Source organism: Schistocerca serialis, chromosome 3, assembly GCF_023864345.2.
Source record: "Schistocerca serialis cubense isolate TAMUIC-IGC-003099 chromosome 3, iqSchSeri2.2, whole genome shotgun sequence".
NCBI lineage: Eukaryota > Metazoa > Arthropoda > Insecta > Orthoptera > Acrididae > Schistocerca > Schistocerca serialis.
In genome coordinates, this window is record NC_064640.1 from 797,857,487 (window position 1) to 797,929,575 (window position 72,089).

Genomic DNA, 72,089 nt, shown 5'->3' on the forward strand with positions numbered 1-72,089 from the left:
AGAATCAGATGCGCTAGCAGTCGCAGCATGTTGACGTTACCTGAAAAGGCGCTTTTAGTGAAGCTGTATTATCAGAATGCGAAATGTGCTAGTTCAGCGTTACTATCCTATTGCCATGGGAAGGGGATTCAAACGGGTAAAGGTCCGTTGACAAATGCAGCTGAGGTGAGAATGATTTCGATGTTCGAAGCCACGGGTTGTTTAGACGATAGACCCCGTAGTGGTCGACCGAGCACAAGGCGTAATGCTGCTGAGACGGTTCAGGAAGAAATTGAGACTGTAGCGGGTTCGTCTATGCACGGGGAAGTCAGCGCTCGTGCAGTCGCACCGGCATTCCTCACACAACTGTTTGGTTGGCATTGAGGCGTACGTTCCGATGTATCCGTACAAAATCCATCGGCATCATGAACTGTTACCTGGCGATTTAGTAAAGCGGAGGGCATTTGCGGTGTGGGCGTTTCAAGAGATGACGGAAGATAACGATTGGTTGAGTAACGCATTGTGGACCGACGAAGCTCATTTAACGCTCCGAGGGTCTGTCACCGCCCACAACTGCAGAATTTGGGCTACCGAAAATTCTACAACTGTCGTGGAAACTCCATTGCACGACGAGAAAGTCACGGTATGGGTTGGATTTACCACGTCTACCGTTATCGGGCCTTTTTTCTTCGAGGAAATGCGTGATTCTGGTGCTACCGTGAGGGGTGAGAGGTACGCCGATATGTTACAGAATCGCATCATCCCCAGCCTGGCTGATAAACACCTGCTGGAAAGTACGATGTTTATGCAGGATGGCGCTGCACTCCATATTGGTAGACGCGTGAAAGGTCTCTTGTGCGCGCGTCGTTCGGTGATGATCGTGTGCTCAGCCGCCACTTTCGTCATGCTTGGCCTCCCAGGTCCCCAGACCTCAGTCCGTGCGATTATTCGCTTTGGAGTTACCTGAAGTCGCAAGTGTATCGTGATTGACCGACATCTCTAGGGATGCTGAAAGACAACATCCGACGCCAGTGCCTCACCATAACTCCGGACATGCTTTACAGTGCTGTTCACAACATATTCCTCGAATACAGCTATTGTTGGGGAATGACGGTGGACATATTGAGCATTTCCTGTAAAGAATATCATCTTTGCTTTGTCTTACTTTGTTATGCTAATTATTGCTATTCTGATCAGATGAAGCGCCATCTGTCGGACATTTTTTGAACTTTTGTATTTTTTTGATTCTAATAAAACCCCATGTCATTCCAAGCATGTATGTCAATTTGTACCTCTCTATCTACATTATTCCGTGATTTATTCAGTTTTCAAATTTATACTGACTTTCTGATCAGCCGGTATTTTAATTGCTCGCATTTCCCATTGCAATGTTCTCTCGCTGACAGGCTAGGATGGACCTTCATTTACTGCCTGCAGCAATTCTTGTCGGGGTTGGAAGCGATTTTGATTCACAAGCCGTGAAATGCGTCTCTCATCCCTCTGTCAGGATCTTTCTCCAATCACAATTCTGACAGTCGTGATTCGTGGCCACGAGTGCAGCTCAGCTTGTAGACAAGTTGAACAGCCCGCCGCGGAACATCAGCAAACTGAGCCACTCCTCGTATCGTATGGTCACGGGCACGGCCTAACACGATTTCCCCATTTTGCCACTCTGTCACGTCCTTACATTTAACCATGTTTGCGTACGATGTCCGCTTGAAACATAGATGTCTCAGTGATCGCTACTGCCTTATGCTCACGTAGAGACGCGGTTGAGCACGTGCTTGATGGCTGAGCCATCTGAAACCCCTTAACGATTAATCGGTGCGTGCGCACTGGAGTCACTAATTTTTCGTCCGGTGAGCTTATAAAAGCCCATCTACACAACCTCGATGGGAAAGGGTACCCGTCTAATGGGAATGTTTTCATATTCGCAAGTGTGAATTTATGTGTTGCATATTAGGTACTGAGAAGTGCTTGTAGAATCTTGGTATCATGTCTGTATTTTTTTATGGTAATAACAGAGAAATGGGAGGGGATGAAGTCTGGAAGAAGCATATAATTCCTTCTCTTCGGCAAGGGCCGCCGAGCTCCAAAGCTCTCATGCGACTGACGAATCGCCCACACTTACAAATAAACATTCCATAAACTATGTATACAGGTTGGTGTAGGGCACTTCGTACCAACATCTGTCACCCTCTGCCCATTTAAATTAGTATATGTAGCGAGAAAAAATGTCTATCTATACGCCCTTACTGTATTCTATTCGATGGGTAGTCATAAAGTTTCAATAATCTCCTCGAAAAAATGTTAAATAATTAATTTGTCGTTTGTTTTTAAGTGCGTGTTTGAAGTCTTGATGCACGTAGAAATTTCCGCACCACAGTACTGCACCAGACCGTTATAGCAGACAAAACAAAATGGTGCAGCCCACTGGTAAAGTGGAGTGACCTGTGGCAATCCATTCTGAGCAGGGGCAAGCGTGCGGTAACCTTTCTCCGTCATATAACACAGTGGTTAAGTGGTGCAGGGTCTTCCAGTTTGGCCAAACAAATCTGAATGACGAAGAACGAAGTCGTAGATCATCTCTGGAAAACAGTAGTAAATCGCTAGAGAGGTAGAGACCTCGGTGGTCGAAGACCGGTGCATCACAACTGAGGAGATAAATTCGGTCATGAATCAGTCTTCAGCTTCTTGTGCGACATTGTGAACGTGCAAAGGTTCCCGTCCGCTGTGTTCCACAGCTGCTCACACCCGTTCAAACAGCACTGCGAACTGAGGCAGCAGCTGAAATGTTTGAGCTCTGTTAGGCCAGTCCAGTAGAGTTTTTCAGCCGCCTAACCGACATGGGCAAGTACTGTGTGTATCACTATCACCCCGAGGCAAAGAAGCAAAGCAAGCCATGGATCCACGTGCGTTCGCCAGCACCAAAAAAGACAAAGACCCAACCATTATCAAAAAGTGTGATGTTGAGCATTTTTGGAATTCCATGGTGTCATGCTAACAGATGATGTTCCTAAGGGGTAAACCGCCACTGCAGCATACTACCGAAATCTCCTGATGACGTTACATAAGGCTGTCAAGACGAAGCGTGGCGAGAATCTGGCCAAAGCGGCGTTTTTGCTCCACAACAACGCCTCTGCTCACTGTGAGCGGGAGACATTCACACACGCTGCTTCTTTGGACTATCGGCTATTGTATTGTATTGTATTTTATGTTAACTGGGGGCCTAGAAAGGCGGAGAGGCTCCGTCCCCGCCGCAGCCGCAGTGGTCCACATTCCCACGACGACTACCGCAGTCCACTTCACCCCTCCACCGCCCCACACCGAACCACTCTTTCAGGGTTACTGTGCGGTTCAGCCCCCGGTGGACCCCCAGAGACCGTCTCACACCAGACGAGTGTAACCCCTATGTTAGCGTGGTAGAGTAATGGTGGTGTACACCTACGTGGAGAACTTGTTTGCGCAGCAGTCGCCGGGGACCAGGCGCGCCTTCCCAGTCCGGAAAGCCGTGCTTTAGACCGCACGGCTAACCGGGCGGGCAAGGGATTACCCCCCCCCCCCCCCCCCCCCCATCCTCCGTATTCTCCTGACAAGGCACTCAGTGCCCTCTTCCTTTTTCCTAGAATGAAAAAACCATTGCATTGTAGCCATTTCCGGAATGACGATGACATGATTTTCGAGGACGAACGATTCCTAAACAGAAAAAAAAGTAGGCTTCCTTGAGAAAAATGAATCACACGGAACTTTGAATACGGAAATAAAGACTTTCATGTTCGCAGCTTGAGTTTTTTCGAGACGACAGTTAAATGACTACAATATTCTTGTAGACCCTGCGCTTTACAGGGTGTATCACAAGATATGTGGTTGGTAGGTGAGTGCTATGCGGCACCCGCCTATTTGTGTTCGAAGATACTTCCTTTGCGTGCTACCATCTCTGAAATGTGTAAAAGGACGTAGGCAGTTGTACCCACACAAACTAGACAAGGAGTAAACGAGCAATTTACTGTCAGTAAACAACAGTTTCATTCACTTACAGAAGGTGCTCAATAAGACAGCCACCAACTTCGAGCCGGCCGCGGTGGCCGTGCGGTTCTAGGAGCTTCAGTCTGGAACAACGTGACTGCTACGGTCGCAGGTTCGAATCCTACCTCGGGCATGGGTGTGTGTGATGTCCTTAGGTTAGTTAGGTTTAAGTAGTTCTAAGTTCTAGGGGACTGATGACCTCAGATGTTAAGTCCCATAGTGCTCAGAGCCATTTGAACCATTTTTGAACCAACTTCGATACAGGTTGTGTATTGCCTTATGATATGTTCCCAAACCCTTTAAAAGATTCCTGGCATATCACGAATAAATCCAACTGCTACATTTATTTATGCCACAAAATCTTGTGGTGACTCCACGCGTGTCTCGTATATCAGAGTTTTCATGTACCCCAAGAAACACAAATCCAGTGGTGTTATGCCACGCGAGTAAGATGCCAATGGTTCGACACGTCACCATCAGGCGATACACAAAATGTATGGAGACTGGTGGCAGTCATATTGAGCCACTTCTTTAACTAAGTTAAAGTGGTGTTTACTGACAGTAATGTACATTGCTCCTTTACTCCTTCCCTAGCTTGCGTGGTTCGAACTGTCTACGCCTTCCTCCACATTTCAGAGACGCTAGCACGCAAGCGAAGCGTTTTCTAAGAGAGTTTATTACCAAAATTTGCTCGCATGTTATTCATCTACCAACCACCACGCCTTGTAACATACCTTTTGATACACTCTGCATACAGGTTGGTCAGAAACAGTCTGTAAAACCTTGTAAGGGTGTTGCAGGGTAGGTTGTGCTGAGAAGTAATTGTTAAGAAAAAAATTCGATACGGTGCGCCGTGTCCGATTTAATTAGCATTGAAGTTAGCCGTTCAGGACGTTCCGCGCGGAAATTCAAGCAACTCGCCAGAGACCTTCAGTGTTAGTTCTCATAGCGTAGATGATAGCGCACGTGACTGCTCAGCTCAGCTCGTGTTCGATACTTACTATCGTCCCATATCCAATTTTTCTATCGCTCTCTTGTTAGGTTTTAGAAAACCAAACGAAGTACACGTTTGGCGACACCGTCTCTGGCGAGCCGCTTGAATTTGCGCGCTCAGCGGCCTGATTGGCTAACTTCGGTGCTAATCAACTCGGAAACGGCGCAACATATAGAACTTTTTCGTAACAATTATTTCTCAGCACAACCTACCCTTAAACACCCTTACAAGCTTTTCAGACTGTCTCTGACCACCCTGGATATGATGTATGCAGCTTGTAACTACACTGCTGGCCACCGTAAATGCAACACCCTGAAGGAAGCATCCGAATCAAGTGAAATTTACACCATGGGTTTACAGCGATGAGATATGCAACTGATTAGAATTTCAGCGCAGACGCACATCACGCGCGCCTGTGGCGCCACCTCATAGCGCCATTTAAGGCTTGGCGATTTCGACGAGTGTACGTTCGGCACGTGTGTTTACCTTGTGGTTGTTTCACAAGACGATCAGTTATGCCTCGTAGACAACAGCGAATATCGTTTGATCAGGTATCCGAGTTCGACAGAGGAAGGATAGTGGCTTACCGAGATTGTGGATTATCATACAGAGAAATCGCTAGTCGTGTTGGACGAAACCAAACAACTGTAATACCGATATGTGACCGTTGGATGCAGGAGGGTACGACGGACCGACGTGGTCGATCGCATTCACCTCGGTGCACCACTGCACGTGCTGATAGGCAAATTGTGCGCATGGCAGTGACGGATCGCTCAGTGACATCCCGAACCATAGCACAGCACTTTGCGTCTGTAACGCATCATCCAGTGTCTGCGCGTACCATTCGACGCCGGTTACAGCAGAGTGGTCTGTCCGCAAGACGTCCATTGCTTCGTCTACCATTGACGCAGAACCACAGACGTCTCCGTCGCCAATGGTGTGATGACAGACGGATGTGGACGGCAGAATGGAATGACGAGGCACGCTTCTGTCTGCAGCACCACGATGGTCGGATTCGAGTGTGGAGACACCGTGGAGAGAGGATGCTGGACAGCTGCATTATGCACCGCCACACTGGTCTTGCACCGGGTATTATGGTATGGGGCGGTATTGGATATTACTCTCGCACGCCTCTAGTACTCGTTGCCGGTACTTTAAATAGCCGGCGCTACATATCCGAGGTGCTGGAGCCAGTTGTCCTTCCTTACCTTCAGGGCTCGGCCACAGCCATATTTCAACAGGATAATGCGCGACCACACGTGGCACGCATTGTCCAAAGGTTCTTCGTCAATAACCAGATTGAAGTGCTTCCCTGGCCGGCTCGCTCTCCGGATCTTTCGCCGATAGAGTGACCCAGATTACATCCCCAGCTGCCACACCAGATGATCTTTGGCAACGTTTGGAAGCTGCTTGGGCTGCTGTACCCCAGGAACACATCCAACGTCTCTTTGACTCAATGCCGAGACGTGTGGCAGCGGTGATCTCCAACAATGGCGGCTACTCTGGCTACTGATTCTGGCAGGAACCACATGTCACAGACGTCTGTAAACGTAATCATTTGATACTTGGTCAACATGTTATCTACAAAATAAATTTTGTTGTGCTACCTCTTGTCTTTCTTGGTGTTGCATTTACGGTGGCCAGCAGTGTAATTTACATCGTCAAATTGTGCGAGAACAATGTCGCCTTTCTTCCAAATACCCCTTTCATTTCTCTGAGCATCAACGCTACACTTTCGTACGCAATACTGACGCCGTATGATCTTCTCAGCGCTTGGCTGAATTACTTCGACGTCTGCTGGTAGCCCCACTTGATAAGGACTGAAATCTCATGAGCAGGATTTGAGGATAGGTCACCCTAGTGCCTACTATATTGTTCTCTTAAATCATGTACTGCGCTTTTCTAGATTATTTCGAGCAGGCCCAACTCGTCCCGTCGCCACCCCTCTTTTTGATCCATTTCATACCACTTTGTAACATCATCCCTACTTACTTACACCATATTACAGAAGTTTATCCAGTGATCCTCTACTCAGATGCTATCAATTACTGCATGCAATTTTTTCATAATAAGATGTGGAGAATCGTAGGTTCAAAATGAGTTAACCATAGTCACTACAAAATGAAAAACTTTCTACCTCTGCTGGCCAAATCTGGACACAAAATTTTCTTCCGCCAACAGCGCTCGAACTGGTCACCACTAGCTTGAGCGCCACCGCATTTCTGAGAATTGCCGACCTCCGCTATAATTAGTACCAGCAGCAACCACAACTTTATGAACAACTTTTGGGGATGGTTCAGACATTTTGGCTGAGTTATTTGATATGAGGGGTGTATGGTTTCCAGACCCCTAATCTCAAGTAATTAAGTTATGTGTTGAAGCTTAACATAGCCTTGCTCCATGACATACTGGTTAGACATATTTCAAATAAAAATTATATACTAAGAAAACACTATTTATTTACAGTATCTGTGCGAAACATGCAAAAACTACACAGCAATGTATAACCGCCTGTCGCTCTCACTGCAGCATTACAGATTACTGGCTTCTGTGTATTATGCCAGCAACTTCCTGCAACAAAACGCAGTGTGTGCAATAAGCCACAGATGGAATGTTTATTATTACGAGATACTCAAATAATCAGTGAAGTGGAAAATGGACTGAAAACAGCTGAAAAGCATTAAATTATAAAATTCAGTAATAATGTTCGCTTTGAATGAGATTACAACACAAGCGTTCGTTTATGTTGCTTAAGGTCACTCTACAGCTGTGTATTCCTAAATATTGTTCCTATCTCAGGGGGAGAAAGCTATCGGTAAGAATTGCATTACCAGACATTGAAGTTAGTGTAATCCAGTGTCAACGAATTCTTATGCTTTAGTTCCCGTGCACATATCTTCTCGTAGGATTTGTTATTTGTACCAGAAGTCACCTAAAACTAAGTGAAGCGCGTAGTCAGTAAACATTATATAGAAGTATAAAACGCATTTTAGTAAAATATTCATCTACATCTACATGGATATTCTACATATCACATTTAAGTGCCTGACAGAGGATGCATCGAACCACCTTCACCAAAATTCTCTATTATTCCAATGTCGTACAGTGCGCGAAAAACAGTGCGAGCTCTGATTTCCATTATTTTATTGTCATGATCGTTTCTCCTTATGTAGGTCGGTGTCAACAAAATACTTTCTCATTCGGATGAGAAAATTGGTGATTGAAATTTCGTGAGAAGATTCTGCCGCAATTAAAAACCCCTTTGTTTTAATTATGTCCACCCCAAATCCTATATCATTTCAGGGACACTCTCTCCCCTGTTTCGCGATAATACTTCTTTGAACTTTCTCGATATACTCCGTCAATCCTATCTGGTAAGGATCCCACACCGCGCAGCAGTATTCTAAAACAGGACGGACGAGCGTAGTGTAGGCAGTCGCTTTAGTAGATCTGTTACATTTTCTGAGTGTCCTGCCAATAAAACTCAGTCTTTGCTTAGCCTTCCCCACAACATTTTCTGTGTGTTCCTTCCAAATTAAGTTGTTTGTAATTGCAGTTCCTAGGTATTTAGTTAAATTTACGGCCTTTAGACTTGATTGATTTATCGTGTAACCGAAGTTTAACGGATCCCTTTCAGCCCTCATGTGGATGACCTCACACTTTTCGTTATTTAGGGTCAATTGCCAATTTCTGCGCCATACAGATATCTTTTATAAATCGTTTTTCAATTATTTTTGATCTTCTAATGACTTTAATAGTCGATAAACGGCAGCATCATCTGCAAACAACTTAAGACAGCTGCACACATTGTCTCCTAAATCCTTTATATAGAGAAGGAACAACATAGGGCTTATAACACTACCTTGGGGAACTCCGGAAATTACATCTGTCTTACTTGATCACTTTCTGTCAGTTACTTCGAATTGTGACCTCTCCGACAGGAAATCATGAGTCCAGTCACATAACTGAGACGATATTACATAAGTGTGCAATGTCACTGCAAGGCACTTGTGTGGTACAGAGTCAAAAGCGTTCTGGAAATCTAGAAATACGGAATCAATTTGAAATCCCTTGTCAATAGCACTCACACTCTTGTGTGTAAAGAGTTAGTTGAGCTTCACAAGAATGATGTTTTCTAAATTCGTGTTGACTGTGTGTTACTAGACCGTTCTCTTCGAGGTAATTCATAATGTTCGAACACAATACATGTTCCAAAATTCTGCTGCATATCGACGTTAATGATATGGGCCTGTAATTTAGTGGATTACTCCTACTCCCTATCTTGAATATTGGTGTGACCTGTGCAACTTTCCAGACTTTGGGTACGGATCTTTCGTCGAGCGAACGGTTGTATGTGATTGTTAAGTATGGAGCTATTGTAGCAGCATACACTGAAAGGAAACTAACTGGTATAGAGTCTGGACCGAAAGACTTGCCTTTGCTAAGTAATTTAAGTTGCTTCACTACTCCGAGGATATTCGCAATTATATTATAGAAAGAGCAGAATGATTTGCACTTTTATGCAGGTACTGTTTCCAATAGTCTCCCAACGGGAATATAAAGCCTGACTGATTGACTCGTTTTATTCTCTTCAAGAAATGTATTGAGCAGTTAATTAATTTCGAAGTGAAGTACGACCCATTCATATATAGTATGAACTCTGTAGCTTCCCGTTTTTAATCAGTATACTGTGAACTTTATCCACTGTAGCTCACTTCGTGGCTAACTATCGTTGGGACAGATGCAAGAAAATAAATATATAAAAAATTGTAGAGGTGCTGTGGTGAAGCATGAAATAATTTTTAATGTTGTCATTCAGTTTTTTACCATGTATAGAACAAAGGGACATCATAAATTTTAATACGTCATTACCGAAGTTGTAGACAATGGGATTTCGAAGTGTCGAGGTTAATGTTTAATGTAGGACCCAGATGGTCCACTGTACTGACTTCTCTTTGTACTGTGATGAACTAGAAACTGTCTTTCTAACGCGATCTGGGTTTTACTTCAAGCATTGGGGTACATTTATACTAACGACTTTAAGAGTACACACAAACAGAAGTAGGTCTACTAAGTTCCTCTTAATGAATTCATTAATATTTACATCACCTAATACACAGACAAAATCGATACATTTTTAAATTTATTTACAAGGAAAAGTGAATACGGCTCGCGCGAGATCGCGTTTCTAAACAGAGGACTTGTTTATATTGTACACTCCTGGAAATGGAAAAAGGAACACATTGACACCGGTGTGTCAGACCCACCATACTTGCTCCGGACACTGCGAGAGGGCTGTACAAGCAATGACCACACGCACGGCACGGCGGACACACCAGGAACCGCGGTGTTGGCCGTCGAATGGCGCTAGCTGCGCAGCATTTGTGCACCGCCGCCGTCAGTTTCAACCAGTTTGCCGTGGCATACGGAGCTCCATCGCAGTCTTTAACACTGGTAGCATGCCGAGACAGCGTGGACGTGAACCGTATGTGCAGTTGACGGACTTTGAGTGAGGGCGTATAGTGGGCATGCGGGAGGCCGGGTGGACGTACCGCCGAATTGCTCAACACGTGGGGCGTGAGGTCTCCACAGTACATCGATGTTGTCGCCAGTGGTCGGCGGAAGGTGCACGTGCCCGTCGACCAGGGACCGGACCGCAGCGACGCACGGATGCACGCCAAGACCGTAGGATCCTACGCAGTGCCGTAGGGGACCGCACCGCCACTTCCCAGCAAATTAGGGACACTGTTGCTCCTGGGGTATCGGCGAGGACCATTCGCAACCGTCTCCATGAAGCTGGGCTACGGTCCCGCACACCGTTAGGCCGTCTTCCGCTCACGCCCCAACATCGTGCAGCCCGCCTCCAGTGGTGTCGCGACAGGCGTGAATGGAGGGACGAATGGAGACGTGTCGTCTTCAGCGATGAGAGTCGCTTCTGCCTTGGTGCCAATGATGGTCGTATGCGTGTTTGGCGCCGTGCAGGTGAGCGCCACAATCAGGACTGCATACGACCGAGGCACACAGGGCCAACACCCGGCATCATGGTGTGGGGAGCGATCTCCTACACTGGCGGTACACCACTGGTGATCGTCGAGGGGACACTGAATAGTGCACGGTACATCCAAACTGTCATCGAACCCATCGTTCTACCATTCCTAGACCGGCAAGGGAACTTGCTGTTCCAACAGGACAATGCACGTCCGCATGTATCCTGTGCCACCCAACGTGCACTAGAAGGTGTAAGTCAACTACCCTGGCCAGCAAGATCTCCGGATCTGTCCCCCATTGAGCATGTTTGGGACTGGATGAAGCGTCGTCTCACGCGGTCTGCACGTCCAGCACGAACGCTGGTCCAACTGAGGCGCCAGGTGGAAATGGCATGGCAAGCCGTTCCACAGGACTACATCCATCATCTCTACGATCGTCTCCATGGGAGAATAGCAGCCTGCATTGCTGCGAAAGGTGGATATACACTGTACTAGTGCCGACATTGTGCATGCTCTGTTGCCTGTGCCTATGTGCCTGTGGTTCTGTCAGTGTGATCATGTGATGTATCTGACCCCAGGAATGTGTCAATAAAGTTTCCCCTTCCTGGGACAATGAATTCACGGTGTTCTTATTTCAATTTCCAGGAGTGTAGATCAAGATTCGAGCAGTACAGTACGCTAGCTGTAATTTAGTGAGTATTGCCTATTTCAGCAAAATCCCCATCGAAGAAATGAGGTCTACAATTTTTAATGACTTAAAACGTTTCCACGGATGTTCTTACTGCAGTCCGGCCGACGGATGTATATATTAGCAGTTTTGGTGTTACAGCTATTACAGTACGAGTCAAATAATTCTAAACTTACGCAGAGAGCGCCCCTTTCTTACCTGTTATTTTACTTTCAAATTAAGATCTGTATATGATGTTTCTGTATTGGAGACTAGGTCACACTAAGCCACCTACGATTTGCTACGAGTAATATGCATCTCGTCCAACAACATCTTTTCAGACTGTCAAAGTCAGTTTCGAGCAGAAGTTGTAAAGGGAAATTGATCACAAAGCACATGAAGTATTGGTCATCTTCAGCGTTCCTTCCATTGATGGTTTCCAGTAGCCCTGTCTTAGGTATTGTCCATAGATAATATGTTTTCCAATGGTTTGAAAGTGGTCTGTACTATCACCTAGTATTACCTAGTAGTGTATGCCGTTTCACCCTGTTAAACTAGAAATTACTTAATCCACAGGAAAACAGAAAGTGTATGTGCAACAGGGACAGAGCAAATCAAAATAACGCGCCAGTAAGAGAGCATGCCCAGATGGTTAGAAAATGCGAGTAAGTAATTTGTACATATATTATTAAATGTAAAAAGCAGTTTTGTCAGATGCTGAATAAATGTTTTGTGAAGTGGCTCTTGGCACTCACTTTTCTGACACACATTTCTCAGACATTACAGAGAAATGTCGAAAATGTAAGAGAGCAGGCCAAACAGTTCTCCACCTCGCACCGAGAGTGCATTAAAACTTTTTGTTGTATTGGTACACGTTGCCCAAAAACGTTAGTGGGAGTCAACCTCGTCTACGAAAGAGTATTGTTTGTGGGGTTTTCTAAAGCAGTCGTTCTGTGTGAATTGTGTTTCAAATGGAAAAACTGCAAAACCATACTATCATTTTTTATACTTTATACCCAATGAAAATTCACCCAAAGTTGGTGAAGTTTTACTTTTTAACATTTAGAAAAAGAACATCCATTTCAAACTTTGCCGTACTTCTTGAGAATATTATGCATGTGATGGACCTTCCAAGACAGCAATCATAAATGGCCACGTAGAGAAAGTGCTCAATACTTTGCTGGATGATTAGTGATTAAAGTAGATCAGATCGAGACGATATCGTGCGATATAAAAGAAACTTAGGTATGCCCCAGGGGAATGTACACGGTAGACCTATTTACTTAATGTATAACTGATCTGGTCGACAACATAGGAAGTACTGTGAGGATGTTGGCAGATAATGCTTTCCTATATGAGAAAGTCGCAGCGCTAGAAATTTGTAGCGAAATGTAGTAAGAACTGTAGATGATCGACCTCTTGGGGACAAACTGGCAGTTGACCATCAACGTAAATACATGCTACGTGTTGCAAGTAACAGGTGGAAAAACACATTAGTAATAGATTAAACGACTGATGATAAATCACTGGAAATATAACAACTGTAAAATATCGTGGATTATGCCTCCGAGACGATCTAAAGCGGGACGACCACCTAAAGGAAAATCAGATGTCAAACAGTGTTTCATTGGAAGACTCCTAAAAAAGGAAGTATACCGCGAAACTTTCGTTGACCTATTGTTGAGTAATGCGCATCACTAAAGACTCTTACGGGCTGGGATAAAGAGAATAAACAAAGATCATCCAATGATAGCGCCACAGATATGTTCTTTAAACTCCTGTGAGAGAAGCAACAAACAAGACTTTTAAGTCACGAGATGGTTCGCTGATAAAATTCAAAGACGGTGCGCTCCAAGAGGTCAGGCAACATATTGTTTCATCCCACAGGCGACTTGTGAAATAATCATGACAGGAAAATCAGAGAAACTAGAACTCAGACCGAGGTTTGCTTAATACCGTTCTTTCCGCTTACCACTCCTTAACGAAACACGGAAGGAGGAAAACTATCGTTGAACCTGAAGTACCCTCCATCACACATCGAAACCTGACTTAAGACGTATAAGAAGTAGATTTAGAAATAGCTAACGTCATAGAAATATAAAAGTAGGTAGTAGTACTTCTGCTGTTGTTGTTGTTGCTGTGGCCTTCAGTCTATTCCGTGCAAGCCTCTACATCTCTGTGTAACTACTACAAAATACACCCACTTGAAATTGCTTACATTATTCGAGCCCATGTCTCCCTCTACAGTATTTTTATTACCCACGTTTCACCGCACTGTCCTTGATTACCAAATTAATTGCTGCTTGATACCCCAGTTTGTTCTTATAAACCTCTCGTCTATTTTATTCACGTTGCGCCACAAAGCTCTCTTCTCTTCGACTGTTAACAGTAGCACTTGATCAGATATCTGATCTATACGTAAAACGCCAGCATTTTTCTGTAGCACCACATCTCAAGACTCTCTTCTCTTATTACCTGTACTGTTTATCGTTCACGTTTCGATTCCATATAATGCAACATGCAAATATTTACATGACCTATTGCCAACCAGTCTGACTAAGACTGAACAAACGGCACACTTTTAACAATATTCTATATTGTTGTTGTCTTTGGTTCGAAGACCAGTTTCATGTAGCTCTCCACTTTAGTTCATCCTGTGCAAGGCTCTACACGTCTCTACACAACTATTGAAATCTACATCCATTTAAACCTGTTTACTGTATTCATGTCTCGCTCTCCATCACAATTTCTAGCCCTTCTTCTCCCTCACTCTTCCTTCCGTTATCAAACCGACGATTCATTAATGCCTCAGGATGTAACATTATTACCTATCAACCGATTCCTTGTTTTGCTCAAGTTGTACCACTTTTTTTTCTCTCCCCAACTCGATTCAGTAGCTTTGCATTAGTTATCCGATCTATGCAACTACATTTCATCATTCTTCTGTAGGACCACATTTCAAAAGCTTCTATTCTCTTCTTGTCTGTACTGCTTATCGCTCATGCTTCACTCCCGTTGAAGGCTACACTCCATACAAATATCGTCAGAAAAGATTTCATAACACTTAAATTTATATCAGATGTTAGCAAATTCCTCTTTTACGGAAATGACCTTCTTGCTATTACTGGCCTGTATTTTATATCCTCCATACTTCAGCCATAATCATTTGTTTTGTTGACCGAATGGCAAATTTCGTCTAATACTTTTAGTTGTCATTTCCTACACCGTGAGACCGTGCTGAAAAGTAACGCCTCTGAACTTTTTACGTGTAAGCTCTTATAGCTTTTTTAAATGGTGTGTAACGTAAGTTTCTTCTGCGTTACTAAAGGCTTTCTGATTCATTTCTTCTTTATACATATTCGATCTTCTGCCCTTTTCACTATTTCCTCTCTCAAACTTATCAGTTTATCTTCTATTGTATTCTTTTCGCCAGTTGAATTCAATCGTTGCATAATACTCCCTTTGAAATTCTCAAAAACTTTGATTCTTTCAATATATCCAGGCCCAACTTTCTTGAGTTTTAAATGGGCCAAAATGGTTCAAATGGCTCTAAGCACTATGGGACTTAACATCTGAGGTCATCAGTCTCCTAGACGTAGAACTACTTAACTCTATCTAACCTAAGGACATCACACACAGCCATCCTCGTGGCACGATTCGAACCCGCGACCGTAGCAGCAGCGCGGTTCCGGACTGAAGCGCCTAGAACCGCTCGATCACAGCGGCCGGCTCTTGAGTTTTAACCTGCGGTTCGTAACAAGTAAATTATGATACTACATCTGCCCATGGAAATGTCTCACCGTTTAATATCTGATTTCGAAATCTCTGTCTTACCATTATATAGTCACTCTGACACATTCTAGTGTCTCAAGGTCTCCTCCACTTATACAGCCTTCTTTCAGGATTCTGAAGCCAAGTGTTAGCGCTGATTAAAATACTTTCTGTACAAAATTCTACCAGGCAAATTCCTCTTTCACTTTTATTTTTCTTTCTATTATTTTTCTTTCTGTTCCTTTTCTTGCTATAAAATTCTAGCCACACATCACAATTAAATTGACATCTCTCCTAAGTATCTGGATAATTTATCTTACATCACTATACATTATTATATCACTCTCATCATCATATGCTGATCTGGTACACACATAAACGTGAACTACTGTGATAGGCGTTGACTTTGTGTCTATCTTGGCTACTGTAATACATTCACTATGATGTTCGTAGCAGCTTACCCAAATTCTTGTTTTATTTATTATCAAAGTTCCTCCAGTAATACTCCTGTCTGATTTTGTATTTATAGCTCTATACTCATCTGAGTACACGAGCAAGGAGATCCGAATAGAGGACTTTTTTTACCTGTGGATTATTTTACTCATGTAGTAGAGCTACATGTACTCGGTAAGAATAACGCTGCAATTTCCCCTTGCTTTCAGCCGTTCGCAATGACAAGATAAAAACACCATTTTGGCTAATGTTATAAGAACACATCAGTCAATCATGCAGACTGTTTCTTCTGCAACTGCTGAAAACGCTGCTGCCGTTCTTTACGAATGACATTATCCGACCTCTTCAAGGATGTGTCTCCTAGGTTGCATCTACAGTTTGGCTATATGTATCGTTGAGGCCAAGTGGTTAGCATTGATTACCTTGCAGAGACTTAGACAATAACTGGCGAATTAAGCTCAAGTTCTGATGAACTGGAAGAAAAATTATGTACGAGGAGGGCTGCATTTCAAAAGAAAAGTATCAAAACCATACTCTTGTCCACAGAGTTGCTTTGGCAATGGGAACACTATCGGCTGTGAAGTAAGAATTGTTGGAATATTGACAAAATTCAGCCCCCATTCATCCGTCCCTACACCTAAGAAATTTGTGGCTGGCAATCTTTCTGAGACAGAAAACCAGTCTTGTGTACGGAACTATTCCAGTATTCGCATAAATTAATTTATGGAAACCACCGCAGAGAACCTAAATTAAGATGATCGGACAGAGATTTTGCTGCGCTACGACCGAATAAAAGCCGTATATTAACCACGACACGATCTCATTGCGCTGGGGCTATTCTTATCCTTGCCAGAACTACGTTAGCAACCATCACCAAACCAGACTGACCACTATATAGATTCGATTGTTGGTAGAACAATAATTGTCAATTAATGACTAACGATAGCGTCGTAAACTGAAACCGGCTCACAAGGAAAATAAACTGGCGGAAATGGAAAACGTTACGTATGAACACAATGAAGGAACCCTGTCAAACTCTAATATTTTGATGCCTATGTTTTTTTTATTAAAAATCCACCCACAAGCGAACTTTTTTCAGCTTTCCAGTCCAAAAAGTCATTATGACAAATGAGGAATGGTGTAAGTAAATTGGTGGCTATTGGGTCAGCATAACGTTACTGGAATATTTCCGGTGGAAATCGCAACACAGTATGTCCAGAGAATGTTCTCGTGTAGCCTATCGCCATCTTGCGGACATTGAGAAATGTCGAATCATTGGCATGAGGGACATGGGAACACCACACGGAAAGATCGCACAGATAAATGACTGCAGTATGATGACTGCAGAAATAGTGGTGATGAAATGACCTCAGGACAACGGTGTGACATTAAGAGTAGAAACGGTTCCTCCCCGAGGAGTTACACCACGAGAAAGATGTAGGTTTGTACCACTGGCTCTGACGAATAGGCTGATGACAACAGCTGAAATCTTGGCAGAGAGTACAAGCAGAGTGTCAACTCAAGCCGTCGCGAACGGATTACTGCAAACTGGGTTGAGATCTCGAGTTTTCCGACGGTATTGACCACTGACGGCATACTACAGAAGATAGGAGCTAACATGGTGTAGAACCAAGATCAACTGGACACTGAGCGCAGTATATGGTGTTCAGCGATGAGTATGACTTCTGTTTGTGGCGGCCAGGCCAACGCCAATGTCTCTGTAAACGACCAGGTGAGTTCACACGAAGCAACCATTCTCGATACCCATACGGCTCCAACTCCGGAATCATCGTGTGGGCAGCTGTTGGAGGCGACAAAAGGACTGATTTAGTATTTTTTGAAAGGAGGTTCAATGCTCGGAAGTACGAGGCGAAGACAGTAAACTCTGTTACAAGGCCCTTAATGTCCAGGGTAGCACATGGTGTATTCCACCACAATAATGCAAGGCATAGCACTGCAGTTCACACCACAAACGCTTCGAGGAAAGTACGGATCGTTGACTGGTCTACCTGTGATATGTGACCAACAGAGCATGTCTGCCAAGCGACGGACAGTATTATGCAATACTTTCATATTAGCCTCCAGAAAGCAGTCTTCATGAGCTGACATTATATTCTTCACTAAATTCCTCACGATGACATTGTGAGAGCGTTTACTTCCATGCCACGACTAATAGAAGAGTGTATCACTGCCATGCGGATCACATCTCCTACTGATGTTGATGATGGACATCAGTTCCGAACGGAACGAAAGTTGACTAATTTACTACTATAAGGAACGATCAAATAGTTTCAGTTAGAAGGCCGTATCGTCCAAAATCCGTATGACAATCAGGCAAAATGACCTTGAGCACTGAGGGAGTCATTTCACCGACGCGTCAGATTGAAGATATCCATTAGGTAAATCACTGTTCTTGCCGCGTGAAGAAGTCCGTAACTACCTGCTGCACATCCTCATCAAATTGGAAACTTCGACCGTTTAAGGCATTTTTTAAGGAACCGAAGACGTGATAATCGCATGCGGAAAGATCACGATTATAGGACGGGAGCTCGAGTGTATCCTACTTGGATGAGTGGGGCCTCCCAGATCGACCGGCGTGTTGTGTCGAATCGCGACCAGTATAGAACTTAGCGCACCATTCCACAACGGTCGTTTTTCACAGGCTTGCAGCTCCACACACATTCTTCACTCTCTGATGGATGCCTACCCGTGTTTGTCTTTAGAAAGTCAAGAAAAGAATGTGGTATCGACAGCTACGATGTCATGGCTTAGGTACAAGTTCTTAGGTTGGCTCTACGACACCGACACTGGCGACAGCGCCCTCTAGCCGGCGCTGTGCAGCTCTACGAGCGCCGCGCTGGATTCTGCCCATTTGATTCCGAGTCGACGACCAAGCAACATTGTTTCTATTTCATAGTGGGCGAGCCACTTCAGATTTTGCTTGTGTAACTTTTATGAGCTTTGATACATCCGGCTTTGCACCTACGTGCTCCTCAGTGCAAAGTTAGGTGTTCACGTTATTATGTATTCAGTTAATATTGTGATATAGTAAAACCATCTCTGAGAGTAGTACTGAGAGATTTTTACCTCTCCTGCTCCTACTCGCTTCCTACATTCGGCCTACTCTTCAGTTTACAGGAGCAGACCCACGTGCCGCCTACCAGGCGGAATACAAAAAAGAAAGACACGAAAGCTACACTAGTTCTTTTGGCTACATGTCGGTGGTCATATACCCGCATTGGAGCACGGTGCACGTACGCTGCAGCAACGTCCTCAGACGCAAACTTTTTAACTCCTCCCTTGTACACTCCTGGAAATTGAAATAAGAACACCGTGAATTCACTGTCCCAGGAAGGGGAAACTTTATTGACACATTCCTGGGGTCAGATACATCACATGATCACACTGACAGAACCACAGGCACATAGACACAGGCAACAGAGCATGCACAATGTCGGCACTAGTACAGTGTATATCCACCTTTCGCAGCAATGCAGGCTGCTATTCTCCCATGGAGACGATCGTAGAGATGCTGGATGTAGTCCTGTGGAACGGCTTGCCATGCCATTTCCACCTGGCGCCTCAGTTGGACCAGCGTTCGTGCTGGACGTGCAGACCGCGTGAGACGACGCTTCATCCAGTCCCAAACATGCTCAATGGGGGACAGATCCGGAGATCTTGCTGGCCAGGGTAGTTGACTTACACCTTCTAGAGCACGTTGGGTGGCACGGGATACATGCGGACGTGCATTGTCCTGTTGGAACAGCAAGTTCCCTTGCCGGTCTAGGAATGGTAGAACGATGGGTTCGATGACGGTTTGGATGTACCGTGCACTATTCAGTGTGCCCTCGACGATCACCAGTGGTGTACGGCCAGTGTAGGAGATCGCTCCCCACACCATGATGCCGGGTGTTGGCCCTGTGTGCCTCGGTCGTATGCAGTCCTGATTGTGGCGCTCACCTGCACGGCGCCAAACACGCATACGACCATCATTGGCACCAAGGCAGAAGCGACTCTCATCGCTGAAGACGACACGTCTCCATTCGTCCCTCCATTCACGCCTGTCGCGACACCACTGGAGGCGGGCTGCACGATGTTGGGGCGTGAGCGGAAGACGGCCTAACGGTGTGCGGGACCGTAGCCCAGCTTCATGGAGACGGTTGCGAATGGTCCTCGCCGATACCCCAGGAGCAACAGTGTCCCTCATTTGCTGGGAAGTGGCGGTGCGGTCCCCTACGGCACTGCGTAGGATCCTACGGTCTTGGCGTGCATCCGTGCGTCGCTGCGGTCCGGTCCCAGGTCGACGGGCACGTGCACCTTCCGCCGACCACTGGCGACAACATCGATGTACTGTGGAGACCTCACGCCCCACGTGTTGAGCAATTCGGCGGTACGTCCACCCGGCCTCCCGCATGCCCACTATACGCCCTCGCTCAAAGTCCGTCAACTGCACATACGGTCCACGTCCACGCTGTCGCGGCATGCTACCAGTGTTAAAGACTGCGATGGAGCTCCGTATGCCACGGCAAACTGGCTGACACTGACGGCGGCGGTGCACAAATGCTGCGCAGCTAGCGCCATTCGACGGCCAACACCGCGGTTCCTGGTGTGTCCGCTGTGCCGTGCGTGTGATCATTGCTTGTACAGCCCTCTCGCAGTGTCCGGAGCAAGTATGGTGGGTCTGACACACCGGTGTCAATGTGTTCTTTTTTCCATTTCCAGAAGTGTAGCTATGTGATGAAAATTTTAACAAACTTTGAAAAAAATCTGACAGGATTCATGATGTAACACTTTCCAGTGTCTTCAGTGCAAATTCAGCTAATTTTCCATAGTTTGTGGTTTGATTTACACACTGATGCAATATTGGCTCTGAGCACTATAGCACTTAACCTCTGAGGTCATCAGTCTCCTAGAACTTAGAACTACTTAAACCTAACTAACCTAAGGACATCACACACATCCATGACCGAGTGATGCAATGTTCCTTGGTTTGTATTATTCAGACAAATTGTGGGGAGATTTTTTGAACAAAACTGTGGCCAATAATCCCTCACGCCTCCTCTTCTAGTCTAACTGTTTTGTTACTAGTTCCCTAACAAGCTCGTCCACAGTAGGACGTTCTTCTCCCATCTCCATTTGTTTTCTAATACAAAATTTCTTGTTCGAGGAGACCGATGCCTAATCAACTGTGCTTTAAACTGTCGCAGGTTCGCAGTTTTCCTGGAAGCCGCACGCAGCCTTAGCCTACGTTATCCAAGTTACCTCTGAGCGCGGCGTTTGCTCCCTGACGATATGCGGCCTCCGGTGTTTCCAAGGGACGGCCGCGCCTCACGATGGCCGGCAATAATGGCTCTGTAATTACGATTATGATTACGACTTTGTGTGCGTGCTGTAACATCATTAGTTTTGGCGGCAGCAGTCACCTTATGATCTTAATAAGCTTGATATTGTGTTCGATTTCACACCCTGACAGCATTTGAAGATCGGAAGTCGTCCGACGATCGTCCATTATTTTTTAGTCGCCGGGGGCAGAGTCATTTTTTTGTGTTGCTTCTTTTCCGTGTGCAAGTTAATTAAAATGAAGCATGTCTGCGGCAGTCGGGGGTGGCGGTGGCGTTAAAGGGGTCCTCTCCCACTCCCCTTCACCCGCCCCGAGCGCTGATGAATCGAGGGTAGCAGGCAGCGTCTTTGTCTGGGACGTGGCCGCCGCAAAATGCCACTGTCCTGCCCCGACGCCTTCCTGTCCATTCGCCGGGCGGCGTGGGCTCGGAAAATATTGCACCACACGACACGAAATCGGATGTAACACCCGTATACATGCATCTGTCCCACATGTTTTGTCTGCATTCAGTGAGACTAGTCACCTTTATATAGGACCACCCGTAGCATCCAAAACAGCAAAAATCTTCGAGAGCATCGATGTACAGAAAAGTCCTTCAACATTTTAAAATTCTATACTTCACGGAATAATAAAGGTAAAGAGGTAAAACTTGACGCACACTTGCTTGAAGTGACACGAGGTTTTATTTAAGCCAAAAAAAACTGCACCAAGTGACTCACAGATATCGCTTCATATGGTACTAGAGCAATAATTAGCATAACAGTTGATTTTTAGCAAAGATGATGTTCTTTATAACAAATGCTCAGTATGTCGGCCGTCATTTAGGGGAACTCGGGGCGGAACGGGATACTTAACGTTTAACAACTTCTATAAAATAAGGGAACACAAGGAAACACTTCTTAAAGTGTTAAAAAAACACCTTCTAGTGTAACGTAATGTACCTAATTTTAAAATCACTTAAAACAATACATTTTGCATTTTTTACAATTTTTCAAAGAAAGTCTTGCATATTTCGCGTTCCGCCCCACCCACGGGGCAGAATGGGATAAGGGTATTTTTTTGTTAAATTATTGCATAAACGTTGAGTTTGAATTACGAATATCGTACTAAACTATGACAAAATGTTTTATAACAGGCAATTCAGACTAAGGAATGTGTAATTTAAACAATTAAAAAGTCATTCTTCAAAATAAGAAAATATTTTAATGTCATTCTGAAAAATGTGCAATGCTTAATAACCACCAAGCCACTAACTACTAGCCCTTTCGACAATAGTCACAAATCAGTATTTCCTCTTTATCTTCACTGTCTATGCCAGCACATGAGTTGTGTGCCCACTCTGGCATGCGACACAGCCCTCATTAGAAACGGAGTAGAAGTCCCCACAGTAGAGACACTCAGCATCCTCTCTCTCTCTGATTCTCTCTTCTCCATCATCTTCTTCCTTTTATTTTTCTTAAGGTCTTTGATGTCCTCTGTTTTGGTTTTTTTGGGTGTACAGTTTGATATTTTTGCCTTAAGTTGCATTGCACCTGACGTCTCTGTCCTGACATTGTTCATAATTGTGCACCCTCCTCCTTTCTGTAGGCCTACTTTACGTGCGACAGCATTCTGCAGTTCCTTCTTATAAGAAGAATCTGTTAATATGACGGTTTTTCCTTTTCGTCTTGTAGTCCGCCGAGTATTTTGACAGATTAGTGGGATTGGAATGACTGCCTCGGGCGATATCTGGAAAGCTGAAAAAAAAAGGCTCAAATGGCTCTGAGCATCTGAGGTCATCAGTCCCTTAGAACTTAGAACTACTTAAAACAAACTAACCTAACGACAACACAGACCCATGCCCGAGGTAGGATTCGAACCTCCGACCGTAGCGTCCGCGCGGTTCCAGACTGAAGCGCCTAGAACCGCTCGTGGAAAGCTGAGTTGTTCGGCGAACGTAGCTGGTTGGGAGAGTCTGGCACGCATGAACATCCAGGCTGGGTTTGCTTTCTACTTGCAGCAAAATATGACGGAGCAGAACGGGACACTATCCCATTCTGCCCCGTCCCGTTCCGCCCCAAGAGCACTTTTGAGGTTAACAACTTTTATGGAGTGTAATAACTGACGTATTTAAACGCATTAAATAACTAAAGTATAACAAATGGCATGCACTTTAAGGGAATGTGTCATTTTAGGGTATACAATTAACAGCTTACCTGGCGTTGAAATTCACCAAACGTTAAAACAACGCAAGCGGTAACGTGACGGACAACAATTCACTTAGATCTCACACTTCAAACTAAATCAGAGTGTCTGCCCTCACTTCCCTTCCATTCGGAGAAATAGTTACATGTCCATACAACAGGTTGCAACACTGTCCAGTCTAGAAAAGAGCAATTTCCCATTATGCGCAACTATCCCGTTCTGCCACGAGCTCCCCTATCAACAATACCTGTAGGCGAGGGACAATGTTATGAACAGCATTGTACAGCATATCGCTAGGTATGGTGAGACATTACCGTCGGATGTTGTCTCTTAGCAGGTCGGCCATCAAGATAGACTTGGGACTTCAAGTAACCCCACGACCAATAATTACACGGGCTGAGGTCTGCGGGCCTGGGAGGCCAAGCATGACGGGCGTGGCGGCTTAACAAGCGATTCTCGCCAAAATATGTGCTCAAGAAATCTTTCTCACTTGTAGCAGTAACTGGTTGAAAGCCATCCTGCATAAACGTCGTACTTTCCTGCAGGTGTTTATCAGCTAGGCTAGTGACGATCTGACTCACTCTTTCACTACAGCTCATTTTATATACGATTCTTATGTGGCGTCCCAGACATATTGCTGTCCATCGCTATCTATTGGCAAGTTTTTGCACTCGTTTTGGGCTTCAATTAAATCCCATGTCGTTTTAGGCATGTGTGCCAATTTTTATCTCTCTACCTACATTATTCCGTGAATGTCCACCCCGATAGCCGAGTGGGCGCCGGCACGGTAACACAGCGTGTTCGGTCAGAGGGTTAGCTGCCCTCTGTAATAAAAAAACTGAGTTAATGGATCTACGACGAACTGAAACGGGTGCCTTGCGACGTCCGCCCCGAGCAGATACAACGAACGAAAACGAACAAAATGAGACTACAAAAAAAAAAGAAAGTGGTCAGCGTGGCGGATTGCCGTCCTACGAGCCCGGGCTCAATTCCCGGCTTGGTCGGAGATTTTCTCCGCTCAGGGACTGGATGCTGTGTTGTCTTCATCATCACTTCATCCCCATCCGGCGCGCAGGTCGCCCAGTGTGGCATCGAATGTAATAAGACCTGCACCAAGGCGGCCGGACCTGCCCGGCAAGGTGCCTCCCGGCCAATGACGCCAAACGCTCATTTCCATTTCATTTCTATTCCGTGAATTAGAGCATTTTCAAATGTTAACGGAATTTTGGGTCACACTGTATGTACACTATCAGATCAAAAGTATTCGGACACCTAGTAGTGGACATGAATATTGGGTTTGTCCAACCGTCACGCTTATGACGGCTTGAAGTCTGCTGGGGACATTTTCAAAGAGGTGTCTGAATCTCTGCAGGGGAATGACAGAGAGCCGAAAACAGAGATGGTACTTACATTGGACGCTGGAGTATGGAGCGAAGAAAAGCTCAAACTCCTCCCAAAAGTGTTTCAGTGGGTTTAGGTCGGGACTCAGGGTAGGCCAGTCGTTTACAGGAACTTTATTGTCCACAAACCATTGCGTCAGAGATGTTGTTTCATGACAAGATGCACTGTCATGCTGACACAAACAGCTGCCGTCTCTGGACAATTGCTCTACTGTACGCAGTACACAACGAGTTCAAACCATTCCGCATTTAATGCCCCAACCACTAAAGTGGCACACTTGCAAGTTTTCAGCCTCAGTAATGGACACCGCGTGAAAATTTGGGGTCGCGCAGGATTACTGAGCGGTCTAAGGCGCTGCATTCATGGACTGTGCGGCTGATCCCGGCGGAGGTTCGAGTCCTCCCTCGGACATGAGTGTGTCTGTTTGTCCTTAGCATTATTTAGGTTAAGTAGTGTGTAAGCTTTGGGACTGATGACCTTAGCAGTTAAGTCCCATAATATTTCACACACATATGAACATATGAAAATTTGGGCTATAATTCTGATACTACTCAATTATCACCATCTGAAATCACAGTTTTTAAACTTCGCGCTCACGACTTGCTTATCACTCGCTCGCCTCAGTGTAGGCAACCGCCTTACGCCCGTACGAAGTAACTGTTCAGCGGAGTGACAAGCAGATCCCTCCTATTTACAGGATTTTGAAGGCGAGGGAACAAGCGAGGGATTTCGGCCGGCCGGTGTGGCCGAGCGGTTCTAGGCGCTTCAGTCTGGAACCGCATGACCGCTACGGTCGAAGGTTCGAATCCTGCCTCGGGCATGGATGTGTGTGATGTCCTTAGGTTAGTTAGGTTTAAGTAGTTCTAAGTTCTAGGGCACTGATGACCTCAGATGTTAAGTCCCATAGTGCTAAGAGCCATTTCAACCATTTGAGGTGGTGGTGGTGGTTAGTGTTTAACGTCCCGTCGACAACGAGGTCGTTAGAGACGGAGCGCAAGCTCGGGTAAGGGAAGGAAATCGGCCGTGCCCTTTCAAAGGAACCATCTCGGCATTCGCCTGAAACGATTTAGGGAAATCACGGAAAACCTAAATCAGGATGGCCGGAGACGGGATTGAACCGTCGTCCTCCCGAATGCGAGTCCAGTGTGCTAACCACTGCACCACCTCGCTCGGTAACCATTTGAGGGATTTCGTTACGTCTGCCCAACGTGTTTTGAAATCTTGTGCGAGAACACATGTTATTCTACCCGAGAAATAGTTAAACAATATGAGTACTTAGTACGTCAACCACACTCCCATACACTGAGGTGACAAAAATCCTGAGATACTTCCTAAAACCGTGTCGGATCACCTTCCTCCAGGATCAGTGTAGCATTTCGACGTGGCATGGACTTAACAAGTCGTTGGAAGTGTCCAACAGAAATACTGAGCTATGCCGCTTCTGTAGCTGTCCATAATTGCGAGAATGTTGCCCCTGCAGGATTTTGCGCATGAAGTTACCTCTGGATTATGTCCCACAAATAGGGTTCATGTCGAGCGATCTAGGTGGCCCAGTCATTACATAGAATTTTGCACAAAGTGTTTCATACCAATTGCGATCAACTGTGGCCCGGTGACATGGCGCATTGTCATCCATAAAAACTCCGTCGTTGTTTGGGAACATGAGGTCGATCAGTGGCTTCAAATGGCCTCTGAGTTACCGAACATAACCATTGCCAATTAATGGTCTGTTCAGTTGGACCAGAGGATCCACTTCATTCCAAGTAAACCTAGCCCATACCATTATGCAGCCACCACCAGCTTGCACAGTGCCTTGTTGACAACTTGGGTCCATGTTTCCTGGGGTCTGTGCCACACTCGAACCCTGTCATCAGCTCTTACCAACTCAAATCGGGATTCATCTGACCAGGCCACGGTTTCCCAGTCGGCTAGGATCCAACCAATATGGTCACGAGCCCGGGAGAGGCGCTGCAGGCGATGTCGTGCTGTTAGCACAGACACTCACGTCGGTCATCTGCTTGCATAGCCCATTAACGCCAAATTTCGCCACACTGTTCGAATGGATGTGTTCGTCGTACGTCCCACATTGATTTCTGCGGTTATTTCGCGCAGTATTAATTGTCTATGAGCACTGACAACTCGCCACTGCTCTCGGTCTTTAAGTGAAGGTTGTCCGTGGTGAGCGGTAATGTCTGATGATTAATATTTGAAACGTCCCCTTTGAACAATTATACAGAAACGTCCCCTTTGAACAATTCTACAAGACTGTGCTTAAACTGACACACAATATTTTTAGCGCAACGCAATCTGACTTTCAAAATTTCCTACTAAAGAATGGCCCTGACAAACATTAAACTATACCTTTCACAAATCACTTACCTCACAAAAATCTTCGCTGCTCAAGCTACTGCAATACAGCGAGCGCCACTACTGCCAGCTAAATAAAAGATTCAAACTACTGAAGGCACTAACTACTGGTAGGGATAGTTAGCAAATGAAAGATATTAATAGAGAACAAACAATGTATTTACCTTGATATCATCATATATAAATATATCAGTTCATGAAAAATTACAAAACTCCGCCATCTCTCTCCCCACATCCACCACTGCTGGCGGCTCATCTCCAACTGCGCAACGCTACGCGCTGTTCACATCCAGCTGCCGCTGCCCAACACTACAATGGCAGACAACAATGCAAACTAGCGACAGACTGCACACAGCACAGCCAGTGATTTCATTTTGAGCGCTACGTAACGTTGCCAAAACGAAAACATAAACAGCCTACTTACATAGCCCCCATGCTCCCCACAAAAAATTTTTGCAAATGGTGTTGGGCACTGGCCAATACAGATTTGAAAAAAATTTTTCATAATTACAATAACAAAGAAATCAAATGCACACACTTATTGACACAATGTTGGTCAAAAGCTAAAATTTTCTCACAGTCCATAAAGACAGTCCTAATCATACATAACAGTAGAATAGCAGTGTTTTTCTCAAAGTCTGAGCAGTAAAAGAAAATGCACAAGGAAGTAATGGATTACCATGCAGTCTTGAAGAAATGGAAAGACAGTGCTGACTCTCGACATGCAGACAGGTAATGGGCCACAACAGAGCAAACCCACAGCAGAGTCAGTCGAAATTTTGAAGAGTATTGATAGGTAGGTCATCACAGAGTAGACCCACTGTAGTCCTGGTAGAGAGTATGGTATTGGTGGGCCACCAGAGGTGCAGACCCACTGCAGTCCTTGTAGAAATAATGGTATTGATGGATCATCAAAGATGTAGACCTACTGTAGTCCTTGAAGAGATGGCCAGCAGCCATCTGTTGTGACTGTGCTGGTGCACAATCACCACTGAAGAGTCTTGCGGACAATATAGCAAGTCCATAAACCACCACTTGTGCACTCACAAAGTTTTTGAAATTATTCTTAGAACCAGCAATGCTGTTATCCAGTCCCTTGCTGAATTAGTAACACACGTGCAAACACTAACAGTCCCTACTTCTCACATATTGTCCATATACTATGACCAACAGAAACGTGTGCAGTGAAATGTAACTTACAAGTTAATAATATCATGAACTGGTGACAATTACAATTTTATAACATAAGAATACAATAACAAAGGTACAAAACATCATTAAAGAACATAATAATACAGATAACATTTGTAGTACAGGCTTTACAAAAGAATAGAAATAAACATATACATCAGTGTTACAAGAATTATGACATAAGTACATACATAAAATAATGAGAATAGTTTTCGAAACATTAATTTCACACATGAACATTGAAACAGAACAGAATTGTAAACAACTTTACAAAGAAAATAACATATTATTAATGCAACTTATATTTGAGGATAACAGTATTCCTCCTCATAGTGAATATAGCTTAGTATTAGAAGAGAAAAAAATTCTATGAAACAGTACACAGAGACAGGAAGAAAACAAATACTCAAGGGTACACAAACACATAGTGGGATAACACCAATAGGAAAGGACAGGGTTCGTTGTCAGTGTAACATGTGGTACTGCAGTCCAACCCAAAACTTCATATATCTTTCCTCTTATTTCATCCTTTGTTTCCACCGAAAAAAATTCTATCTAAGCATGCTTTCTGTATTTATATGTTCACACGTTTCTTACCTCATTTTTATTTTCCATTATCTTACCTCATCATTTATTTCCAAGAAAATCCTACCTAAACCTGTTTTCTCAATGCATTTCTTCCAATTCATCGCAACTCATTCTCTTAGAGGCTACCCCCTCTTAAGCTAACTTAAATCTACTGAGCTCAGATGCTAAACTAAGGGACGAGGCAATGCAGCAGCACAAAATAAGTAACACAAACAGCAATGACCAAAAAATTGGAAAATTGCAAAGCAAGCTACAGTAAATCTAAATTAACAGATAAAATGCAAAATTACAACTAATATGAGCCAATGAGCAGCAACAAAAAAATCAATGAGTAGTAAAATTGGCTTAGCAGAGTAATGTAATGTGAAATTTAGTAGCACTATGCCTGGCAAACAGCAACAGCAAATGCAATAACTTATAACTAAACATGACATAGCTCAAGCAGAAAAAATATTACAGTAAAAACAACAATGCAGATAAGGGAAATGTATAATCACATCTTAATGTCTAAGTAATTAAAGTGGTGCACCACAAATTATTCTACAAAAGAAATTACCAAGTACTTGAAAAGAAAATTATAGATGCAGTTACTGGCATTAGTCCCTTCTTATTGTTCTCTCCATTCCAAGAGCTCCTTTTTCGAAGAATGTGGATCGTAAAATAATTATTTAATAGATCTGTTGACAGAAAGTGTTCACATTAGCAAATGCATTTCATTTTATAAAAGCAATGCTGCAACACAGCTGGAAAACAGATGTCAAATGAAATAAGCAACTACGAAAAGCAAAGTATAAAAATATCATTCAGTAGTCATGTGACATTTCATAAGTTAGTAGAAATTCTCTCAACTCTCGTAGAAAGACGCTTGTCGTAATCAGGTGTGCAGATGTAAAAATATTTCTCGTCATTTCATTAGGCATTTCAGTAAATATCAGAAAGTACGATATGTTTCCAAGTAATCAGCGTGTCGGATTTGCGATGCTTTCTCTAAAGGAATGACAATGGCCAGGATAATGACCTCCCTTTTTTTTCTTCCTGTGCTCTGAAAGGCACGCGCTAATGGCTTTTTCTCCAGGCGTCTGACACAGCTGGGTGCCCACGACGCATTACGTGCAGGTGGTCACTTAACTTTCTTACGGAAATATTTACCGCTACAGTGACAGTCTCATATAAAAATATTTCACAGGTCAAGAATTTGCGTTACAAATCTGTAGAAACAAAATGCTATTGATATAACAGTGTCCAAAAAAATTTTCGTCTGCATTGTAATACATTCACGAATATACACACACATTTCATAACTCTTAAAGTACGATTCTTGGTTTCCAACATCCTTTTTCACAAATCAAGAGTCCCTACCCACTATTCATTATTCCTTACCTTATTACATATACATATTCGTCGACACTTCTTCAATATTTCATCATGAGAAATACGTAGCATAATAAACATACCTCAACAACATAATACACATCGTTGTCGTAATAATAACATCATAACACCTCAGTCAAATCTCTAAATCGTCGTAACTTCCTCCAATAATTTCTAAGCCTACAAAAAATTCTCTGCTCATGTCAAAAGTGTCAGCTGCCTCAAACGTACTTTAAAATCATGCTCCCTTACCAAACACATCATTCAAAGCTCTCATAGTATCACAATGATTCCGAAAAAATATGAACAGTTTACAAAGTACAGACAAAATACAGTTTCATAAGTGTGAAGTTACCCAACTGTGTATTGCGTAAACATGTGTCACTGATGTAGTAAAAAAATGTTTATCTCTCAGTTACATGATCAGATAGCTGTGTAATTTGTGTGTTAGAGAAATATGGTACCGATGTGTAAAGTTGTATAAGCAAATACCATATTAGCTAGGGTTCCTTGTGGTTGCCACACACATGGTACACAAAGTAAGCGTGTACCCCCCTGAGGATTAATGTAATTATACCCTCAGGTGTTACAGATTACAGCAATGGAATGAAATGTATCACGGAAAACTTTCTTTGTAATTCAAAAATCTTTAAAAATAAATGTTTTAAGTATAAAATTAATCACTCAAATACGTGTACTGTAGCGCTAAATGTGCGTCTTGTTGCAACATAATCTGTGTGGAAGTGTCGTAGTTATCGTCCTCCGAAAGCTAAGTTCTGCAGAAGCCAATGTACTTACCTCATAATACACAAAAGTGAAATGCTTTGCGTATAGATATCGTAGTTATTACGCTTATTGTTGTAATGAAGAAAGTACTGTACAGTAACGTATTGTTATGCTACGGAAAACCCTGTCTCATTGTAGCTATACTACACAAGTTACTACTAAAACCTGTTTTACTTTCCAGAAGAATTCAGAAAAACTGTGCAGATATAAAACAGATACACCGCAAAAGCAACATTGTAAATTGTCACTCATTAGTAGCGTCGTGATAAAATCGTGTAGCTGTCACATAAACTAACCACTGTGTCCTCTGGTATCTCACAGAAAGTACTTTAAACCCAGAATGTATTTTCAAGTAAACCGAAATGTTGCATTAAAATCTCATTAGCAGTACCAGTATGTGTCCTAAGTATGTAAGCCTTATAGTCGTTACGTAATCGTGCAACAAACAAGCAAGAATGTACACACACAATAACACTGTGACGTCTGTTCACTATAACAATGCATTCGTCATTTCTGTTTAAATAAGTTCTCTTGGTTCTGGATTGGATATTTAACTTCAAACATTGTTGCATGGTAACAGTTTCTAAAGCATACTAGTAACGTGAAGTGAAACGTTTTATGGCAAAGACAAAGTTAAAAGGCAGATTATCTGTCAATAAATGGTTTTACATGAGAAATGTGGTGTAAACCTTTACTCTTCCTAGTACGCAGAATTTCAACTTGAATGCAATTATCATGCGGTATTCGTCCGTAAAGAATACTGGAATCTTGCTCAAGGTTAGCGTCAGTGTTATTTTTCCCTGAGCCAGCCGGCGCACGCGGCTGCCTGCGGTGTGAGTCACTGTCTGTTTCTTTGTTGGCGCGCGTTGTTATTGGGATTAGGAGGCCTAACTTCCACAAATTCGCCTTGCCGAGAGGGCCCAGCTCTGTTTGAATCCCGCCAGTTCTGATGCAATTCAGGTCTGTCGTTACGATCATATCGTCTGTCGTCATGTCGGTAGATTCCATAGTTTCTTTCTTGTCGGTCATGTGGTGGAGAATTTCTCCCGGAATCGTAACTGCGCGCTGAACTGTTGCGTCTGAAGTTATTTTGTCTCCCTTGATAGTATTTATTTTGGTTCACATATTGTCTGTTTCTCTGGTTGTCTCTGTGATAGTCATTACCACGGAGAGGTGATCTTTCCCTGTAATTATTACTACTCTGCCAACGGTTGTCATACGGGTGGTGTCTGTTTTGGTCACGATTTGTGTGGTGAGAATAGCCTTGTCGCGTCCAGTTATCGTTTCTGTCGTCACGGAATTGTGACGGATGTGACCTGTAATTGTTGTGTCCTTGTTTTCGCGTTCCGCGATTATCAGTGTCAATTTCTAGTTCTTGTAACAGTCCCTGAAAAGCTTCAATGTCGTCTTTGCAACGTCCTGCTAAAATAATATGTCGTAAATGTTCAGGTAATTTGATTAAGCAAATGCGGATGAGTTCTGAGGGGCTGTATGGGTTTGACAGGTACTGATTCTTGTGCAACATGTCTTCAAAATATTTCACAAGACTGGAGAATTCAGATTGTTCGAAATGTTTCATTATTATGATACCATGTTTTACTCGGTCTTGTGTGGCTGGAGACCAATATGCTGAGAGGAAGGCATGGTAAAACTCTCCTTCACTGTGGCAATCGTGAATGACCGATTGCATTCTTACAGCTGGTTCATTCTCTAAATAGCCACACATAAATTCTAATCTGTGTTCCAACGACCAGTTGGGAGGAAAACAATGAGAGAATTGATGGAGCCATGCTTGTGGATGAATGTCGTTGCCAGAATTTTTAAATGTTTTGAATTTACGTGTAGTAATGAACAGCTTATAGTCAAAATCATCATGTCGGCGAGTCGCATATCGGTCATTGTTATGTCGTGTCGGCCGTTCCATCCCAAAATTCGGTGCACATTGCCAATTTCTTTCATAACTTCCGAAACGCCCTGTGTTATTATTTTGCGGCTTTTCCGTGTTTTTAAGTCCCTCTTCCCGTGTTGGAGCGCCAGTGTCCTCTGAAATACGTAATTCTTGTATTACCTGTGTCAGCTGATCTTGTACTTCCCGGATTTCTCTTTGGTGTTGTGTATTAATTTGATTCTGATTTTGTTTGAATTTTCTTATTTGTTCATACTCTTCTGTGTCAGTGAAGGCTGCGGGTCTTGTGTCATTCAGATCATCATCTACCTTTGTAGATAAGTTAGTGACCTGATCCGAAAGTTCGGCTACTTTCTCCGATAGTGAACACATTTCCTCAGTGTGTTTTTCTGAACCAAGTTTCAGAGTGTCCATTTGTGTTGAAATCGAATCTACTGTGTTCTTTAAGTTTTCCTGAGTTTTTGCCAGTTGCGTAACCGAATCGGTAGATGCAACTGAGTCAATTTTAGCCCACAAGGTCTCATGATTTTCATGAACAATGGTTTGCAGCTCTTTTATGGCTGCTTCGTGATTCTGTAATGCATTTTCATGCCGCGAAAAAATAGGTTGAAAATGCTCACAAATTTGTGTTTTTACGTCATTACAGACTTTTTGACATTTCGATTCAATGTTATGTAACTCAGTAGTTAAATCTTCACGCGTTTGTTCAAGAGTTTGTTCCAATGAGTCTAACTGTTGCTGTGTTTGTCTCTGATGTTGTTCCATTGTGTCTAACTTTTTAAGATTTTGTTCCACTGTGTCTAACTTTTTAAGATTTTGTCCCATTTGTTTCTGATTTTGTTCAAGTGTTGTGTCTAACTTTTGTAGCTTTTGTCCCATTTGTTGCATTAACTGTAATAACAATGCACTGGTGTCTGAAACATGTTCCTCAGTGCTTTTCGGCAGTGAAGTTGCACCGGCAACATTCACATTTTGACAAGCAGAAAATGTGTCTTGACTCATTTGAGAAAACGGTGAGAACCCAAAACCTGAGTCTACAGTATTCGCAAAATTGTGTCCTGTCATTCCCGATTCCTGAGGCAAGCTGTTGCCGACCGATCGATCGATAATGCGTCCCTCTTCACTAATTGTTTCACTGTCCACGCCATTGTTTGCCGCCTGCTCCATTTCCCTATGAACAGTTACCAAATTACTACTTTGAACATCAGTTAATTCATTACTCGGTGGCGCTAACACACTGCTTTCATTTTCACTGTCATTTCTCAGTTTACTTTGGAGCCTAGTATTACGTTTTTCACACGCCATTATTGTCACAGTATTTCACACGACAACACAGAAAAACATAATTTGAAGATAAAAAATAAGAGAACACATTAAAATAGCACTGAAAATAATATCTAGTTAATTACCAGCGCAGCTGCGAAATCCTTGGTGCAAATCTACATGCATGCCACAACTGTTTTACTGTACAACAATGAAAAACTACAACTACAAAGGAAATTCTCTCTATGATTACGCGCTATCAATAAACAATAGCTACACTAATTACACAAACTACAAGAAAAAATCAGAAGATTCCAGTGAGGTATCCTCGGCTAAGGGTCGACATATGAAACGTCCCCTTTTTAACAATTTATATATGACTGTGCTTAAACTGACACACAATATTTTTAGCGCAACGCAATCTGACTTTCAAAATTTCCTACTAAAGAATGGCCCTGACAAACATTAAACTATACCTTTCACAAATCACTTACCTCACAAAAATCTTCGCTGCTCAAGCTACTGCAATACAGCGAGCGCCACTACTGCCAGCTAAATAAAAGATTCAAACTACTGAAGGCACTAACTACTGGTAGGGATAGTTAGCAAATGAAAGATATTAATAGAGAACAAACAATGTATTTACCTTGATATCATCATATATAAATATATCAGTTCATGAAAAATTACAAAACTCCGCCATCTCTCTCCCCACATCCACCACTGCTGGCGGCTCATCTCCAACTGCGCAACGCTACGCGCTGTTCACATCCAGCTGCCGCTGCCCAACACTACAATGGCAGACAACAATGCAAACTAGCGACAGACTGCACACAGCACAGCCAGTGATTTCATTTTGAGCGCTACGTAACGTTGCCAAAACGAAAACATAAACAGCCTACTTACATATTGTCTTCTCACTCTTTACACTGTGGCTCCGGAATACTGAACTCCCTGACGATTTTCGAAATGGAATGTTCCATGCGTGTAGCTCCACCTACCACTCCGAGATCAAAGTCTGTTAATTCTCGACGGGCGGCCATAATCACGTCGGAAATCTTTTCACATGAATCACCTGAGTACAATTGACAGCCCTTCCAATGCAATGGCCTTTTATACATTGCGTATGCGATACTACCACCATCTGTATTTGTGTATATCGTTATCCCATGACTTTTGACACCAATGTGTATAATGTTATTTTAACATCTTGGTCTTGATATTCTAAGCTATATATCTGCCTCAAAATCAAATGAATAAACCTAAGCAACTGAAGAGTTCTTATGAGATAAAGTTAATGATATTCGATTTCTAATTTTATCATGCCGATCGCGTTGGAGAACAATGCTTCTCCTCCACTTCACATTAGCAGCGTTAGCTTTAAAATCCAAAGACAATAGCGCTGAACAGCGATTTTAATAATTAAATAGCACTACAGCACTACTTTAATGACAAAATCGCTCGTTTCATTCATTTACACAGCAATTATGGATAACAACAGAAAATAGTTTGAAGCAAAGAGATCTCTGGCACCAGTTACAGGTTAGATTGTGCGCACTTTCACACAGTGAACAAATCACGTTACCAATGGCAAAACAGTTTTTCACAAACCTCTTGGGCACTCCTCCGGACAGTACTTCGCACCGAGGGAGGTGGCGCAGTGGTTAGACACTAGACTCGCATTCGGGAGGACGACGGTTCAATCCCGCGTCCGGCCATCCTGATTTAGGTCTTCCGTGATTTCCCTAAATCACTCCAGGCAACATGCCGGGATGGTTCCTCTGAAAGGGCACGGCCGACATCCTTCCCTAATCCGATGAGGCCGATGACCACGCTGTCTGGTCTCCTTCCCCAAACAACCAACCAACCAACCAGTACTTCGCAGTCGGATATTAGGCGGATTCAGTGGGGCGGAGCGAGTAATAACCGGTGCCCGCGAAATTTAAAAGCTGTACGTTTAGTAGGTTATAACTGCGTCCTGTCAGAATTACGTTCCAAATATTCACGCTGATATCTTGCAAGTGCGCTTTTTTATTCTTAACGCATGAGATTAAGTTGGTGATGTTTCCCTGTTAAAACTAAAGACAACGAGAACAACATAGTACGCCATCGAGCGAGATGTAGAGGTGATACGTGCTGCAATGTACATACGTATCTCTGCTTCAGTTGCTCATGAGTGTATAAACACAAGTTCTTCATTGTATATTCACAATTCATCCCACGGATATCGGAAAAATCATCCAAGCCGAATTTTCCAATCCACAAGAAGATCCGGAACTGTACAACATAGTAGTGAAAAATATGTTTCACGGGCCATGCGGACCATTGAACCACAATTCTCCGTGTATGCGTGATGGAAAATATAAAAGAAATACCCAAAACCATACTTAGACAACACACAAACAGGAGTTGATAGCTATCCCAAATAAAGAAGACGATCACCCATAACCGATGGCTTCACAGCAAAAATACGAATACGAGGCAGCGACGAACTGGAAGTAGGTAATCAGTGGTTAGCACCATACAACACACTACTTTCCAAAATGTTCCAAGCACACATAATTCAGTGAAATGCATCAGATATGTCTGTAGGTATGTGCACAAAAGCAGTGACATAGCAGTATTTGAAAGAGCCAAAGACAGCGAAAAACAAAACAAAAACGGCGAGATCCTCATGTACCAAATGGGAAGATACATCAACAGCAACGAAGCAGCGTGACGGATTTTCGGTTTTCCCATACACGAACGCGAGCCAACTTGTAAACATCTAGCTGTACATTTGAAGAATGGACACAGACCTTACTTCACAAAAGACACCACCAGAAAAACTGCAAGCGAACTACCTCAGAACACAACATCAACAGCTTTTTACTGACTGTGCCAAACGGATCCATTCGCGAAAACATTGCTACATGTCTACGTCCCTACCTGTAATACGTAGAACAAAACAAGAAAAGTCTTTCAACGAGGAAAAAAAGGGATTCCAGTAGCAGATCATCCAGGAATCATGAAACCTACTGCATTATGCCGCGTGTACATCGTATATCCGAACAACATCGAATGTTTGTATCTCCGGATATTGCTACGCGAAACACGGGGACTAACAGGTTTCACAGATCTCAAGACTGTTGACGGTTACTTATGCTAGACGTACAGAGGAGCTTGGCAACGCTTAGGACTACTGCAAAACGACAACCACTGAGAAAAAAATAAAAAAAATAAACAAAATTGTACCTCTAAATGTAGTTGCATGTGTAGAACTAAAAATTTCAGTACTACTAATATTCATGTATATATATATATATATATATATATATATATATATATATATATAGTTTAGTTACGTCATGTTCCGTACATTATTTTCACTATTATTTTATCGATATGATGTGGAACAAGTCAGATAACAAGATACATATATATATATATATATATATATATATATATATATATATATATATATATCTTGTTATCTGACTTGTTCCACATCATATCGATAAAATAATAGTGAAAATAATGTACGGAACATGACGTAACTAAACTAAACTAAACTACAAGAACCCTCACTCAGAGAGTCAGCTAACAAATGAGAGACTTATTCGCCGTAATTCTAACAACATATAACCCATCCAAAACAGCTATGGCATTCCTTCAAAGAGAGTATGAGTGATGACATACTGTACCAAATCCGACAAGCTCATCCTGAACTGACCATCGAAATCAACGATTACATCTACAATAAAATGCTCATTCACCTAGAAAATAAATGTTCAGCTATAAACAACCTGACCTTAGTACAATTTGGGATGCAAGCACCATGAAAAGATGCTATCCGTGTGCTAAACTTCGAAATTACAAAAGAAAAAAGCTACAGCATCAACGAACTGCTTCAGTACATTGCTAACAACAAACCACTCCTCAGTGACAATCACAAGGAAATTTACAACGTTATGACGGTCCGGATCGGAAACAACATTGGCAGAGTTATTTACTTGGACGCATCACATATTACCGGGAAAACATTTCTAATAAATCTGTTGCTGGCGGGAACAGGTCCTAAGCAACACATCCTACTTGCACTAGCACTTTCCGGCATTGCAGCCACACTTATGGAAGGAGGACGAACTGCTCATTCCGCCCTACAACTACCGTTGTATATAGAGTCGAAGAACAATTGCCGGTATGAAAAGTCTCAGGAGCATCTGGACGGGGTGAACTCCTAAAGCAAGCTAAAATTATCTTCTGGGACGAATGCAAAAAAGTCTCAGGAGCATCTGGACGGGGTGAACTCCTAAAGCAAGCTAAAATTATCTTCTGGGACGAATGCACAATAGCACATAAAAAATCACCCGAAGCCATGGACAGAACAGTACAGAATTTGCGAGGAAACTCTGAAGTGGTGGGAGGAGCTCTACTCAAACTCTCGGAAGATTTTCGACAGACAGTTCCAGTTGTCCCCAAACCAACACCAGCAAATGAGATCAGAGCATGCTGTAAAAAACCACATCTCTGGTCACACATTCAGATACTGCGATTAACAAAAAATATGGGATTTGAACTATCGAAAAACGAAACAACAGCACATATTTCTCAACAACTTTTACAACCAGGCTAAGGCACATGTTCACAACTATACAAATCTGGACTGGCTGTTTGAAAAGCCAATTTTGGCAACTAAAAATAATATTGTTGACGATATCAACCTTAATAGTCAAAAGAAAATTTCCGGTGAACAGAGAATATAGAAATCGATAGAACGATGGTGAACGTTGAAGAAAGTATGAACTTTCCTACAGAATTTCTAAACTCTTAAGAATCGCCAAGAATGCCATCACACTGCCTTCGACTTAAAATTGGATCTCCGATCATGCTACTCAGAAATATCAACTCACCAAAACTATGTAATGGAATAAGGATGTTCTCAAACAGCTACAGAATAACATCATCGAAGCCGAACTTATGACTGAAAAGCACAAAGGACACACACTATTTATCCACAGAATAACACTGATACCTACTGGACTACCATTCCAATTTAAGATATTGCATTTTCCAATCAAATTAGCCTATAGTTTTACAATTGACAAAGTGCAACGACAAACTTTAAAATACTGTGGCATCAACCTCAAAGACTCCTGCTTCTCTCATGGTTAACTATAGGCAGCTTGCTCTCGAGTAGGAAATTCGAAAACTGTAAATATTGACCCGGATAGCAAAATAAAAAACGTTGTTTACAAACAAGTATTGTAAATAATCAGAATATGTTTTTCATAAAAAATTTTATCTCTTGTTCTTCAAAGTTAATCTTTTTATTCCAGCTACCATATAATCTCATATGAACTTCCTGAGCGAAGCCGGTTACCCCAGCAGGTTATCTCTATGAAATTGTGGTCTTCTTTTTGTTTGGGAAGGTGTGAGAAAGCCATAACTGTAATGCACTTACACTGTTGCCTTCTAACGAAGATAAATTGACTGAATCATTTCCGTGTAAGGTGGCCGACGCTCCAAACTGTAACGTGCTTCCTGTAATTTCGTCATTGTCTTCGGCTTGCACATTAGGTTATCGTAGAAATTAAGTAAAAAAATCGTGGCGAAAGAACAGTAGCTGCCGGCCAGATGTGTGACGTGTGACCTGTAGGGAGCCGTAAAATTGAACAGATGGGGGAAACTGCTGGCGCAGTCTTGCGTGAAACGCACCTCAAGCCATGTGTGTAAAGCTGCCCAGCCAGTGGCAACGCGTTTTGTAAGTTACGACCCATCTGCTCTCCAGAGCAGGTCTAGCCTGGGGCAACACGCACGCCAGCAGTCCACTACACAGCCGAGCTTCGGCTTTCTTTAAAACCAACGACATTAGCTCCAATCATTTCACTATTTTAGCTCCAAGATAATTTGACGACACCAACCGCTCTCTCCAGCTTCATTTTTCGCCCTATTTAGTACAAAAGTACTATAATTTTTTCGGTAACTCAAAAATTTTCGTTAATAACGTACCAGGAAAATACCGATCCTTTAATCCGTAAGCACACACGTGGTGTAAAATATACCCCGCTGAAGCTTTGATGCGTTGGTAGCACTGTTGCACAAATTCAACTACTGTGATCTTCCACATACCTTTCAACCAACTGTCTCTTCTTGTAACAATGTGTAAGTTCCCCAGTTTCACACACTGTCTTTTGAGAAGAGATGTATCCTATATTGGATAAAAAATGCCCCGTGCGTTGATAACTTAGCCACTATAGCCAATGAACTTTGGGAATAGAGTGCAGATTCGAACATGGTAAAAACATGACACCTCCTAGGCAGAACATTGTGCAAACGAATATGAGATAAATAATGAGTCCGAGAGCGAAAATGACCACATTTCAGAGAGTGATCTTCATACAGATACTGAGCAAGAGGTAGATTGTGGTGATTTAGAGAATGTAGCAGCAATATCTCAGACAAGTTATAAAGGAAAGGATGGGACTCTGTGGAAAATGTCTGCACCATCAAGAAACACTTCCTCACACTTGTCATATCTGCTGTGAGCTCCATCGCTGTAGTCGAACAGACAAGACAGAAGGCAACTAGATTGTCTTCTGGGAGTGTGAGGTGAGTTCCCAGAAAAAGGACCAGAAAACGAAAACTACGGGCATGGCTTGCTCTAAGTTAATATGTAAGGAGCATTAATTTTCAGATTCCAAAGAATGTATCGGCTGTGATTCTGATTAGATATGAAAGACAAACCCTCCAGAATACATGTGTCTTCATGAGATTTAATTTTTGTCATTATGAGAAGTGAATGTTAAGAACTTAAAAGCCGTTAAATATATCTTCAAAATACTCTAATTTTGTGATGTATACTAGTGCATTCTAATTTCCTGAACAGATTCATGATTTTTTTTTCTATCTGTGGTAGAAAATATCCCACACGTGTAGTAACGTCATATAAATACTCCCGTGTATAAAATAACTTCAGACCTGTGATAAATTTACAAATGAGTTAATATATTAAATATTTAACGTTAAGCATGTAAGCGACAAAAATTTTAAAAAAGGTTTGAAATTATGCTTAAAGTTTACGGGCAGTTGCTAAGTGCATTCATTCTCAAATACTGGATGAATAAATTCCGCCGTTAAGTTACCTTGCCTAGCGAGTGGCATGGCTGATTTAGATACACCGGTTCGCTCCGGATCACCGAAGTTAAACGCCGTCGCGTGGGTAGAACTTGGACGAATGACAGTCGGGTCTGCTGTGCGCTGTAGGCAAGTGGGATGTATTTAGCCCTTACGAGGCCTATTGGAGCTACGTGATTAAGACGTAGCGGCTCCAGATCACAATACCGACAACCAGTGGAAGAGTGGTGTCCTGACACCACGATCCTCCATATCCGTATTCGATGACGCCTTTCGTCTGGGGATGACATGGCGGTTGGTCGGAACCATTCGACCTTCCAAGGCCTGATTTGACGGGAGAGAGAATTACGTTACCTCAGGAAAAACACATGTTTTCTAACATTAATACATTTCTTAACGTGCTACATTTTTAACATAAGATTATGTCTCCAAATGAGTAGATTAGGACAGCATTTTAAATGTTGTCAATAATTACGCGAGATATTGAAAATCAAGTTTTTTTTTCCCCTGAAAGCAGTTATGAAGGCAACCTGCCACTAGCTGGTACTGTGTTCTGTGTTCCGGGTTCCGGGATAGTTGCTAAGTAATATACACTGAAGCGCCAAAGAAACAGGTACTCAAATGCAGGATATATAAAAAGTCAGAATATGGCGCTGCGGTCGGCAACGCCTATATAAGACAACAAGTTTTGGCGCAGTTGTTAGATCTGTTACTGATGCTGCAGTGGCAGATTATCAAGATTTAATTGAGTTTGAATATGGTGTTACAGTCGGTGCACCAGCGATGGGACGCAGCATCTCTGAGGTTGCGATGAATTGGGGATTTTCCCGTACTACCATTTCACGAGTGTACCGTGAATATCGGAAGTCCGGTAAAACATCAAATCTCCGACACCGCTGCGACCGGAGAAAGATCATCCAAGAACGGGACCAATGACGACTGAAGAGAATCGTTCAGCGCGACAGAAGTGCAACCCTTCCACACACTTCTGGAGATTTCAATGCTGGGCCATCAACAAGTGTCAGCCTGCGAACCATTCAACGAAACATCATCGATACTGGCTTTCGGAGCCGAAGACACAGTCGTGTACCCTTGATGACTGTACGACCCAAAGCTTTGCGTCTCGCCTGGGCCCGTCAACACCGACATTGGACTGTTGATGACTGGAAACATGTTGCCTGGTCGGACGAGTCTCGTTTCAAATTATATCGAGCGGATGAACGTGTTCGGATATGGGGACAACCTCTTGAAAGCATGCATGTCAGCAGGGGACTGTTCAAGCCGGTGGAGGCTCTGTAATGGTGTGCGGCGTATGCATCTATTCATGTCTGCTGTGCATTCCGACGAACTTGGGCAATTCCAGCAGGACAATACGAGTCCCCACACACCCAGAATTGCTACAGCGTGGCTCCAGGAACACTCTTCTGAATTCAAACACTTCCGCTGGCCACCAAACTCCCCAGACACGAACATTATAGAGCATATCTGGGATGCCTTGCAAAGTGCTGTTCAGAAGAGACTTCCACACCTCGTACTCTTACAGCTTTGAGGACATCCCTCGAGGATTCATGGTGTCAGTTCCCTCCAGCACTACTTCAGACATTAGTCGAGTGAAAGCTACGTTGTGTCGCGGCACTCCTGAGTGCTCGCGGGGGCCCTACACGATATTAGGCAGACGTACTAGTTTCTTTGGGTCTTCAGTGTGGAATATACATATACTATAGATGACACTGCGAATTGCGCAGTTGCATATAGCTTGCTAGAGCCTCCCATCATTGCGACAATCGTAGAACTCTGGGCTGATATTCAGGAGGAGGGTGCTTTAAAGCTTCGTCGTGCCATCCACAGTTAGGTTCTCGCTAAAAGTAAATGCAGTGATGTTTCCTTTGAAAAAAGCACGGCGAATATTTCCCCTCTCATGCTTCATCATTCGTAGCATGAGCTCCAAGACGGTCGTCGGCAGGAACTCGAATTCAACCTCCCTTCCTTCCTTCCTTCCTAAGTAGTTCAAAAATATCCGAAACATGATTTCAAGAGATTTTGCATCAATAAACACAGGGCTGCGTGTCCGGTGTTTAGTAAAGCTGCATTTGCCATTCTCACTTGAATTATCTGTAGATGCTCCGAATTATTTTTATTGTTATTATTATTATAATCGAATGCATCAGCTACAACAAATTCAGTACATATTTATACAATAAAAGGTACACATGTACAACTATTTACAGTGTATAAACATTGAAAGGCGCATACCACACACCAATGTCAGAAGACTCAGTCCTGGATGCTTCAAGAGGGCTCCAGGTACCACCAGGGAAACATCTGTTACGGTACTCATTTACAGCGTGACTCATTGTTTGAATATAACCACAGTCACGCTAACTATTAGTGATCCAGCTTGAACCTATTGGAGAGCATTTGGATTACTTTTCATATGCTGGTTGTTTCCTAGGCACATCTTCTTGAGGACGAATCGATTCAGGTTTAGAAACTGGCTATCAAAGGGTGCAGTTAGTCGCTTTTCGAGGAATGTGAGCTGAACAGACGTTCGATAGTACTGCCAGCATGTAAGTGTAAATTTGACTGTGCCACTTATAGTTTTCATAGCTGCATTCAAATGAGTATCGACTATCTTCCTCAGACAAACTGGTGCGCAGTATTCTGCTGTAGGATACAACAACGCCATAGGGTGGTGGGGTTTCGGATTCCGCTGGATAGGTCAGGAGTCCACTACACGCAACAAGCGGCTACACGGGTAGCAGGGGTTGTGTGGCGTGGGTTGGGCGGTTTTTTAGGTTAGATGGCCTTGGGCAAGCACAGAAAGGGCAACAGCCTCAATGGGTGCGGGGCAAAGTCAGGACATGCGGGGACCAAGCAGCAATCGGTATTGTAATTGTCAACTGTCGAAGCTGCGTTGGTAAAGTACCAGAACTTCAAGCGCTGATAGAAAGCACCGAAGCTGAAATCGTTATAGGTACAGAAAGCTGGCTTAAGCCAGAGATAAATTCTGCCGAAATTTTTACAAAGGTACAGACGGTGTTTAGAAAGGATAGATTGCATGCAACCGGTGGTGGAGTGTTCGTCGCTGTTAGCAGTAGTTTATCCTGTAGTGAAGTAGAAGTGGATAGTTCCTGTGAATTATTATGGGTGGAGGTTACACTCAACAACCGAGCTAGGTTAATAATTGGCTCCTTTTACCGACCTCCCGACTCAGCAGCATTAGTGGCATAACAACTGAGAGAAAATTTGGAATACATTTCACATAAATTTTCTCAGCATGTTATAGTCTTAGGTGGAGATTTCAATTTACCAGACATAGACTGGGACACTCAGATGTTTAGGACGGGTGGTAGGGACAGAGCATCGAGTGACATTATACTGAGTGCACTATCCGAAAATTACCTCGAGCAATTAAACAGAGAACCGACTCGTGGAGATAACATCTTGGACCTACTGATAACAAACAGACCCGAACTTTTCGACTCTTTAAGTGCAGAACAGGGAATCAGTGATCATAAGGCCGTTGCAGCATCCCTGAATATGGAAGTTAATAGGAATATAAAAAAAGGGAGGAAGGTTTATCTGTTTAGTAAGAGTAATAGAAGGCAGATTTCAGACTACCTAACAGATCAAAACGAAAATTTCTGTTCCGACACTGACAATGTTGAGTGTTTATGGAAAAAGTTCAAGGCAATCGTAAAATGCGTTTTAGACAGATACGTGCCGAGTAAAACTGTGAGGGACGGGAAAAACCCAACGTGGTACAACAACAAAGTTAGGAAACTACTGCGAAAGCAAAGAGAGCTTCACTCCAAGTTTAAACGCAGCCAAAACCTCTCAGACCAACAGAAGCTAAGCGATGTCAAAGTTAGCGTAAGGAGGGCTATGCGTGAAGCGTTCAGTGAATTCGAAAGTAAAATTCTATGTACCGACTTGACAGAAAATCCTAGGAAGTTCTGGTCTTACGTTAAATCAGTAAGTGGCTCGAAACAGCATATCCAGACACTCCGGGATGATGATGGCATTGAAACAGAGGATGACACGCGTAAAGCTGAAATACTAAACACCTTTTTCCAAAGCTGTTTCACAGAGGAAGACCGCACTGCAGTTCCTTCTCTAAATCCTCGCACAAACGAAAAAATGGCTGACATCGAAATAAGTGTCCAAGGAATAGAAAAGCAACTGGAATCGCTTAATAGAGGAAAGTCCACTGGACCTGACGGGATACCAATTCCATTCTACACAGAGTACGCGAAAGAACTTGCCCCCCTTCTAACAGCCGTGTACCGCAAGTCTCTAGAGGAACGGAGGGTTCCAAATGATTGGAAAAGAGCACAGGTAGTCCCAGTCTTCAAGAAGGGTCGTCGAGCAGATGCGCAAAACTATAGACCTATATCTCTGACGTCGATCTGTTGTAGAATTTTAGAACATGTTTATGCTCGAGTATCATGTCGTTTTTGGAAACCCAGAATCTACTATGTAGGAATCAACATGGATTCCGGAAACAGCGATCGTGTGAGACCCAACTCGCTTTATTTGTTCATGAGACCCAGAAAATATTAGATACAGGCTCCCAGGTAGATGCTATTTTTCTTGACTTCCGGAAGGCGTTCGATACAGTTCCGCACTGTCGCCTAATAAACAAAGTAAGAGCCTACGGAATATCAGACCAGCTGTGTGGCTGGATTGAAGAGTTTTTAGCAAACAGAACACAGCATGTTTTTATCAATGGAGAGACGTCTACAGACGTTAAAGTAACCTCTGGCGTGCCACAGGGGAGTGTTATGGGACCATTGCTTTTCACAATATATATAAGTGACCTAGTAGATAGTGTCGGAAGTTCCATGTGGCTTTTCGCGGATGATGCTGTAGTATACAGAGAAGTTGCAGCATTAGAAAATTGTAGCGAAATGCAGGAAGATCTGCAGCGGATAGGCACTTGGTGCAGGGAGTGGCAACTGTCCCTTAACATAGACAAATGTAATGTATTGCGAATACATAGAAAGAAGGATCCTTTATTGTATGATTATATGATAGCAGAACAAACACTGGTAGCAGTTACTTCTGTAAAATATCTGGGAGTATGCGTGCGGAACGATTTGAAGTGGAATGATCATATAAAATTAATTGTTGGTAAGGCGGGTACCAGGTTGAGATTCATTGGGAGAGTGCTTAGAAAATGTAGTCCATCAACAAAGGAGGTGGCTTACAAAACACTCGTTCGACCTATACTTGAGTATTGCTCATCAGTGTGGGATCCGTACCAGATCGGTTTGACGGAGGAGATAGAGAAGATCCAAAGAAGAGCGGCGCGTTTCATCACAGTGTTATTTGGTAACCGTGATAGCGTTACGGAGATGTTTAATAAACTCAAGTGGCAGACTCTGCAAGAGAGGCGCTCTGCATCGCAGTGTAGCTTGCTCGCCAGGTTTCGAGAGGGTGCGTTTCTGGATGAGGTATCGAATATATTGCTTCCCCCTACTTATACCTCCCGAGGAGATCACGAATGTAAAATTAGAGAGATTAGAGCGCGCACGGAGGCTTTCAGACAGTCGTTCTTCCCGCGAACCATACGCGACTGGAACAGGAAAGGGAGGTAATGACAGTGGCACGTAAAGTGCCCTCCGCCACATACCGTTGGGTGGCTTGCGGAGTATAAATGTAGATGTAGATGTAGATATTACAATTGTGGCAAAAATGGAAATATTCTTAAAGAAATTTACGAAATGCTGGGAGCAGAGGGAGGAAAAATTGAACTTACGGTTAACGAAAACAAGACCAAATATATGGTGAAAGGTCTCTGTAGGATTCCTTTCATGTTAATTTCTTAAATCTGTTGTCATTTACGGCATAAATTCCTCTTCTAAATTTACTGTGGTATTTCTGACTATCTGGGAGGAGACTGAGCAGTGAAACATGTTACTTTTACACATGAACAAGAACGATCTGTCACACTACTACACTTTAAAACACAGTTAATATGTAATTCATGTCACACAGTCTCATACGGAAGCTACATCCGCTTTCTTTCATATACTGTGTATGATAAGATACTGTCATCCCCCTTCCCTTCTGTGTGAGAGGATGAATGAGCAAATGTATTTGTAGTTGCATGCTTGAGGGTAGCAGACAAGCCTGTCTGCTAGAGAACAGTAGGACCAACGTCGGAACAGGTAGCTACGCTTTCTAAAAGCAAAGAGGTTTCTATCCTTAGTATGGTCCTGTCCGTCCGTTGTCATGTTGGTATAGGACTTCGACCATAGATACTAATAGACTGGGCAATCAGTGCAGCGGCTATAGATCTGGCGTGGCTGCAACATAGAATCACGTGACTGTTGGCAGAACGTCGGCGGGAGTTCAAGGCAGCATTCTGATTCCTGATTTCACTTACAGTATTTCTCAGTGGATTTCCTGCTAACTTCACCACATTAAATGTAGCTTACGTAAACACAGCTAGAAGTGATAAATTATTGCGTAACCACTGTACAAATTTAGTTTTACAGTCATTACTTCACAATGAACTTTGTGAACTGCTGAAACACTTTCGATGCTCGGCAATATATTCGCCGCGAATATTTCAGTGTTACCAATTATGAGATGCATTCTCTACTAACAATACGCGTTATGCACTGCATAAAATGTAAATATTGCGTGTGTGTGTTTTAGTGCCTTGGTTGTAGAAAGTGTTATAGACTTCATAAATCGGCATAAACAACGAAACCTGTAACGTAAACACACGTGTTCACATCGAATGTAACGAACTCAATTGTGTCGTTCACCCACAAAACGTAAAGCAGTTTCATTTGAAAGCTCTTTTTCGGTTTAAACAGTTTGTTTCGTAGATGTATCAAATAAGATATCTACAAAATCAGTACCTACTTACATGAATACTTGTTCCACAGATCATGAATACGATACTTCGCAATGATGTGTCAGTTTAATGAAAGGTAGACCTATCATTACATGACAATTCTTCCAATCACTTATTTATACCTAAAAAATCGTCTACTGAGTAGGAGCTGTCATTCATAGATTCTTTTAGTTTGATTTTAAATGCTGGTTGGCTATCTGTCAGGCTTTTAATGCTTTTTGGTAAATGACCAAAGATTTTTGTAGCAGCATATTATTTATCCCATACATTACAGCTTATTATCTGGGTACTAACATAGGCCATACAACTACCTTTTTGCAAATGGTATTCAGTATCTGTTTCTGATATTCGTATGTTTTGTAACTGGGAAGTACAAAATAAAACTAAACCCTGATGGGAAATCAAACCCCTACCTTGTTTTTGCAAATTGTTCTTTAAAATAATACCAGCATAATTCACCCCTTTTTGTACCAAAGTCAGATTTAATCCAGGATAGTAAAAATCATCCTTTCTTCTTATGTAGTAGCAATGCACATTGCCATTGCTTTTGGAGTGGGATGGGTTATTGGTAATAAATATCTCTCTCTCTCTCTCTCTCACACACACAATATATATATATATATATATATATATATATATATAGGTGTCTCTGTGTATGTGCGGATGGATGTGTGTGTGTGTGCGTGCGCGAGTGTATACCTGTCCTTTTTTCCCCCCTAAGGTAAGTCTTTCTGATCCCAGGATTGGAATGACTCCTTACACTCTCCCTTAAAATCCACATCCTTTCGTCTTTTCCTCTCTTTCCCTCTTTCGTGACGAAGCAACCGTTGGTTGCGAAAGCTTGAATTTTGTGTGTATGTTTGTGTGTCTATCGACATGCCAGCGCTTTCGTTTGGTAAGTCACATCATCTTTGTTTATATACATATATATATATATATATATATATATATATATATATATATATATATATATATATATATATATTCTTCAAAGTGCTTCGAACAAATGCGTGTGTGTGCAGTAGGCTTAAAATCTTTTCGTTTCACTGCCTGTATCCACATCTGCCTGCGCCCTTCATCCTTTGGAAACCTATACGAAAGAGAAAAAGCAGCTTTGTAGCTTACCAATTCAAGAAATATATACGATTGCAATGTGCGCCTGGAAACACACACAGCACTTCAAACCGCCAATTTACGTAACTGTGGCGTTCTGGGTAAGGATATGATATATACAATAGCTTATCAGTATTCATGAAATGCCGCTAAATTAAACTAGTAATACTTACACGTGAAATTTAATGTTACTTCCCTTCACAAAACGCTCGGTACAACCATAAGCACAACAGGATACCACCATTGTTTTGCCAATAGTCACGTGGTATAGCAGTAGAGATGTTGGTGCCATGAAATATACGTCATGACCAGTCTACCAATATCTATGGTCGAAGGTATAGGAAGCTGCCCCTCTGGCCACTTCCGTTTGTATTTGTGAGCCACCCCTCAGGAAGGGACCAGTCAGTCTCTCCGTGGCGAGCGTCTGAAGTGGTAAGATCTCCAGCTAAGCGCGTCTCTGCTAAATCCGTAGGACAATGGATTTCTTAAGTTCAGCCTAACTGAAAATTTAATCACCTTTATTTCAGGTTTAGCTCTAAAATATCTAATGTTATCTTAAATTGTTTAAGTAGGCTGTTTAGGTTTTTTTATTGGTAACGCCACCTCTGTATGAAAATCACTGGCTGTGCTGTGTGCAGTCGGTGGCTGCTTTGCATTGTTGTAATACTCGCCATTGTAGTGTTGAGCAGCGGCAGCTGGATGTGAACAGCGCGTAGCGTTGCGCAGTTGGAGGTGAGCCGCCAGCAGTGGTGGATGTGGGGAGAGAGATGGCGGAGTTTTGAAATTTGTCATGAACTGCTATATTTATATATGATGATATCAAGGTAAATACATTGTTTGTTCTCTATTAATATCTTTCATTTGCTAACTATCCCTATCAGTAGTTAGTGCCTTCCATAGTTTGAATCTTTTATTTAGCTGGCAGTAGTGGCGCTCGCTGTATTGCAGTAGCTTCAGTAGCGAAGATTTTTGTGAGGTAAGTGATTTGTGAAAGGTATAGTTTACTGTTAATCAGGGCCCATTCTTTTGTAGGGATTATTGAAAGTCAGATTGCTTTGCGCTAACAAAATATTGTGTGTCAGTTTAAGCACAGTCATGTATAATTGTTCAAAGGGGACGTTTCAATTGCAGCGCAGTGTAATTCTCGTGTGAAGTTCAGAATATATTCCGGTAGTTGCTTTGTCACTACTTTGTGAGTAAAGTGGAACCACGTGTTGATCAGTAACTCTAACTAAGTTCATCAATCTTAAATGCGAATGTGCGTGAGATTATAACGTCTCGTCTTGACAGTATTTTTCAATATAGCAACTTTTCTTTATGTTCAACCCATGTGGGGTGTACTTTGTGAGACCACTACCACGTGCTTATATAATTGTTTGACCCATCAGGTTAATAGTAAGACGTTAGTAACCAGTTCGAGGTTTTTCTTTTGTAAATTGCTTTTCGATCTAATTTATTTTGATTATCAAAATTTTTGTGGAGTTACACGCTTTGTGTAAACTAAATTGACCACGTGAAGCATGTGGTGTAATCATCAAAGTAGCCCTCAGCTATTCTTTTTGGGAAGATTTCACAGAGAGTTAGTATGAATTTAGTATACCAGTGTGTGGTAATTATATGACGGACAGGATTGTGCTACGAACGTAACTTCTTTGGGTGAAAATTGAATCGGTTGGTAGTGGTTAATTTTCTCTTGCATATGTTTCAACGTTCTTTGTGTGTTGTTTTATGAATGCAGTGTCGTATGCAGTCTCCCAATCTTGGCTCCATATTTGATGTGTTCCATAAGATTACAAACTCACATTTTCACAATCCTAAATAAGGCACCAGTTTAGTTAGGAATCAAGTTTAATATGCTGAAATTTCAATGATCAATGTTAAAATAAATTTCCAAATGTAAACTGATTTATTTATTTTTATTTAAATTCTCTTATATATATATATATATATATATATATATATATATATATATATATATATATATATATCACCGGTTGTCGTATGACTATTAAAAGATTATAATTAATGTTAGTCTGGTTGGGAATTTCGTAAGCTAGACTGGATACCTGGTGAAACAGTTGCTCAATAATGCAAGGTTAACTTCCCCAGACAGCTCACAGCTTTTAACCCACTTTTATTGTCTATCACCACTGCTTTCATAGAAAATTAAAGCAACAATATTATAATGGTAATGTCGAATTTTATGGTAACAACTCCGCATGACCTGAAGGCCTCTAATAAATGTTTTAAAGTTGCCAGCTCTTTCCATTATTTAGCTGTCCTCTTAACCAGTGATAGTAATGTAAGACAGTGTATTAGAGAAAGGTTACAAGCAGGAAACAGAGCTAATAATGCAAAGTTACAGATATACAAGAATTATGTAGTCACATTGTCAGTCAAGTTATGATTATACTATTATCTTGTGGGACCAGTTGATAGATATTGGTCAGAAATGTTGACGATGACAGAAGCAGATGTGAACAACCTAAGGGCATCTGAAAGGAAAATCCTGCGAAAAATGTTTGGGCCTGTGAGAGAGGCAGAGTGTTGAAGAGTAAGGTACAGTCATGAAATACAAGAGATTATACAAGGGAAAGATAGAGGAGGAGGAGATTACTACTTAACGTCCTGTCGACAACGAGGTCATTAAAGACAGAGCACAAGCTCGGATTCGGAAAAGATGGAGAAGGAAAGCGGCCGTGCTCTTTCGAAGGAACCATCCAGCTATTTGCCTTAAACGATTTAAGGAAATCATGGAAAACCTAAATCAGGATGGCCGGAAGCAGGTTTGACCTGTTGTCCTTCATAGTGCGAGTCTAATGTGCTAACCCGCTCGGTGGAAAGATGGAGAGAAGTTTGTTAAATCTCAAAGAATACGCTGGTTAGGACGTATGGAGGGGATGCCAGATGGGGGGGGGGGACACCCAAACGAATAATGAAAGGCGGACTGTATTCCACGAGAAGAAAGGGCCGTCCAAGAGCTAGATGTCTGGACAATGTGTTGACCGACCTTACCAGGATGGAAATCAGAGGATTGAAGAGAAACGCAGAGAACAGAGACGTATGCATGAAGATTGTTGAGGAGTCAAAGGCCCATCAACGGTTGTAGTGCCAAAGAAGAAGAAGAAGAAGAAGAAGAAAAAGAAAAAGTGTTCAAAAATGTTCAAATGCGTGTGCGCCGCCATATTGGCGGTTGACCTTGAACGAGTTTCGCTCGGCCGCCGCTAGAGGTCGGAGGATCGCGCTATAGTTCTAAGCGCGATCCGCTGGAAAAATACAGGAAGTGGGCGCCATTGCGTTTTCTTGCCGGGCTACTTCCTGCCGCGCCCAGCTTATCAGTGACGTACGTCCTGTAGGCAGGCAGCTGCTACCCTAAGAAAAAAAAACGCGTTGCGTTATAGGTTCATTTAGTAGGCCTGAAAACATTGCGGAGGTGCTCAGCCTACTCCAAATGCAAACACTGTCTTTATAGCTGTAAATGATACGATAATACAATGAAGCGCCAAACAAAGTGGTGTAGGCATGCGTATTCAAATACATGATATGTAAACAGGCAGAATACGGCGCTACGGTCGGCAAGAGAAGTGTCTGGCGCAGTTGTTAGATCGGTTACTGATGCTACAATAGCAGGTTATCAGAATTTAAGTGAGTCTGATCGTGGTGTTACAGTCGGTGCACCAGCGATGGGACACAGCATCTCCGAGGTAGCGATTAAGTGAGGATTTTCCCTTACGACCATTTCACGAGTGGACCCGGAATATCAGGGGTCTGGTAAAACATCAAATCTGGACATCGCTGTGGCCGGAATGAGATCCTGCAATAACGGGACCGACGACGACTGAAGAGAATCGTTCAACGTGTCAGAAGTCCAATCATTCGGCAAATTGCTCTAGATTTCAATGCTGGGCCATCAACAAGGACAGCGTGCGAACCATTCAACGAAACATCATCGATATCGGTTTTCGGAGCCGAAGACCTACTCGTGTACACTTGATGACTGCGCGACACAAAGCCTTACGCCTCGCCTGGGCCTGTCAACACCGACATTGCGTTGTTGATGACTGGAAACATGTTGCCTGGTCGGACGAGTCTCGTTTCTAATTATATCGAGTGGATAGACGTGTACGGGGATGGAGACAACCTCATGAATGCATGCATGTCAGCAGGGAACTGTTCAAGCTGGTGGAGGCTCTGTAACGGTGTGGGGCGTTTGCTGTTGGAGTGATATGGGACCTCTGATACGTTTAGATACGACTCTGACAGGTGACACGTATGTAAGCATCCTATCTGATCACCTGCATCCAGTCATGTCCATTGTGCATTCCGACGGACATGGGCAATTCCAGCAGGAGAATGCGACACCCCACACGTCCAGAATTGCTACAGAGTGGCTCCAGACTCACTCTTCTGAGCTTAAACACTTCTACTGGCCACCAAACTCCCCAGACATGAACATTATTGAGCATATTTATGGACAGCCCTGCAGGATTCATGGTATCAATTCCCCCCAGTACTACTTCAGACGTTAGTCAAGACCACGCCACGTCGTATTGCAGTTCACGAGGGCCGTACACGATATTAGGCGGGTGTACTAGTTCCTTTGGCTCTTCATTGTATTTAGGAACATTAGCTCACATTCCGAATGTGACTCAAACATGGCCATATGATGTTTTTATAGACCCCCTGTCTCAGGAGTAGTAATGACGGAACATTTTAAGAGAACTAGGGTATAATTTCGCATAAATTTCCTGATCGTGTTGTAGTATTAGGTGGAGATTTAAACTTAGAAGATAGGGACTGGGAGACGCTGCAAGAGTGGCGTTTTGTGTTACATTGTGGTTTACTGATAATATAGTACATTTATCTCACTGTCGGTCAATGCCTTCGTGAAGAAATGTTTGTAATTGCCTACGGAACCCTGATTGTACCCAGGTGTGCAACTCTTCGCCGGACGCAAATCGACTGCCTCGAATGTCTTTCTTCAGGGCTCCAGAAATCTCATGGAGAGAGATCAGGACTGCGTTGAAGATGTGTAAGGGCCTCCCAGCGAATCTTCTGTAGGGTAATCGAAACGAGCTTGGTAACATGTGAGTGGGCCCATAATCGAAACAAGCTTGGTAACATGTGAGTGGGCACTTAATTAAATGCAGTGTAAAGCTATACATATGGATCACATATTGACGCTGCTACATATGAAATCACGAGAAGGTTGCTGATAAAAGACGAAAGGTCTCTGTGTACATAAGCGATAGCACATTTTTTTCCCTAGATGACAGAGATTAGCTCCTGACACTATTTCTCGGCGTTTGTCTAATGTTTTAAAACATTTAGCTTGTTTTTAACTATTTTTTCGGTTGTTCTGTCTGGTAGTATCTGTTGTGGAACATAGTTGTATACTGCTTTCGGCACAAAATTGACTGTTTTGGAGGAGAGTGAACGCATGTTGCAGAGAGAGACTGTCGAAGGAATCGTCAGTGTCACGCTCTGGTTATATTGGCCAGCCCTGTGACCTCTTGTCCCCGTCCTCTGTCTTGCATTTTATCATCATCCGTTATTGCTATTTACACAATTTATATGCGCAGTTAAATTCTTGCTATAAAGTTAATTTCTTCCGTTAATAAACGTTTTGAGTAACATCAGTCATGTGGGGAAAAGCCACAACACCTTTGGGGTGTCCATGTCATAACACACACACACACACACACACACACACACAGACGCGCGCGCGCGCGCGCGCGCAAAATAGTGTGTAATTACACCCACACTTTGTGGGTATGTCCGAAGTGCTGTCACTTTAAATCCATGCTATTTGTCGTTCCTGGATGTACGCCCTACACCATGACTCTGGGGTTTCCACGTCACAGCACACATATAGAGTAGTGTAACTGGATTGCATGTCCAACCAAATTTAAATAGTATGACGAGAAGATCACGTAACGGGTACTGTTGTTATTATGACCTTTACCTAAACGTTTTTGTTACTAGTGTGAATAACAATTATCATTAGTAACAAGCATTTGCTGTTGGTGGTCATTTTGATTATAGTGCCATGCCACGACTCATTCCAGTGATTGTCCCACACGCAAATACTAAGGCAGACTGACGTGGAGATTAAACCACCATCTTCCGGAGAGTTGAAGTAAATACTGTTGACTTGTGTGGATGTACATAGACCCCAAGAAATCAGAATCAATAATTGATTACAAAATTTTTAAATATTGAACCTGGAACTCGATCACGCAAACTCGTTCTGTATTGTATTCTTAGAGGTTTACTGCAGTTACAGACAGTAGGTATGTGTAGGACTGAGGAGCTATGTCTAAATTGTGCATATTATTTTATCAAAATAAACGTCTTATTTCTACTTAAAACGGTATGAAAGTCATCCTCAATGTTTTGCATGGAACTATCACAGCACAGGCCTACATTGATGTCTTAAGCACCTTCTTGCTTCCTACTGTTGAAGAGCAATTCGGCGACGGTGATTGCATCTTTCAACACGATGGAGCGCCTGTTCATAATGCACGGACTGTTGCGGAGTGGTTACACAACAATAACATCCCTGTAATGGACTGGCCTGTACAGACTACTGACCTGAATCCTATAAAACACTTTAGGGGTGTTTCGGAAGGCCGAGTTCGTGCCAGGACTCACCGACCGACATCAATACCTCTCCTCAGTGCAACACTGCGTGGCGAATGGGCTGCCATTCCCCAAGAAACCTTCCAGCACTTGACTGAACGTGTGCCTGCGAGTGTGGAAGCTGTCATCAAGGCCAACACCATATTGAATTCCAGCATTACCGATGGAGGGCGTCACGAACTTGTAAGTCATTTGCAGCCAGGTGTCCGGATACATAGTGAATTAAGAGAAAAACATCGCATGAGTGAATTATGGGCATTTTCCAAACAATTTGTAACATTTACCATCTCGCATTATTACGAAGAAAAAGGTTCAGTAATATCATATCTACAGTCTTCTCTTCTTACCAGCATCAAACTTCGATTGTGACTCCAGTATTAGCTTATTTATGTTGCGTCGTCAATTACAATGTCGCAAGAGTGGCTTTGTCGGAGCTCAAAAAAATGGCCCTGAGCACTATGGGACTCAACTTCTGAGGTCATTAGTCCCCTAGAACTTAGAACTAGTTAAACCTAACTAACCTAAGGACATCACACACATCCATGCGCGAGGCAGGATTCGAACCTGCGACCGTAGCGGTCTCGCGGTTCCAGACTGCAGCGCCTAGAACAGCACGACCACTTCGGCCGGCTTGTCGGAGCTCTAATGATATATGAGAACCAGGAGAGAGGTTGATTCCAGGTAAAATCTTAACATTCAACACTTTACACCTGATGATTTTATTGGATCGAGTACAAGCGGTGTTTTTGCTACTAAATGACGTACTTTTGTTTGAAACGGGATACCGATATATTTTTGTTAATAAGATTGTAGGGGTAAATCAAGCAGCTCACAGACGTGTTCGTCGAACTACATGAGCTGTGCAATAAAAATCGTTTTACAACGGTTTAAGGTCGTCTTTATACAGCGTTCGAAGAGCCTGCAAGTGTCTCTAACAAGTGCGTGGGCTACTCTATCTGGCGGCCGTCTTAAGAGGCAATGTGAGTTATCTGGAGAAAGCAGTTGCATATGTTGCAAGCCGTTGAGAGGAATTCTGGACCATGAACTAGACAGACACACAGGTTAGTGGGTTTCGCCGGCCGCTGTGGCCAAGCGGTTCTAGGCGCTTCAGTCCGGAACCGCGCTGCTGCTACGGTCGCAGGTTCCAATCCTGCCTCGGGCATGGATGTGTGTTTTGTCCTTAGGTTAGTTATGTTTAAGTAGTTCTAAGTCCAAGGGACTGATGACCTCAGATGTGAAGTCCCATAGTGCTTAGAGCCATTTTTAGTGAGATTCCCCCATTTATCAGTTTGCGTAGGACGTTTCCGAGTGGTTACCGTCAACCAGTGTTGCTGTAGTGGTTTCTCTGCGGTGCTAGGCGTTTGAGTTACGTGTTGAACACAGTTGCGATGACACCTGTAGCCCTTTGAGCTACCTTGAGCCTTGCGGTGGTGGAGGCAGCGTTCATTGGTGGTGGTCACAGGAACTGAGAAGAAACGATGGTGATCGTACTGTTATCAGGTGTGTGCAGCTTGTTTTTCCAGTAGTCGCTGCGCATTCGTTGCTCACAAGTTAATTCCTGTTTCTCCTGCATCTCTAGATAATTGACTTCTCGAGAGATGATGCGTTTTCTCTGTAGCTCTCTGAGGTTGCATTTTATGGTATAGCATGAGAGGTGCCGTGACCTCTGAGAGTCTGTGACTGCGTATGTAGAAATAATTTACGAGGGCAGTTCAATAAGTAATGCAACACATTTTTTTCTGAAACAGGGGTTGTTTTATTCAGCATTGAAACACACCAGGTTATTCCCCAATCTTTTAGCTACACAACACTATTTTTCAATGTAATCTCCATTCAATGCTACGGCCTTACGCCACCTTGAAATGAGGGCCTGTATGCCTGCACGGTACCATTCCACTGGTCGATGTCGGAGCCAACGTCGTACTGCATCAATAACTTCTTCATCATCCGCATAGTGCCTCCCACGGATTGCGTCCTTCATTGGGCCAAACATATGGAAATCCGACGGTGCGAGATCGGGGCTGTAGGGTGCATGAGGAAGAACAGTCCACTGAAGTTTTGTGAGCTCCTCTTGGGTGCGAAGACATGTGTGAGGTTTTGCGTTGTCATGAAGAAGGAGAAGTTCGTTCAGATTTTTGTGCCTACGAACACGCTGAAGTCGTTTCTTCAATTTCTGAAGAGTAGCACAATACACTTCAGAGTTGATCGTTTGACCATGGGGAAGGACATCGAACAGAATAACCCCTTCAGCGTCCCAGAAGACTGTAACCATGACTTTACCGGCTGAGGGTATGGCTTTAAACTTTTTCTTGGTAGGGGAGTGGGTGTGGCGCCACTCCATTGATTGCCGTTTTGTTTCAGGTTCGAAGTGATGAACCCCTGTTTCATCGCCTGTAACAATCTTTGACAAGAAATTGTCACCCTCAGCCACATGATGAGCAAGCAATTCCGCACAGATGGTTCTCCTTTGCTCTTTATGGTGTTCGGTTAGACAACGAGGGACCCAGCGGGAACAAACCTTTGAATATCCCAACTGGTGAACAATTGTGACAGCACTACCAACAGAGATGTCAAGTTGAGCACTGAGTTGTTTGATGGTGATCCGTCGATCATCTCGAACGAGTGTGTTCGCACGCTCCGCCATTGCAGGAGTCACAGCTGTGCACGGCTGGCCCGCACGCGGGAGATCAGACAGTCTTGCTTGACCTTGCAGCGATGATGACACACGCTTTGCCCAACGACTCACCGTGCTTTTGTCCACTGCCAGATCACCGTAGACATTCTGCAAGCGCCTATGAATATCTGAGATGCCCTGGTTTTCCGCCAAAAGAAACTCGATCACTGCCCGTTGTTTGCAACGCACATCCGTTAAAGACGCCATTTTAACAGCTCCGTACAGCGCTGCCACCTGTCGGAAGTCAATGAAACTATACGAGACGAAGCGGGAATGTTTGAAAATATTCCACAAGAAATTTCCGGTTTTTTCAACCAAAATTGGCCGAGAAAAAAAATGTGTTGCATTACTTATTGAACTGCCCTCGTATTTTTCCTACATTGTGGCCACGATTCAGTCTCTGTTGTGTGACGGGGACGTGCATGTGTACTCCGTATCTATTTATGGGTCTTGTAATGACGCCGCAAAGTCATACTGCGAGGGTTACGCCACTTCATTCTGCCTGGGAACACTGGTAGATATCGCCCAGTGTGGTCCACACCTACGGTGCGGGATATAGCAGTTGTGCCAGTCCTGCCCGTGTTTGAAGTAAACTTCAAACTAACTTTACCAATGCGATGGACACAGACGGATTAGTAGCTCTCCGACTAGAATTTTTTGCGTGTCTTGTGGCAATGTCACACACTCTAATAATAACGCGGCAGTCTATATCGTGTTACGTGTCTTCATTCCAACTGGGAGCTCTGGCTGATCACTGTTGTTGCTGGTGTTTCATAATTATCCACTTCTTATGGTGAACAGAACAAGACAAATGCCACCCACACATGGGCTCTAGTATTAAAATGGGATGGTTTAGGGAGGAAGGGTAGTTTGTTTCTTATTGGCCCAGAGAGAAAGCGGGAGGGGAGCAGAGTGCTTGGTACTTACACTACCAGCAACGAGCCGGCCGTAGTGACCGAGCGGTTCTAGACGCTTTAGTCTGAAACCGCGCTACCGCTACGGTCGCAGCTTAGAATCCTGCCTCGGGAATGGATGTGTGTGATGTCCTTAGGTTAGTTAGGTTTGAGTAATTCTAAGTCCTCGGGGACTTAGCTGTGAAGTCCCATAGTGTTCAGCGCCATTTGAACTAGCAACGTTTATCCGCAAAGTCGCCAATAGATTTCCGTAGCAGTGCTGTTTGCACCTACCACCAGACCAGAGGCGATTACGCATTCATTGTACTAATTTCTCGGTCATTCACGACCATACTCCAAGCATTGATGTTAGAGGGATGGGCTCCCCTGCAGGCGATATACTTTTTGTTAAGTTGGTTGCAGATACTGGTCAGCTCTCTCTCCTTGGGTGCGTATTTTGTAGCGCTGTGATAATTCTTATACAAATAGTGTCTTTGGTTGGAAACATCACAATTTTGCTATGGCATCATTATTTCTATCAATATGAGAATGAGCTCGTTTTAACACATCAGTACTGTAGGGACGACTTAGCAAGAGTTTATATACCGAGCTGTGGTATTTCTCTTAGTTGTTTCCACGTAGCTAACTTCACACAATTCACCTAGATGTGTGGATAGACTAACATTTGGCAAAACGTCCAATAACTTGCAAGAATCAAATTAAGAAACAATATCATGCTCTCTAGATGCGAGTTTTGTTGTCCTGTGTTAATTCTTATGCTCACAGTGTCGCAAGTTGGAAGCATCAGAATTTTGCTATGATGTCACACAATCCTGTACCGTATTCATGACTTAGCAGGGATTTATGTAGAGTCGTGTGGTACATTCTGTACACACCATAGATGGAGGAAATCATCGTTGATAATCCAGAACTAAATTTTTTCTGTTGTTTATAACAAACCTGAACCTCTCCACCATGATGCTCAGACCTAGAATGAAGAGGTCTATACAGCTGAGCTCGAAAGTTATTGGTCCATGGCTTTTCCAGCCGTTTCAATGTTCTGTCATTAATGCTCGAAGATCCTTGTACGGCAGTACAATGAGGTCTGCCTGTTCTTGGTTTGGCCGTGATTGTTGTTGCTGCTTCACATTTCCACTTCACATCACTAATAGTCGACTTGAGCACTTTAGAAGCGTTGGAATGTCACTGTTACTCATGTGAAGTCCAATTGCTAGTCCACGTTTGAAGAGCCAATCTGCTGCTACTGCTTCGCTACTGACAATACAGTGCACAACCCCACCTCTTTTGTATATCAATAGGAGGTGTCTTGGAATTCCATTCACACAGAGTGTCAAAATGTTTTTCAATATGTATTTCATTCACAGAGACAGCAAAGTTTGTGACTAAGGTTGTTTTGCATTGATGTTGGGATACTCTTGCAGCGCTCGCTCATGTATTTTTGTGTTTTTGTGAGACATTGTAGTTTGTACGTGATATATTTTCCTAGCAAATAAATGTCGATGCTTTGAAAGTAAATGTCGATGTTTTGAAAGTGGTTTGATATGGTTCGTCAGATTTTCCTCCCATTAGTTTTCTGTAAGTTAAAATATTTATGCACACAACACCACGCTTCCTCCTCCTTGACTGGGCAGAGATAGTGGACGGCTGGTGGATTGTGGTGTACCGGCGAGGAACGGCCGAGTGCAGTAAGATGGCGTTATCAGAGCTTGTGAGCTTCGCTCATGCACTGGTAAGAATTAGACAACCGAGTTAACTGTACAGTGACATTATAATTAGTGCCAGCCATTGTAATTATGGAGCACAGAGGTGAGGAAGCTAAAGCTACGTCTGAGTTCCTTCAATTTGCGTATCTGCTTCCTGTTGTTTCAAATGTTGAAGCAAAATATGGCGACAGCAGTGGTATAACACCTACACGTGAGACTCTACTACAGATTCCTCGATTACTTTTAACTTGAGGGCGCATGTCTTTCTAGATCGGGTTTCTTGGAAATGTGGAAAAGAAATATGATGCATATGTTGACAAGACAGAACTTATAGCTTTTTTTGCCTGTTGGAACACGAGCGGAAACTGGTGGAACTTGTTGAGTAGGAATTTTACATCAGATAAGAATTTCTGGGGGAATTCCCTCTCCCACCACATGCAGAATGTCTCGAAACTAGTTGAAACTATTTGTCTGACTCAACAGCAAGATGGGGTTATAAAAGAGGAGCTTCCATTCGTGGTAAGGTATTGATGTCACATCATCATAACTGCCGATGTCATTCAACGATTTTTCTGTTAAGGGTCCGTATGCAAGCAAAAAATGTAAGTCTGGCATAAATATAGGGTACATTAAATGTAATAGCAATTGCAAATTTTGACAGCCGTCATATATAGAATGGAATAATGACAATGAGACCCAGTGCCGGACCGGGACTCGAACTCATATTTCCCGCTTACCGCGTGCGGTCGCCTTACCATCTGGCTATCCGTGAACGACTAACGGCCAGACCCATACATCTATATGTTATCAACTATGCGTCTACACCTGTACTCGTAAATCTACACTACTGGCCATTAATATTGCTACACCAAGAAGAAATGCAGATGATAAACGGGTATTCATAGGACAATTATATTATACTAGAACTGACATGTGATCACATTTTCATGCAATTTGGGTGCATAGGTCCTGAGAAATCAGTACCCAGAACAACCACCTCTGGCCGTAATAACGGCCTTGATACGCCTGGGCATTGAGTCAAACAGAGCTTGGATGGCGTGTACAGGTACAGCTGCCCATGCAGCTTCAACACGATACCACAGTTCATCAAGAGTAGTGTCTGGCGTATCGTGACGAGCCAGTTGCTCGGCCACCATTGACCAGACGTTTACAATTGGTGAGAGATCTGGAGAACGTGCTGGCCAGAGCAGCAGTCGAACATTTCCTGTATCCAGAAAGGCCCGTACAGTACCTGCAACATGCGGTCGTGCGTTATCCTGCTGAAATGTAGGGTTTCCCAGGGATCGAATGAAGGGTAGAGCCACGGGTCGTAACACGTCTGAAATGTAGCGTCCACTGTTCAAAATGCTGTCAATGCGAATAAGAGGTGACCGAGACGTGTAACCAATGGCACCCCATACCATCACTCCGGGTGATACGCCAGTATGGCGATGACGAATACACGCTTCCAATGTGCGTTCACCGCGATGTCGCCAAACACGGATGCGGCCATCATGATGGTGTAAACAGAACTTGGATTCATCCGGAAAAATGACGTTTTGCCATTCGAGCACCCAGGTTCGTCGTTGAGTACGCCATCGCAGGCGCTCCTGTCTGTGATGTTCAAATGTTCAAATGTATGTGAAGTCTTATGGGACTTAACTGCTAAGGTCCTCAGCCCCTAAGCTTACACACTAGTTAACCTAAATTATCCTAAGGACAAACACACACACCCATGCCCGAGAGAGGGCTCGAACCTCCGCCGGGCCAGCCGCACAGTCTGTCTGTGATGCAGCGTCAAGGGTAACTGCAGCCATGGTCTCCGAGCTGATAGTCCATGCTGCTGCAAACGTCGTCGAATTGTTCGTACAGATGGTTGTTGTATTGCAAACTTTCCCATCTGTTGACTCAGGGATCGAGACGTGGCAGCACGACCCGTTACAGCCATGCGGATAAGATGCCTGTCATCTCGACTGCTAGTGATACGAGGTCATTGGGATCCAGTGCGGCGTTCCGTATTACCCTCCTGAACCCACTGATTCCATATTCTGCTAACAGTCATTGGATCTCGACCAAGCCGGCCGGTGTGGCAGAGCGGTTCTAGGCGCTTCAGTCTGGAACCGCGCGACCGCTACGGTCGCAGGTTCGAATCCTGCCTCGGGCATGGATGTGTGATGTCCTTAGGTTAGTTAGGTTTAAGTAGTTCTAAGTTCTAGGGGACTGATGACCTCAGATGTTAAGTCTCATAGTGCTCAGAGCCATTTGAACCATTTTTGATCTCGACCAACGCGAGCAGCAATGTCGCGATACGATAAACCGCAATCGCGATAGGCTACAATCCGACCTTTATCAAAGTCGGAAACGTGATGGTACGCATTTCTCCTCCTTACGCGGGACATCACAACAACGTTTCACCAGGCAACGCCGGTGAACTGCTGTGTGTGTATGAGAAATCGGTTGGAAACTTTCCTCTTGTCAGCAAGTTGTAGGTGTCACCACCGGCGCCAACCTTGTGTGAATGCTCTGAAAAGCTAATCATTTGCATATCACAGCTTCTTCTTCCTGTCGGTTAAATTTCGTGTCTGTAGCACGTTATCTTCGTGGTGTAGCAATTTTAATGGCCAGTAGTGTATTATGTACTGTATATTCCCGCACAGGTGAGACACTTTACTTGAAAGCCTCTTGCCCGATGTCGGTGGATAAATACGATATTACAGTGCAAGGAACTTTGCTTCGTAATACAAAATAACACAGGCATTACAATAGCGTATTTATTCGATGACATCACGAAAACAACTTCCAAGTAAAATGCCTCACCTGTATGGGAATCGTACATTCATTATGTATATTCGATTCCCATACAGGTGAGGCATTATACATAATGGATGTACGCCACGAACCTACTATGCTGTCATAGTAGGAGGAGAGGTGATACTCCTACGTGGCGCGTCCCAGGTGGCGGATAGGGAAGTCCTCACCGGTATACTGGCGGACTTGAGTGAAATAAAATAGCTCTCGCGGACCAAACACACCCTCTGCGGTTAACAACCGGAGTTGTAAATCGGAGCTTGCTCCAACTAAGGTTGACAACCTTCGACAGTCAAAAATCGAAAGGTCTTTTAGGAAAAAAATTCCACCGTCCTGCTCAAAAAGGCAGGAAAAGGCTACATCGGATTCTGCGGGTAGTCAACTAGAAGACAGCAACGAATCGGAGCGTTTGCAACCTTCCAAATGCACACTAAAACACAAAAAGAAGTTTAAACATGAGCAAATAAATTATATAGCAACACACAACATAAACTCACTACTTCAGACCGGAAAACTCAAGGAGCTCACAGATGAACTAAATAAACAAAAAATTTTAATAACAGGGATCCAAGAAATGAGAAACACCACAGAGGACCCATTCGAATCACAAGGATATAGAATTTATAATGGGAAACCAGGACCGAGGGCAATGAAACAATGTCCCCAGTTTGGAACAGGGTTTTTAGTAAACATAAAAATAATAGATTCAGTAACGGATTTCCAAGCAGTATCACCAAGAATTGCGACTCTAAGCTTTAAAACAATGAATAAAACCTATACAATAATAAATGCTCATGCCCCAACAAATGAAAAAAATTGTCTAACAAAAACAAAGGAAGAGGTAGATAAATTTTGGGACCTTCTAGAACAAACTGTGAACAGAGTAAATAAAAAGAATGTAAAAATCTTATTGGGAGATTTCAATGCTCAGTTGGGAAAAAATAGAAAATATAAAGATATAATTGGGAAATGGAGTCCACATAAATTTACAAACAAAAACGGTCAAAGTCTTGTAGAACTCTGCAGTGAACACAACCTTATATCTAAATCAACATACTTTAAGAGGAAGCCAAGTAAACTTAAAACATGGAAACATCCAGACTGGAGGAAGGGCGAGTGGCAGCTAGACCATGTCTGTATGGACAAAAATTTTCATAAGGAGATCCACAATGTTAAAGTACTGAGAGAAGTAGACACAGGCTCAGACCATTATATGGTTAAAATTAAAATCAAATTCGCACCGTTAAAGAAGAGGACCGGAAAAACTAATAAAATAAAAAGGAGGTTTGACCCACATCAGCTAATTAAAAATAATAAGTACCAACAAATAACACAAACCATCAAATTAACAGATGATCTGGAACAACTAGTGCCTAATCTTAAAAAATAAGCAGAGAATCTAGCTCCCTTGAATCCACGAAGGAAACATGCATGGTGGACATCAGAATGTGACAAATTCCATGAAGATAGACACCAAGCATGGTTAAAGTTTCAAACACATAAGACTGAAGAAAATGCCATCAACCTAAAAAATGAAAGAAAAAAATTCACTCAAAATATTAGAAGAATCAAGAGAGGATTTCATAAAGATATTATAAAGTCTATAGAAGGTAATTATCATAAAACCAACTCCAGGAACTACTACACAATCTTTGGGAAACAACTACAACAATATGAGGCCCCTACACTAATACTGAAAGATGAAGATGGAAGAATGACACACAGTAACAAGGAAAATGCAGAAATCATGGCAAAAGCATTTTACAAACTTCTGAATTGCGAGGAACCCAAAGAACCCTTACAAATCAACATAAATACCCCAATAAAAACCAAACCTAACAAACTAGCCCCTCCAACTTTCCAAGAAGTAGAAGAAATTCTTAAAGAACAAAAAAATTATAAGGCATGTGGAGAAGATCAGGTTTTTGTTGAAATGTGGAAATATGCAAGTGACACAGTCAAGACCTCCTTACACATGGCTCTAACAAAAATTTGGGTAACAGAACAATTTCCCGAACATTGGACCACAGCTATCATCCACCCACTACACAAAAAGGGAGATAAGAGCAACCCAGACAACTACAGAGGCATCTCTCTCCTAGATTGCACATATAAAATTCTATCCAAGATCCTATATGAAAAAATCAAGGAGCAATTAGAACAGGAGTTAGGGGAATATCAGGGAGGTTTCAGACCATGGAGAAGCTGTGCAGAGCAGATAATTAGTTTAAAATTGATTATGGCATACTACAAGAAACGGAACAAACCTCTGGCAATAAGATTTGTAGATTTTAAGAAGGCATATGACTGTCTCCACAGACCTTCAGTATTAAAAATTTTAAGAAATCTAGGACTCCATCCAAAACTAATTAAAATAATACAACTCAATCTAACCAACACCAAATCAAAAGTGAAGTTTAGAGGAGAAATTTCGGAACCATTCCTCATAAAAACAGGCTTCAGAAAAGGTGACTGCCTATCACAATTACTTTTCAACTGTGCACTGGAATACATAATGAGAGAATGGTACAAGGACAATCCAAAGAGGATAAGAATTGGAAGTGCAAAAGATGATATTAGCTTAAACTGCTTGGGATTCGCTGATGATCTTGCTCTCCTAGCCAACACCGTTCAAGAAGCCAGGCAACAAGTGAAATCACTACAAGAAATAGCAGAGAAAGTAGGCCTTAGAATATCATTTGAAAAAACGGAGATTATGCTAACTGATCCACCACTTGCAAACAAAATTACAATAGGAGAACAGGAAATCAAAACTGTTGATAAATTAAAATATTTAGGCGAAATAATAACATACAATCTAAATGAGAAGCCATCATGGCAAAATAGAATAGAAAAACTGAACTATGCAAATTACATTACCAAAACTACATACAACAAAAAAAACTATCTATAGATGCAAAATTAAAACACTATAAAACAGTTACACAACCAGAAATAACATATGCAGCTGAAACTATCTTCAAAACAACTAATACAGCAGAAATTGACAGAATACTAAAAACAGAAAGAAGAATAATTAGGACATGTATAAATAAACAGTATAAAATAAATGGACATTGGAGAATAGCATCAAATGAAACAGTATATAAGAAAATAGAACCAGTCATGAGCACAATCAGGAAGAAACGCATCTCATTCTTTGGACATCTGATGAGAACTCCAGAAAACAGAATTAGTAAAAAAATAATACAAAAATTGTGGAATAGTAAGAGCGACATTAAATGGATCACAGAAATTAAGGAAGATATAAAAGAACTTCAAATTACAGTAGATGACCTAAAAAACAAGACAGAGAAAACCAGAATACTGCAAGACCCGCAAACCAGACTACAAATGAAAATCAATAAAAGGAGTACAGGGAGAGTTGTCTCAGATGAAGAAAGAAAGAAAATATCTGAAAGAATGAAGAAATATTGGGCAGACAGAAGAGTAAAACACCTTTCATGTAAGAGTAGCCTCTAATAATTATATTACCTAAATATATTAAGTTATTGTCGAACCAAATTGTATCCATGTGTAACAACTTGTTTAGAACTTTGTATTTTTGACTACAGTGGTCCAATGAAGGCCATAAAATAAATAATAAAAAAAATGGATGTACGAGTACAGGCTGTAGACGCATGGTTGACGACATATGGAAGTTTGGGTCTGGCCGTGTGTCTTGCACGAATAGCCAAATAGTGCCGGCACGGTAGCGCAGCGTTTTGGGTCAGTGATAAAAGAAACGGAATGAACGGATCAACGATGAACTTGAACGGGTGTCATACGACGTCCGCCCCGAACAAATAAAACGAACAAAATGTGTAATGAAATTTAAAAAAAAAAAAGGTAAGGCGACCGCTCGCGATAAGCGGGAAATCCGGGTTCGAGTCCTTGTCCGGCACAAATGTTCACTGTCGTCATTCCATTCTTCAGCTGATAGTGCTCCATATTCGCAGCTGCGATTAAATTTAATGTATTTCATAACGGCCGCAGTTGCCGCAGTGCTCGTTCCCTTGTGCATGCATTCATGTCCATAGGGACTTTGCAGCGTAATTCAAAGTAACACAGGCTCTGAAATACCGCAAATATAAGATGGTCAGAAACTGTATGAAAATCTTGTAGGGGTGTTGCAGGGTAGGTTGTTTTCAGAAATAGTCGTTAAGAAATAAATTCGATACGTTGCACCGTTTCCGAGTTTGTTCGCGTTGAACTTCGCCAATCAGGGCACAGCGCGCGCGGTCCACAGAATACAATAATTGTATACAGTAAGTACTATTAATGTCAGGTGCTCTCAAAGCGTACATCATAGCATACGAGACGTGTCAGCCTTTGGCTCTGGTTCGATCCTTACTACAGTCCCAAGTCCAGTTTTTGTATCATTCTCTTCTTCGGTTTTAGGTAACCAACCAGCGAAAACGCTTGGTAACAGCGTCTCTGGCGGACTGCTGGAATTTGCACTCGCAACGGCATGGTTGGCTAACTTTAATGCTATTTAACTCGGAAACGACGCAACGTATCGAGTTTTTTTCTTAAAAATTATTTCTCAGCACAACCTACCCTGCAAAATCCTTACAGGTTTCTAGTACTGTTTCTGACCACCCTGTTGTATATTGCTATTAATAACCTTATATCTTTCACCTATTGATTGCTTGTAACTCATGCATGGTTTTCTTCTGATTCTACAAGCATCTGAAGAAAGAACAGTGACTGCCTTGTCTTCCACAAAAATACACTCAGTCATGACGAAACGCGTCACAATCTCTACAAAAAGTTATAAGGTCTTCATTCTCAAATGTTTTTGCTTATGTTGTTTATCGTTTAGGCATGTATTATACATCGTTCTGAATTGCATTCCCACACATTTAAGTGCAAAGTGGGCCATAATCGCTCCAGATACACTACTTAAGAGCTAAGACGTTACAGAATCGAACGAACATACAGAGAACGTGTTGAGTTGGTACGTACGATACATCGTTCTGTGACGACAAGAATTTTAACTAACTATTTCATACTCCTTGACCAAAGAGGAGAACCCCTACTATGAAGACTACGCACGAATTGGTTCTGTGAGAACATCACTCAGGCCTACATAGTCCGTAACATAAATTATTTATGGAATCACTCGAGACATGGTAATGAAGTTTGACAAGTTATGGTACACGAAGGATGACGGCTGGGCCATTCGGCCGATTATCGTAGTTTAAATGGTTCAAATGGCTCTGATCACTATGGGACTTAATTTCTGAGGTCATCAGTCCCCTATAACTTAGAACTACTTAAACCTAACTAACCTACGGACATCACACACATCCATGCCCGAGGCAGGATTCGAATCTGCGACAGTAGCGGTCGCGCGGTTCCAGACTGTAGCGTCTAGAACCGCTCAACCACTCCAGCCGGCGATTATCGTAGTATTTTAATCTATTGAGATATTAGAACAACGACTTTTAATGTAAAGTAGTACTTTCTCTTGCAGTATTCTCGATTGCTTCAGAAGATGTATAGAGTGGCTTGACGCACCTTAAGTTTATTATGTGACAGTGATTCGGTTCAAATGGTTCAAATGGCTCTGAGCACTATGGGACTTAACAGCTGAGGTCATCAGTCCCCTAGAACTTGAACTACATAAACCTAACTAACCTAAGGACAACACACACAGCCATGCCCGAGGCAGAATTCGAACCTGCGACCGTAGCGAGACGCGGTTCCAGACTGTAGCGCCTAGAACCGCTCGGCCACCTCGGCCGGCTCTGGATGTGCATTACAACCCTATTTATGAAAGATGAGCATGTTTTTATGTTGCGAACTTTTTCTACCAAATTTTCATCTTGTTTTCTTTTATTGTAGTGATGAACTATCAGTTTTCTGTCATTATTTGATCGGAAACTTTGATTTCAAAACGTAACTACTTCGCGCTCACTACGTGTCTCATCCGGTTTGCAAATCATAGTTTCCTATGAAATAGTGACAGAAAACTGTAGTGCATCACGACAATAAAATAAAACAAGATGAAAACTTGGAAGAAAAATTTCGTAACATAAAAACATGCTCTTGTTTCGTTAGTAGAGCTGTAGTGCGACCTCCAGCATGTGACCAGGTGAGAGGAAACGCAGATGCCAACTAAAAACGCAAAGAACTATTCCAGTGATGATGCCTTAGAGTGAAAAAACGCGAAACGTGTCTGGGAGAAATAAAACACACCAGAGAACACACAAGAGAAGGCATTTTTTACGGTGCTGGCCATTAAAACAGGTACACCAAGAAGAAATGCAGATGATTAACGGGTATTCATTGGACAAATATATTATACTAGAACTGACATGTGATTACATTTTCATACAATTTGGGTGCATCGAACCTGAGAAATTAGTACCCAGAACAACCACCTCTGGTCGTAATGACGGCCTTGATACGCCTGGGCATTGCAACAAACAGAGCTTCGATGGCGTGTACAGGTACAGCTGCCCATGCAGCTTCAACACGATACCACAGTTCATCAAGAGTAGTGACTGGTGTATTGTGACGAGCCAGTTGCTCGGCCACCATTGACATGACGTTTTCAATTGGTGAGAGATCTGGAGAATGTGCTGGCCAGGGCAGCAGTCGAACATTTTCTGTATCCAGAAAGGCCCGTACATTATCTGCAATATGCGGTCGTGCATTATCCTGTTGAAATGTAGGGTTTCGCAGGGATCGCATGAAGGGTAGAGCTACGGTCGTAACACGTCTGAAATGTAACGTCCACTGTTCAAAGTGCCGTCAATGCGAACAAGAGGTGACCGAGACGTGTAACCAATGGCACCCCATGTCATTACGCCGGGTGATACGCCAGTATGGCGATGATGAATACAAGTTTCCAATGTGCGATCACCGCGATGTCGCCAAACTCGGATGCGACCATCATGATGCTGTAATCAGAACCTGGATTCATCCGAAAAAATGACGTTTTGCCATTCGTGCACCCAGGTTCGTCGTTCAGTACACCATTGCAGGCGCTCCTGTCTGTGATGCAGCCTAAAGGGGAACCGCAGCCATGGTCTACGAGATGGTAGTCCATGCTGCTGCAAACGTCGTCGAACTGTTAGTGCAGATGGTTGTTGTCTTGCAAACGTCCCCATCTGTTGACTCAGGGATCGAGACGTGGCTGCACGATCCGTTACAGCCATGTGGATAAGATGCCTGTCATCTCGACTGCTAGTGATACGAGGCCGTTGGGATCCAGCACGGCGTTCCGTATTACCCTCCTGAACCCACCGATTCCATATTCTGCTAACAGTCATTGGATCTCGACCAATTGGAGCAGCAATGTCGCGATACGATAAACTGCAATCGCGATAGACGCAATCCGACCTTCATCAAAGCCGGAAACGTGATGGTACGCATTTCTCCTCCTTACACGAGGCATTAAACAACGTTTCACCAAGCAACGCCGGTCAACTGCTCTGTGTGTATGAGAAATCGGTTGGAAACTTCCCTCATGTCAGCACGTTGTAGGTGTCGCCATCGCGCGCCAACCTTGTGTGAATGCTCTGAAAAGCTAATCATTTGCATATCACAACATCTTCTTCCCGTCGGTTAAATTTCGCTTCTGTAGCACGTCATCTTCGTGGTGTATTTACAAGACGTAAATTTCGAATATTTCCTTCCAACTATCGATAGATTCACTGCCCCCTAGAAACTTTAATAAACCCGTCACGAATGGCTGTTCTCTTTCATGAGCTACTTGGTGCCCGAATTTACTTCTCACTTTAAGGAGAAATTTGTATGCATACTTTGGTCGGCACCGAGTCGCGCCGCCCGTGTGAGGTGGCCAGTGCGCCTATAGAATGGCTGCGATGCCGAGTAACCGTTTATAAGTGCCGTGCTCTCCCGCAGGTGGAGTGTAGGATTGCTGAGAGGCGGTGGAAGCAGACAAATGAGCGCGCTGACGCCTCGGGGCGGCAGAAAGGCGCGAGAAACGGAGATGATGC

At 42.9% G+C, this 72,089-nt stretch overlaps 1 non-coding gene across 1 annotated transcript; it reads right to left on the reverse strand.

The window, feature by feature from the left end:
- Positions 1 to 25,900: 25,900 nt before the first annotated feature.
- Trnaa-cgc (transfer RNA alanine (anticodon CGC)) lies at positions 25,901 to 25,973 on the reverse strand. Its single transcript has one exon. It is a non-coding gene; the product is annotated as a tRNA-Ala (tRNA).
- Between the last annotated feature and the right edge of the window lie 46,116 nt (positions 25,974 to 72,089).